Raw genomic sequence first — 65,800 nt, forward strand, 5'->3', positions numbered from 1 at the left:
CTCATCGCCAGTGTGTTGGCAATGTACACAACTGGCACAACAACCGCTCAGCTGGTCTGATGAAGGTGAGCAAGAGGCTGTAATGGAGAACATTACAAACCTCATTAACTTGCCCTTTTTACCAGCTACAACAGCTTCTAAACATACTTTTCCCCCTCCTAATCATGGCTAAAGATATAAAATAGCGGTTGTTATGGGGCTGATCACTGAAGCCTTGCTGATTTCAGTGGCACAACTCTATCACAACAGATGGCTCTAGCTTTCCTCTGAGAGAGGGCTCCTCTCATTTCCTCTCCAGCCCTCGTCCTTACTGTCTGCGCACCGAGCGTGACGGTCGCTGCCATCAGTCACATCCTATTTATTTTGGGTGCTTCGTTGCACACCTTTGTCCTCATTTCTAAATGTAGGGTCAGCTGCAGTCAACCTGAGGGCTGTCTGTCAGCCTGCTGCTGCTGCTGTGTGGTCTTGGGTGTAAAAGAGAAAGGAGGAAGCAAGGAGTAAGGATAGAGGAGAAACTTCATCATGAGACACGAGCGGGGAGGAAGCCGATACTGGGTGAACAACAAGTCATATCCTGTTGTCAGCCTTATGAATCAGAGGTAATCAACTCACAGATTAAGGAACTAAAAGGGGTGAGAAAGGATGAGGAAAAGAAAAACATGCAGGAAATAAGCTTCTTTCCTCCTTGCTTGTTAGGCAGAGTGAAGTCTGAACAGACAACATAGTTGGCCCACTGCTGTTACTAATGAGAATATCTGATTGGAACAGACAGGAAGTCGGGCTCCGTCGCCTTGGTGATGCAGTTTGAGTGACACAAAGGAGCAAAGGCTTGAATGGGTGATAAATGTTTAGAGGGAATTAAGTTCAATTAATACTACTGACATGAGCAGTAAAGTACAAAATACCTTCATAAATACAGATAGAAGTCTGTTAATACAGAGTGGTCACATGGCTGGATTAGTTATTAGACAATGGTATATTATCTAAGGGGAATAAAATGGCGACAGAGAAGGGATCAGCTGTGTTTTATGTTACAGGGAGAGGAGAGATTATACATTACAGCTCTACATTTGCACCTGGAACATATCCAGACGTTTTGCTTTGCTGATGGGCCCTTCAATAGAAACTGTAAGGGCAGAACAAGCTTGTTCAGCACGTCCATCAAGGATTCAAAAAAGCAACTTCCATGTAGAAAACCCATGCATTCAAATACTTTTGTTAATCTAAAACATTTTTATTGTGAATAGCAATATAGGGCTAATTAATAAACTAATTGATAATGCAATTGCTTCACTAATCCAGCTATTCTCTATAGCCTTGGCAACAGCAATCTCATTACTTATCAGCGTCTTTTGTGCTAATATGAAATCATTACGATGGGTTGGTACTGTAGTAGAATGGATTTTAGAAATCTATTTCTTTCTCATGCATCCCACACAGTATACTTAAACAAAAGGTAACTATCCCTTTAATACCTCTAAATGTGTTGAGCCATTGCAATGTTATACTGTATATCTTCGAACAGCACCAACACAATCTATTTGATTCGTGTACATTGACACAAATTTCCCTTTTTTTTCGTGACGCTCAGCGCAACTCTCAACAATGTATTTTTTGTCCAGAAACATGTGATGCAAGTGTCAATTTACTCTCCAGTCTTTTCAGAATAAAAATACTTAGTTAAGTTTAGGAATAGAACGACTTAGTTAAGCAAAAAACTACTTAGCTAGGCTCAGGAAAAGATGGATTAAGTTAGGCTTAGGCAACAGGACTACTTAGTTAGGTTTAGGAAAAGGTCACGGTTTGGGTTTAATTAACACCGGAAGTGGCGTAACTTAAGAACGGAAGTTACGTGACAAAAACTACTTAGTTACTTTTAGGAAAAGATCGCGGTTTGGGTTAAAATAACTCCATAAGTGCCGTAACTTAAGTATGGAAGTTCAGTGACAAATAATCAACTTTGACTTGTGGTTTCACACGGGACACGAACGCTGGTCTCCTGGGCGGAAGTCCGGTGTTTTTTGATCCACCCATCCACCCCGACCTCCTCCCTACACGGCGTTCGCCGCTCTTTGTACTTGCCAGTTCACAATTACGTGGATTACATACAAACTGATTTTGTGCTGACCATCACGAAAAAAAATTGAAATTTGTATCTATCTACATGAATCAATACATTAAATGTTGTGACTATTTCACAAACTGCTGTGCGACTGGCCTAATAGGACTGATTTATTGCGAATTGGAATTAAATTACCTTAATTTTAGATTTAAAACCACTGGATTACCCAAAACCAGACACTCCAATCTGGTTATTTTACATATCTCTTTCTCAATTGAATTCCCAGAAAACTTTGTACATCACAACATATACTGCATGTACCAGAATAGAAAATCCTACTTTCATATCTGACATTGTAAATGAAATTGAAGATAAAGTCACATTTGAACCTTAAGATAACATTAAATCAATGCTCCATGAACAACCAATTACAGTAACCTAGCAGCTAACCATAGTAGCAACAAACAGAAGAGGTGTCTTTAGCCATGTTTTTTTTAGCAAATAGAGTGGTGGGACATGACGGTGATACAGAATTATGTTCAGCTTACTATGTGAGACGAGTCCCAGTTAAGCTGCACTAGCCAACCTTGACAATGAGCTACACACAAAACTAACAGAGACCAACACAAACAATCCACGCCTGCAAGGAAAAGTAATGTAACAACTGATAACATAAAACTTGCACCAGCAGATTGTTAATAACTAGGCTTACATCTGATATATGTAAATACTAAACCCAGATGTAGTTCAGGTTCATTCTATCTGCAAACAAAAATTGTCCTCCACCAAATCAGGCAACCTTAACAAGGCATTCAGTAACCTTTATTTATTATGGTACAATTTAAAAAGCCACAGTCCATACAGCTCTGCCAAATTAGCTACTATCTAAATTTGATTTTACTAAAGCCCTGTGCAACAAGATCATCATTAAGAGACGCAGAGAACTTCTCCGATACCACATTGAGAAAAAGGTGAATAAAAGCGATGTAGGTGAATTCCCTTCTTTCTTTGCCTCCCACTTTGAGACAAGTAAGCCTTCTGCTCTCGGGGAGGAATAACAAAAGGAAGAACAAGCATTAATCTCTTCCTAAATGTCAGATGCATTTACGGTTTATGAGCCACAGACCACCATGGTGCCCCTGAATGTGCCTCTTCAAACGAGTTTGAGGCAGAGAGAGACATGTGGAAGTCAAAAAAGTAAAAAAGGGACAGAAGTGAGTGCACTGACGCTATAAAACAACCTGAAGGAACTTGTGTTTCAAATGTTGTCATACATCATGCTGACAAGTCTGCAGCATACTAAACAACTCACAGGTGATTCAAACCACTTCCCATTTTTCCATCCCAATCCCACTGACTTAATGTAATAGTCCTCCTGTCCTATGGGTGATCCAAGGACCCACGCACTTTCACAACAAAGTCTATAAGCAGGAGAATCTAATTCAGGGGCTGGACTTCTACACCAAATCCATCAAAACCAGGCGACAAGGCCTGCTCCATTTCAAAGGCTCCTCCTAATAACGCAGCTTTCTTTTGCCTAAATTTGGAGGACACCATTGGTGCATACTTTTCTCAGTGTACCCTCAAAATATATATATATATATATACACATATATATATTTTCACCCTGAAAGGAGCATGGACATGTTCCCAAGGGTATTACACATACATGGAAGTTATACTGTATGGATTTATTAAACATTAGCCTGGCACACTGTTGTCCATCTTCTAGTTAAGTGAAACATCACAACTTGCACTGAACACTCTGGTGTCTTCAAACTTCGCCCAGGTTCACAGAGTCAGTGTTGATCATAAACTTTGAAATATTCAACTTCACGTGTTGACAGCAGGACTGCATCATTAGTGTTGAAAGAGCAGGTTCAGCTTGGGCTTCATATCCTCTGAAGTAGGGTAGCAACTAGCAATCATTTTCATTATCAGTTAGTCTGCAGATTATTTATTTGATTGATAGATTAATTGTCTGATCTATAAGTGTTTTAAATTTACATTTGAGAAAGTGGAACCAGTGAACTTTTGCCATTTTTGCTTAAACTTAAACGATGAATCGATATCCAAAAAATTGTTGCTAATTAATATTCAATGTAATCAACTAATTTATTAATCGACTAATCAGCTCATGTTTTGTGTCTTGCTGCTATAGATGAAATAAAGCACGTCCAACTGACTTTTACCACAGAAGTGGACCTGTTTCTTATCTTCAATGGAAGAGGTGCATCTTATAATCAGGGTTGACTCATATTCAGGCAATACTATAACTGACAGCACATCTGATTAATTGGGTTTAAAGATTAAAGATAAAAAAAAGTAATCTCTCATGTCACAATGTCTCAACATCATCTACGTCATCAGTCACAAATCGTCAACTAACAATTTAATCAAAACCAAACTCAAAACTAACTACTTAAAACTAACAAAAAAAATAATTTTATAGCAGTAACTGGGTAAATAAATCACAAGGACAGACTGGCTGATATTACATTGAGAACGTAGATAGAGAAAATAACATAATCAGTTTCCATATCACATCTGTTGTAAAAGTGAAGGACGTTTAATGCTGGAAATATGATATCTTGTAAGCACATGTGGAACTTTTAGTGCTTAGTTTTGATACTGGAACAAGACGCAGAGATGCCATGACTTTGGTGCAGACAGATATTTGGAACCACGGTGAACTCTGATCCGGTGGGTCATCATCATAAATTCAGCTGCAACGATTAATCGATTAGTTATCAACTATTAAATGAATTAAATGAACTATTTTGATAACCGATTAATTGGTTTGAGTAATTTTTAAAGCACTGACCAGAAGTGGCAACTGTGAAACTCATTGTATTTGATACAATGACAATAAAGCTTTCTATTCTATTCTATTCATACTGTGTCAATGTGTGCAGTGTATGTGTGTGTGAGTATATTAGCACATATCCTGCTTTACAGCTAATTTGAACTGATAAAATCCTCAGTTTCCACCCAGGTCCAGTTTATGGTTTAACAACTGTCCTGTGTGGTTTCTCTAACCAACTGCTTCATTCATTAACTAAATATTTTAATAGAATAGAATAAAAAGCTTTATTGTCATTGTATTAAATACAACGAGATTCACAGTTGCCACTTTCTGGTCAGTGCTTTAAAACAAATACTTGACAAGACTAAACGAGGCAGATAAAACATATAACAGGTAAAAACACACACAGTTATAAAGCAAATAAAACAGGTAAAGTAGATGTAATAAATAAATATAAACAGAAGTGTTACACTAGAAGTATAAAATATAAACATAGATGTAATGTAAACAGAGATAATTGCACTTGTAAAACAGGTAGGGTAGATGTAATAAAAAAAATATAAACAAAGGTAGTTGCACTTGTGTCTATTATACTGTGTGGTTTCTCTCTCCAACTGCTTCATACATTAACTAAATACTTTAAAACTAGTTTATTAGCGCTGTCACACCTGTCACATTACCTGGATTGGCTTATCCCCCCACACCTCTTAGCCTGCTACTCTCTATAGAGCTACAGGAGAAGGTTAACTGGTGTTACCTAGCAGCTAATGCTACAAAACAATGGGGAGGGGGTATAATAACAAGAAGTCTGTGTGTATGTTGTTGTTATCAGGTATGACTGATTGATTTGTTGTGTCACGGGTGAGTGTTGTTCAGAAAAACAGACATTAACTTTCCTTGTATAGTGACTGTTGTATTGATTATTGAAAATTAATAAAAAGACCTTTGAAAGAAGTATAAAATGTAAAAAATAGATGTAGGTAGTTGCACTTGTAAAATAGGTATACCTATTTTACAAGTGCAACTACCTTTGTTTACATTTTATTTATTACATCTATACCATAAAGGGTAAATAAAATGTACCCTATCTATACCCTATAGGGTATAGATGTAATAAATAAAATGTAAACAAAGGCAGACCTATTTTACAAGTGCAAATATATAGGGTAGATGTAATAAATACATATAAACAGAAGTGTTACACTAGAAGTATAAAATATAAAAAATAGATGTAATGTAAACAGAGGTAATTGCACTGGTAAAATAGGTAGGGTATAGATGTAATAAAAAAGATTTAAACAAAGGTAGTTGCACTTGTAAAATAGGTAGGATATAGATGTAATAAATAAAATGAAAACAAAGGTAATTGCACTTGTAAAATAGGTAGTGTATAGATGTAATAAATAAAATGTAAACAAAGGTAGTTGCACTTATAAAATAGGTAGTGTATAGATGTAATAAATAAAATGTAAACAAAGGTAATTGCACTTATAAAATAGGTAGTGTATAGATGTAATAAATAAAATGTAAACAAAGGTAATTGCACTTGTAAAATAGGTAGTGTATAGATGTAATAAATAAAATGTAAACAAAGGTAGTTGCACTGGTAAAATAGGTAGGGTATAGATGTAATAAAAAAAATGTAAACAAAGGTAGTTGCACTTGTAAAATAGGTAGGATATAGATGTAATAAAAAAAATATAAACAAAGGTAGTTGCACTTGTAAAATAGGTAGGATATAGATGTAATAAAAAAAATATAAACAAAGGTAGTTGCACTTGTAAAATAGTTGAGGTGTATATTGCATCAAAAGACATATTGCAGACAAGTGTAACTAGTTTATTAGCACACCTGTCACATATATATATATATATGTATACATGTGTATGTTTGTATGTATGTGTATATGTGTGTACGTGTATATATGTGTGTGTGTGTATGTAGGTGAGGTCCTTTGTGGCCATCTGTGGCTGTTTGTGTGTATGTTGTTGTCAGGTATGATTGATTGATGTGTTTTGTTCAGAAAAGCTAACTAAAAAAACTAACTTTCCTTGTATAGTGACTGTTCTATTGATTATTTACAATTAATAAAAAGACCTTTTAAAAAAAAAACAAAAAAAAAACGCACACCTGTCACATTACCTGGAGGGCTTATCCCCCACACCTCTCAGCCTGCTGCTCTCTCCAGCTCTACAGGAGCAGGTTAGCTGCTGTTACCTAGCAGCTAATGCTACAAAACAATGGGGAGGGGGTGTAATAACAAGAAGAGCAGCTCATCCCTGTTTGAGCTGCTAACAGCTAAGCTAGCTGTTGTTTGGCAGAGAAAGAGAAGACATTATGAGGAAGTATTTCTCCTTACCCCCAGAAACCACAGAGGCAGCGTGGAGGTACGACGTTAACGTTACTCGGAGGCTTGCTGCCTTCACTCCCGGTGTCACCCATGGTCGGTTCTACCGTGTGAGAGGCTTCTTCTCCTCCGCCGTTCAGCAGGTGAATCCGGGGATGGAGTGAAGGCCTTTCAGATCTCCCTGGTTTTGACAAGTATTAGAGTCAATAAAAGAGTCAGATTATCCTGTCAGAGTGTCAACAAGACGAGGAACAACTTGCCGACACGAGCGGCCACTGACTACGTTAAATTATAACTGTTTAAACCGATATAAGAGCCGGTAGAGCCAGCGGAGGACGGGCAGTAGAGCCACCGGAGCCACCGGGGAGTCCTGGGCCGATCAGCTGGAGAGAGGAGGAGCAAACCAACACCAGACAGAGGGGGGAGGCGTGTTAGTAACTGGACGGATAAAAGTTAAACTGATGTGACAGAAATTGATAAAAAAAAATATGTAGTTGTAATAATTTTAAATGTTTTACAGACTAAAAATGCCACTTGAACTCAGTGTGGTTTATTTTTTTTAAAAAGTCAGGTTTTGAGAAGTACTTAACATGGTATGATCCGTACTAAAACTATCTTCCTACTACTAGAAAGCCCCACAACTATCTGAAATTCCCCCATAACTTTTTATTTAAATGGCTTTTTGTTGTTGTTTGTTTTTTCCTTCTTCCTGTTTGTTTTTTTCTTTTTCTGTAGCTGCTTGCCAATTTTGTATTGATTAGTACATGGACATTTGTGATTATATTAATTTACTCTAATGGTGATCTATCAATTTGTAACCACACCCTATATAATTATGCTTAAATACCAATAAAAAGTTGATCACAAAAAAATAAAAAAATTGCCCCATAACTCCCAAAGCAAAAGAAATCCATTTTAAAATATTAGTAAAGTCAAGTCAAATTTATTTCTATAGCACATTTAAAACAACATGAGCTGACCAAAGTGTTTTACAGACATAGACAGAATAAAAACAGGTCAACCGAAAAAAATAAATAAAGGCCACAACACCACCGTGGTATCCAGTGCTGTTAGCAGGCATATTTTAAGTAGGAAAAAGAGTGAAATTTCGTCTACATTTCTTTCACTTTCTACGGAAATATCTGCTGTTGTTGAACCTCGACTTACATTTGAGTCATAATTACTGCCACCCTTATCATTGTGGATGTCTTTGAAACATATGAATCTTTGAAGGTGTGCAATAGGTTGTAAATTATCCTTTTTTTATTACCGGGCTGTGTTTAAAGGTTCCATATCGTGCTCATTTTCAGCAACGACTATCTAAAATTCTCCATAACTCCCAAAGCAAAAAAAATCCATTTTAAAATATTAGTCAAGTCAAGTCAAGTCAAATTTATTTCTATAGCACATTTAAAACAACATGAGCTGACCAAAGTGCTTTACAGACATAGTGCAGAATAAAAACAAGTCAACAGAGCAGACAACAAAATCTCACACATCCACAGACAGAGACCGAGATAAAATACATGAGTAAAAGACTGTTATAATGAGCATTATAAAATGCCAATTAGTAGTCACAATTCAAGCACATTCAAAAGCCAAAGAAAAGAGGGCTGTGCTTTGAAAGACTGTAGAGGGAGCAGATCTGATGTGGTGAGGCAGTTTGTTCCACATTAAACTAGTTTATTAAATGGAGTGTATCCATCCAGTGATTTGTTGTGACGATTTGGAATTGAAATCAATAACTGTGTATTTTGTGATGATACTGAAACTACTGATCATCTATTTTTAAGAAAGCCCACAACACCACCGTGGTGTCCAGGGCTGTTAGCAGGCATATTTTAAATAGGAAAAAGAGTGAATTTCGTCTACATTTCTTTCACTTTCTACGGAAATATCTGCTGTTTGTTGAACTGGACTTACATCTGAGTCGTAATTACTGCCACCCTTATCATTGTACAACACCTCTCTAGGGAAGGGTGCGACAAAGGAGGACGGTCTGCAGGACAGATAATAATGCACACATGGCACTTTCATAGACTAAGCTATGGAGTTACCCTGCACTATATTCATTTTTAACACTCTCTTCTGCACTATACTCATTATTAACAGTCTCTTCTGCACTATATTCACTTTTAATAGTCCTGTATCACAGCTGTTACCCTGCACTATATTCAGTTTTAACAGTTTTCTTCATCTCCTTGTATTTTTATATCTGGTATATTTTGTTTTGTACTTTGTACTTTGCACTACTAAATTTTTTACTGCCTTTTTACTAATATGTTTTGCACTATGGAACTGTGATACTGGAAACTTGAATATGCAAAATATACAATCTAACTGCATGGTCTTTTTTTTGTATGTAGGCTAATGAAATTTACCTAGCAACAGGTGTGCAATAGGTTGTAAATTATCCTTTTCTTAGCTAGCGGGTCATTGTTGTGAAAGAATCCCCTTCAGGGCGATTAGTGCGCGTCGGGGTGCAGCATCGCTCTGTCGGGGATTCTTTCACAGCAATGATGGGCTCAATGTACATTATCCCTTGCTTATACAAAACATTATAATTTTAAGGGAACCGGAAGTGCTAAAATGCTAACTCATTTGTGGATTTTAGGACTCATTTCCTGAAGTACTCTATTGTGCATGCTGGCTGACTGTCACAGTGTTATTTTTACTTACACTGCCAGAATGCACAATATGTGAAAACAACAGAGCCATCATTATTGTAATTGGTGCTTTTCCTACTATGAGAAGTCAAAATGTCTGCCATGAAAAGGTATGACGTATTGCACATTGTGACTTTTCATAGGAAAAACATACCTAAATGGAATGCAGCCCTCACACCAACACAAAACAGCATGCCTTCAAGAGGGACTACTTCTGAAAGTGGTTTATTAAATGCTCCTTTCACCTAAAATTACCATTACACGAACCTTAAAAGGCTGCTTAAACAGTTTTTATGCTTGTTGGCTTTAGGACGGCAAGGTCGTTCAGGATGTCCTTCAGTCTGTTTGTCCAACACTTAATTACACTGCAGAGTAAATTAACTTTACATCTATTGGATGAATGGCCTTGAAATTTGGCTATTCATCCAATGTTGTGGTCCCACGAGGATGAATCCCAATTAGTAGTGGTGACCCCTGAAATTTAATTGAGCACCACCATTTGTCCACTTGTCCAACACAGTTCATGACATGATAAACTAATGATCAAATTCCTCTCAGCCTTAGCTGTATTGTACTAACAGCTTGCATACATGCATAATATCATATGATAAAACATCAGCATGCAACATCAATTAGGCCTCTTTCATTCTGACTCATCAGGTAGAGGTGTAACTAATAACTTCAGTTTAGGTTCATTATGCTAGTTCCAGGGCCCTGGCATTGTACATGCTGTCTCAAGACCCATATTTCAAAACATAGAAGTAACATATACATACTAATGATCAAATGAATCCTGTGGCTGTGCATTTCAACTGACTTATGACCCATCCACACTAAGATACACTGGGATTGAACACATGGAAACCCCCAGAAGGGGAGGGGACATCAACAGCATTTTGAAAAGAGAGGTATTCTATATATTTAACCTTAATACCGTCTATCACCTAAGGGCTTAAATTTAGATTTTGATCTTAAATCTTTTTTTTAAGTGGTTATATAAAACAAAAGTTTTTTTCTAAGTATGATTGACAGGCTTTACCCTACTTTTACAAATTGTTTTTCCAAAAGGTTTATTTCTGTTGATGCAGCCTCCCTTTTCATGTTATTCCTTCTTTGATTGTGTTGTAGGAATCAATACAAATTCTGGCCAACTGCTAGACTGAACCGGCCTGTATTCCTGAAAAACTCTTTTTGGGCGCGTGATCTATTATTCTAACATATTTTTCTACTGTTTATATTCTGTATTTTTCTATATAGTTGGTTTTAAGATAATTTTTTGGATAATTTTTGTGATTTGTAACATAAATTTGACAATTTTTGATGTTATATATTATGGTTGTTTAATATCGATCTTGATGTTTCCAGTTCCTTTTTCTGTCCCCCATGTGGGAGCATCACACAGCGTCGTTCAGCTCTGCTCTGATTGGGCCAACTTGAGAGTAGATTGACTCTCAGTCACGTAGCTCACAATCACCTGAGTGATGAATGTGTTTGTGTCTATATGTTGCTTGTTGTGCTTTGTGATGGTGATTAGACAATGCCTGACGAAGATATCTGTTAGATGGAAACGTTCCCCAATTAAAATCGCTGGGAGGTTTTAATACAATGCGCCGATCTTCTGTTTGATTCTTGCCTCGCTGACATGGCTTACTAATATACTTAAAGTGTGTAATATTTCGGGGGATCGATTGGCAAAAATGGAATATAATATTCATAACTATGTTTTCATTAGTGTATAATCACCTGAAACTAAGAATTATTGTGTTTTCGTTATCTTAGAATGAGCCCTTCGTATCTACATAGGGAGCGAGTCCTCTTCGCTGAGTCCGCCATGTTGCTCCGCCATGTTTCTACAATAGCCCAGAACGGACAAACCAAACACTGGTTCTACAGAGAGCCTTTAGTGTTTTGATGTTACCTGAAGGCCACCGTAGTTCTCTGACATGCTTGTGAAACTGCGTTAACGTGAGCTGCAGAGTGTAAAACCGTGGTACCGCCAGCCGCCGTCTGACCGTTGCTCCTGTAGTAGTGTTATTATGGTAAGGATGGCCTCTGAGCAAGGCGAACGGCATTACCACAGTTTTGCACTCAGCGTCTCATGTTACCGCAGTCTTGGAAAGGTAGGAGTGAGCGGAGGGGTACTCGGTTGCAATCTGCAACCACACCACTAGGATTCAACCCCCCAGAACCCTAGCCTCGTAAACCGCAACACACATCAGACATCACAATGGTTTTAAGACAAAAATTAAGATTTTTATTTAGTCAGTTTCACTACAACGAGAGTTACAGTGGTGAAAAGTGAAATTCTTTCTTTCTTTATTCATGTGTTCATTTGTTACCTCAATGCAGAAAATGAGGAAGGATGCCCGCCAGCATTTTTGTTTTTTTTAGAGGGCGACTAGCGCCCCCCCAGAAGGTGGCGCTCTAGGCGACTGCCTAAATAAGCCGGCCCTGAACCCACCTATAAGGTAGGCACTGCTTTGTCTTATGTATCTGTACAGTATGGATTGCTACCAAATGTGTTTCCTTTGACACACTATAATTATGAAACGTCAGTTCTGCAAAGAGTAGTATACATATGTGACATTAACAGTATGTCTTGTTGGCCTTGAATTGGGGACGAGTCAACCAAAAGAGAGTTTATACAGCTTAATTCATTACCAATCAATAGGTTCATGTGTGAGATTAATCTCGAAAAACCATTTACTCCACAAAACGTCTGCAACTTGTTCTGACTGGAGAAACCTAAGGTTCAGTATTTTTTGTTGACATCACAGATGATTACAGCTGTCTGGTTTCTAGCTTGGGAATGGGGTTGTTTCATGTTCACAAATATTGATGGTGCTGTCTGCGACAACAGAAATAGCATCAATGAATTCTGGTTTTCACCTCAAAATGACTTTCAGAAGAACGCAACACTTTACTTCAGAGCCAGGAGGTTTGGATTCCCCTCAGCAAGACCTGCCAAGAAGTAGCTTCTGTCTGCAGGGAAGGACAAGTGGGCCCTGGGTGGAATGAAGATAGATAGCTGATAGTTCATTAGCTAGTTAGGCGCAGGGAGGGGTGTATACCGCAGAGGATTGCAGAATCTCGTTTTTCAGTGTTGCTAAGAGCCCATATTCCAGTTCAGGGCCAAACAATGCTAGCAGAGGCTTAGCTGTTGTTTTGCCTCTCGGTCTCAATCAAAGCAAACTTTTCTCTGTTGACCTTTTAAGACTTTGTATTTCTGATGGGATGTATTGTTTCAGATAAACAGATGGTAATTCAGTGTGGAAAACATGGCCATAGCGAGCCCCAATTTTGGCCCCAGAGTGGAAGAGCGGTTGTTGCTTCTCTCCCCACAGCCTGAGTCCAGCCTCGGGCTTGGTTATCCTCTAGAGATTTGCAGAACACCACTTCAAAGACAGATCCCCTCTCCTTACATACCGTATAGCCTCTCTCCCCTCTCTCGCTATAAACACAAGAACTTAAGGAATTAATTAGACACTGGATCAAACACGGGTTAGTAAATTCAGCTCACTGAAGATACCAGGAAGAGTGTAATCACATGTTGAGCGTTGTATCCCTCGTCAAATCTTTGATATGTATGTGGAGAGCATTTCATTTCAGATCCAGCATGACAGCTTACACTGGCAGTCTCTTGACCCCTCTCTTATTCACTGAGGGATACGGTTATAGGGATATTTTGCAGGCTTTGCTCCTCACGCTGAGGGACAGCACCACAGCTCTGTAGGAATTGCATTGAAAAATGTCCTCGATACAGCAACTGCTCCTCGAAGGCCTGTTCTTTAAAGAGAGTCTCTGCCACAAGGGGCAGCTCCCAAATTCATTTTCCCATGGCTCACATCAAAGAAGCAAGAAGTTTTTGATAATGTGTGAAACATTACATAATCCTGTTGATGTTACAGGTGAAAAGGTGGCGTAGTTTTGCAGTACATATGGTCTAATCTCTATCCAAGGTGTTTTCTTCTCCATCCAGCCCCAGTATACCACCAATACAATATCTTTATTTATAGGTAGAGTAACAAATCACAGGCTACGCCGTGCATGCTGATTATACCCAGCTACACTTTGCGTTACTCCACGTGTCGATAAAGAGAGTTGATTCATGGCCGCTAATATGAGAGGCAAGCTCTCTACGACAAGCCGTAGATGGATTGTATGGGAAATCCATGTGAACACATCTGTCCATAAATGAGAGTCTTTTCTTATCTTTTAATGCCATGCCCAGATAGGCAGGCTGACTGCTATTGACTGGAGGACAAGCAACATGTCACAGCTTGTAGATTTGCTCTGAGGGGGTATATCAGAAAACAGGATTACCTAGTTTAGTCAGATAGCTGTGAAAACAGTATTATTGATTTGAATAAGCGAGCTATTTGGACTTTGGATATTGGTTCTTCAGTATATCCAACAGTGATATTTACTGATGGCCAGGATTTTAGGGATATTTAATAATAACAGAATGACATAACAATCCTGCTAGTGGCTGCATTTTTGCAAAACAGCGTAATGTAATGCACTTGCTGTGTGTTGATTGTGTTTTTTTATCAATATGATTTTTCCAGCTGCACAAATGCTCATAGACAGACGAAGAAAACCATCTTTGACAAGGAGCTGAGAGATCATAACTCGGCTGTGAAGCAGCAGTGGCTGTAGGTGATGTTTAGAAGTACGCAGGGATGATGCACATCAGAGAGGACCCTGCCAGGCAGCCAGCAAAACCTGTTTGCACTCCTTCATTCAAGACAAAATGAGGGGAAAAGGAGAGATAATTTCACCACAAACTATGTTCTACCTATTCCTCTGCCTCTCTTCTTCTTCTATGCCTCTTCCTCTCTCTTTTTCTGTCTCTCTTTCACTCTTTTACACACACACAGACACACACACACACACCAGCCGTCCAGCCTCCCACTGTGTGCAGAATGTGCAGTGAAGCCACCCATGCATCAGGCGGGGGAGCCGGCATAACCAGCCTCCCCACCATCTCACTATCTGCTGATCAAAGACTCGCTAAACAGCCAGAAACTACAGCGGGTGCAAGAGCGCAGCATGCACAGCAACACAATTAGCAAGCACCACTTTTTTTATATACAGCATATATATATATTTATTTAAATTCCACTCCAGATCCCTGACATTTTCACGAACAGGCGTGCATATATGTGCATACAAATTTGGGAAACACAAACATGCAAATATCTCTACATTATGTATACACACACACGCACACACACACACACACACATAAATATATATGTATATATATGATCTGAGTATGATGATCTGAGGTTTCACCTGTGAGTGACTGTTCACGATGGCATCCACTGATCTCTAAGTTGCTCAATTAAAGTTAGCGAAACAGGACGAGGAGAGGAAGAGGAGGAGGATGATCAAAGGGAATACACAGAAAATCCTGGCAGGAGAAAGGGAGAGAGAGGAAGAGTATGTGAGATAGTGCACAGGGTGTGAGGGAGAGAGGAAGACAGTGAAATAAATGGATAGTAAGAGAGACAGAATGCGTACTTAAAGAGAAAGACAAGGGATGGCAGCATAGACAAAAAAAAGTCACCCTGAAATTCAGGTTTCTGTTGTAATTAATTGTCCTTGATGTAGGAGTCATTGCAGAAGTCATTTTTATTGTAAAACCCCCGTAAGCTGGCAGAGTTTGTGAGAAAACAGAGGTCAACTCGTGTCATTAACAATTTATCAGCAGCAGTGTCCACCGCCTTGGGCTCAGCTCATCCACACCTGGTAACGGTTGAAACATATGAGGCAAACAAACCAATCCACATATTTAAGATTGATGAGCAACTGTGTTTTGTGTGTGTGACAGAGAGACAAAAGGCAACTCAAGTGCCAAAATGATAAATGAATGAATAATGAATAAATAACATGAATATGTGGTCTTTTTGGAAGCTTCTCCCACACAATGCTTGAGAATTAAAGCAAGACTATGTGAGTTTCGCAACACAATTCATAAGCAATGAAACACACCCTTGCTCAATTTAACACTGCTACAGCACAACATATTCTCATACAATGGTTTGTATGATATCTTATGCAAAGTTATTCCTCATTTTTCATGCATTTTTCTATGAATGTCCAGCAACACGTGACGCACGTGTCAATTTGCGCCCCAGTCTTTTCAAAATAAACTTGTTTATTTGACGCATTTGACGCTCTTTATACCTGGTTCACAATTATGTGGATTACATACGAACTGATTCATTGGATATATACAAATTAGTGCATTACTTTTTGTAGGTATAGCTACGAACGGTGTATGAGAACAGCTTGCACACTGCTACGGCCTGTCTTGTTCTGGTAGGACCAGTAGCTTTGATGGCTAATGTTACCTAATATTAACAAACGTAAGATATATATTTCTGTGTAACTGACATTACTGAGTTGATTTCAAGACTCTTTTCTACTTGTGCTACTGTTCTACTACATTTTAGCAATCAACATCATCCCATAAATGCCACAAATGACTTTATTCAGCAAACTTATCAGCAGTAGGCCCAACTTCTGGCTGGAAAAAGAAAGAAAGACAAACAGGCATTCACAGTGGCAAGAGAAAGGCTGTCAAAGTTATTAATGAGACAGTTGTGAGAGAACAGTCATTTGAAACATAATAATTCAAATGAAGAGCATTTTTTCATAATGTTCTTAACACTAAAGGCAATGCCAGGACATTTCTGGGAGCCGTGCCAGGTGGGGGTGAGCCACAAATCTGGGGAATGTGTCTGGGAAAAAATGGATGTGGATCCTCTACTGTAAAAGGATCACAGTGTACATGAAATGGCTCCAGCTCACTTCACCGCCACTGCTTGTTCAAGTGTGCCCTCCAATGGAGGAAAACAGGTCATGTTGACAAAATAAACTCCTCTGCTGGGTGTTTAAGTGATATTTGGTTCATTTTCCCCAACTGTGTTGCTCTGCGAAACTGTTATTTCTCACTGTGAGACTTAATTTCCTCTGCCCTCAGGTGCTAAAATCAGTGAGCTGAGTGCATTTACAGTTAAACTCTGAAATTACAGCCACTTCTAACCATTAAGTCTAATTTAATATCACAAAATCCTCAGCGGAGCAAACGGTGAATAAGTCAAATATTCGAATCAAGAGGATGTCAGATAAACCTTGAGCTACAGGAAATTGCAAACTTTTGCAAATTGAATACTTTTCACTGTCTGAGGTCTTGAAGTATAATTTCTGATAATCCAAAAACAATCAGAAGAAGCGCAGACTTGATTTGTAGCATATGTTCATTACTGACACATTACAATGCAGTTTTTTGGGAAAGGTCGCTGAATGATTGCGAGCTTCTTATCCGAATGCTAATTCAGTAACTGATTGGAAAAGCGCCGTAATGTGATGATAATAATATGCAGATGAGTTCTCATCAGAGCTGTCGTTCCATTAATGAGATGATATTTGAGTGTACTGTACGTGTGTGTGTGTGTGTGTGTGTGTGTGTGTGTGTGTGTGTCCATGCAGACAAGGCTGCATGCATATGTACAGAAAGTGTGCGTGCATATGTTAGAGTGCACATTCACTTTCATCAGAATATTTAGCATATTAATGTTTAATCAATCTACCACTGCACTAATGCAAAGTTTGATTAGGACAAGCCATAGCTGGTAATAAACAGGACAGCCAGGAAGCAACTGAACCTGATTATATCACAGTCAGCTTACATGACCAGTTTGTCTCCTTTTAGGAAAGTTATACAGCCTGGAAAACTTATATGCGAGCATGTAAAAATGTTGTATGTTCACGATGGGTTGTAATGCAGGTTAGCATCAGATACAGCACATGTGGCATTTTTGATTATCTCCTTTTCCTGCCAGAAAGATTTGGGTTCAATTCACTCTCCCAAAATATGCAGGTGAGTATTAAACTAAACTTTTGAATATGAATTCAAAGCAGTGGTAGGCTTACACATGAACTGTATTTAAAGTAATAATCTTGAAGATTTTCATTTAAATAAATGTGTGTTGAGTCACCAACCTATTTATTGCCAAATGATGTAATACAATGATGATTGAGCCTATGGCCCACTGAAAGCCCCTTGTATTTGCAGTGTTACAAACTCGGTGTCAGTGGAGAAATTCCCTGGAAAGGCGACACTGTTTGGATCTCTGGGAAATGAGATCCACCCGCAATTACCTTTTATCGCCAAAGGTGCCGCCAAAGAGAACAAAACGGAGATCTTCAAGACTAACTTTAAGTACACTTTTGACGTGCTTGTACCTCGTTTTACGTTACTTAATACTTCTACTCCACTACATTTCAATGGGAAATATTGTGACATATTGAGATTTTACATTAAAGGAACCATGTGATATCTACCGGTGAGGTTTCAGATTGCAACCAACTGAAAACTACGGTGGCCGACGCAAAAACTTGAAAACACGAAGGGCCTTATCTAGAGCCAGTGTTTGGTTTGTCCGTTCTGGGCTACTGTAGTAAAGATGGCGGAGCAACATGGCGGACTCCGTGAAGAGGACCCGCTACCTATGTAGATATAAACGGTTCGTTCTAAGGTAACAAAACACAATGATTCTTATTTTCAGGTGATTACACACTGAAGAAAACATACTTATTAATATTTTATTCCATTTCTGCCAGTAGATCCCCTTAAATGTTACACACTGGTCCTTTAAAACAATTCATATGATAGGATTATAATATACAACCCATTGTTAAAGACTAAACCACTAGTTTAAACAACTGTTAGAGGCCCAAAGATGTAAAATGATCCAATATTTCACAAAAAAAGCAAAGATCAGAGAAAAGCAAAAAAAAAAAAAAAAAAAAAAATTAATACACTTTATGAAGTAGAACTTTATTTCTTCTTTTTCTTTTCTTTTGATAGTTTAAATGGGCCATATTTTGCTGATAACACTTAAGTAGGATTTTGAATGCATGACTTTACTTGTAATGGAGTATTTTTTACATTGTTGTTTTAGTATTTTTGCTGAAGCAAAAGATCTGAGTATTTCTTCCACCACTGATCCAATGTAACAAAATGTCAAGAAAGAGTTATGTGTTTCTTTTCTGATGGGGGACAATGTCAAACCAGTAAAACACAATCTGTATGCATCTGATCTATTTAGCAGGCTTGTATTCATGAAATTGAGCTGAGCAGTAAACTGCTTCATCTGCCCGGCCCCCTCACCATCAGCAGCGGGATGAATGATGCCTCATGTTGTCAAGCACGCTGAGTCATTCATGAACATTCACACACACATATCCAACAGAGCCACAAATCACACTTCCCTGTGATCTCTGAACATGAATAATCACAAACCACAAAAAAGTCTCATTCTTTAAAGCAGCAGTAGGCGAGATTGGAGCAAATATGAATAAAAAAAGTTATTTTTATAATATGCTCACTATATCCTGACAGTAGTGCATGAGACAGGTAATCTGAAAAAAATTATGTGTCTGAACATTTGAGGTGAGAAATAGGCATTACAGTAACATAATATTGATTCATATTTGATCAGCACTGCCTAGTTTGACCGTTTGGTCGGAGTTCTCGAATGATTGACAGCTGCCTCCGTTGAATGAACAGCCAGTAGGAACGCTCTCTCTCTGAAATGACCTGTGATTGGCCAAAGTCTCTCGTCACAGGCTAGATGTTTTAAAGCCTGAAAACAGAGCCATGAGGAGGTGCAGAAGTCTAGTTTTCTCTCAGAGCACTTGAATTACAATATGCTGAAAGATCTTTATTGATTTTTTGCCCAATAATGCCAAAAACATTCTGCCTACTGCAGGTTTAATGCCATCAAATCCCTGAGCTCCCTGAACTCCACTGACACTGAGTGGAGAGTTGTCTTGCATCATAAAGGTTTTTTTTGTAAATTCAGAGGTTACTTTTTTCTTCCGAGGACCCAAATGAACAATGTTGTTTCTTTCATCCTGGGACCCAATGCCCATTAAAGAGTGATGAAACACAACGTAACTGCTCGTCTGGCTGTTCAGTCCAACATTTCCAAAAGCCCAAAAATATAGGAGGCGATATAATGAAGTAAGCCAGGGCATTTATGTTACAGCCACTGTATGTGCACTGAATCGCAACTCCATCTTTGAGCTGTCCGCTGCCAAGATCAGTCCTGCATCTTGTCAACATGTACTCAGCTTTCATGTGGGACCCGTTGACTTGGTTATTCTGCAGGACAACAGCATTTTTTATCAGAAGCACCATGAACATTTAAATGGAGCCAAATGCAACAGGCCACATAACCAACATGCTGCTTCTCTAAACAGTTCCAACCTAATTTGGCAGAAGTTGCTGAGCAGCTTCCTCTCATTCAGACCAGCCAATGCAGATTTAGTGGCTCCTGCAATAGAAAACCTTCACTTTTACACCATCGCACTGGGGGATATAGTTTGACTCTATTTGTGGAGAGACTGTGTGCCCCTAGAGGGCAACCAAGACCAAATGCAGTTTCTACACATGCCTGTGTTAATTCTGAAACTACATAGTGTTAACATACAATATACTTGGCCAGAGACATATTACTTTTACTTAGATTTACTCATTCTGCCGTCCAAGGTAAGGTGTTGACTTCATATTATGACAATAATGACAACAATCATTAAGATTACTGCTCCAAATCTTCACCCTTTCACTACTTTTACAGCAACCACTACTACCATAAATCAGTGGTGGAATGTAATGAAGTACATTTACTCAAGTACTGCACTTAAGTACAATTTTGAGGTACTTGTACTTTACTTGAGTATTTCCGTTTTGTGCAACGACATTTTGAAGGCAAATATTGTACTTTATACTCCACTACATTTATTTGATAACTCTAGTTACTAGTTACTTTGCAGGTTTGAATTATTAATACAAAATATATCAATTTATATAAAGTATGATGTATTATTACAGGTTAAGCCGCCCAGCAGTATATTAGGTAAGAAAAGCTACAAGCTGCAACATTAAAGTGATGCTCAATGCATCAATAATTATAATCCAGTAATATAATACATGTTATTCTGAAATGGGTCATTCTGCATAATGAGTACTTTTACTTTTGGTACTTTAAGTATATTTCGATGCTAATACTATTGTACTTTTACTTAAGTAAGATTTTGAATGCAAGATAGGAGAGTAGCCCTGTGATAGTCTGGCGACCTGACCCCGCGTTTGCCCAATGTCAGCTGGGATCACTGTGGTATTGTTACTTTTACTCAAGTTAAATATCTGAATACTTCTTCCACCACTGCCATTAATCACAATAACATTAAAGTAATATTAGATATTAAATATACATACATGAAGATATAATATAGTAATAATACTACTATAGAAATATGATAATGATACATCGTCATTTTGCAGTTCTGTTTGACAGTGCTGTACTGACATCTGGTGGACAATTGGGACCTTGATGCAGTCAAATCACTCATTTTATTGCTCTTAACTCATAACTGTGGCCACAAACATAACCAGACAGTCTTTTCCATAAGCAAAGGTCTGAAAATCCCCGGCATCAAGCTGCAGCTTGGTTTTTATTTCAGAAATAAGTCTTGTTTTTCTTTTGATGCAAACGAAGACTTGCTGCTGCTGCTACTTTTATGTCTATGGTTGACTATGGTGATTTTTTGTTTTATATATGCATGCATCTTCTCAGTGCCTTCACTCCTTAGATACTGTGTATCATGGAGCACTGAGGTTCATTACAAACCTTAAGGCCCTCACTCACCCTGTATGCTAGGGTTGGTTGGCCTGGATTGTCCACCCATAGAACTAATCACGGGCATGTCCTTATTTATGAAGCAATTCTTAACTTGCTTCCTTCATATCTTTGTAAATGTATCCATCTGAAAAATGCTGGAAGCTACCATCTCCGCTCTGTGACATATTCATAACACTTACTTTTGCTATATGTCCCCAACATCTGCCTTGAAATGGGAAAAAGGGTGTTTAGGTACGCTGCTCCAGCAGCTTGGAATTTACCGCAGACTGGTTTGGGTCTAGGGGAGCTGGTCTCTTTAAATGTTTTTAAACATAGTTTGAAGGAGCTGAGGGATACTGTATTACAGTATAGCCTGTGGACGTGTTTTCTGATCTGTTTGCCCCTAGAATATGATGACCGGAGTCTTATTTTTTATGCTGTGACCTGAAATTTAAGATTTTGTAACTGTTATTTGTTGTTTATGTGGTGCTGCTGTCTTGGCCAGGAGACTGTTAAAAATGAGATTTGTAATCTCATTGAGGCTTTTTCTGGTTAAATAAATCCAAAAATAAATAAATAAAACTAATTCACATACACAGACTAATACATAGCCCACACATGTATGCATTTATATAAATAAACCACCAAATTCATATTTACCACAAGAGTAGTGTGAGATATTTGCCTTTTGTGTCAACTTAGTGAAGTTCATAATGTTTAAGATTACCAGAAGTAGAGTCAACTCCAACACATTTTAGGGAAACAGCTTGTGGTGTCTAGTCAATAGCAGATATATCTCATAATATCTCATAATCACAGCACACTTGGCTGTATTGTTTGTGAGTTTATACCCTATATACAATAGACAGAATACACACAGTTTCACAAAGGATACGGAGCTAAAGCACAAACATCATTGAAGAAGCTCTGAAAGCTTGAGTTTACAACCACAGGAGAAACGTAAATAAATAAATGTTTCCACATCTTGTTGCATGATCTGCTGACCCTTCATGTTGTCTCCTTTTAAAACGTTTACCCCTTCCCTTTGGTCAAGGGCAGATTCATGCATATCTACAGTAACTCCTTCAGCAGCTACACATGAAACATAGGTGATCTTTGGCCCAGGAAACGTTTTATATTGCACACATTATGAAAATGTTTAACACGGTTGCTTAATGATTGCTAAAGGTGTGGTTAAGTTCTTTAATAAAAGTTTTTGTCAGTGATTTATTTCTTCATGTGGAGAGAGACATCGTGAGAATATGGTCAAACTCCTCTACGCTTTTATTTTAAATATCTAACTAAATATTTAAGTGAATTCTAATTACAGCAGAGGTATTCACTCTCTAGAAACTTCTATTCCATCTCTGAACCCACATGACAAACGATCTTACACCTGTACGCAGGTTTATGAACACGGTGCATCCCCTTTTTACTTTCGTCATGCAGCTATTCAACAGAGGTGAACTCTGATTATTTTGGCTCTGATCCACTTTGGGCACCAAAGTTGTATCCCGTTCTCTCCAAAACCAGCCTCGACATGTTTTTCACGACAAGCAGCAGAAGTTATCCTGGTTGTCAGTTCTGGCCCTTCTCATTCGATTTTCTCAGGAGGAACAACTTCCATCAGCAGCTGGAGGTGAATGGTGATGGGCCCTACAGGGGAACGGAAGTCATGAGGTCTCCATGTCGTCGTCAGCACAACATGAAACTGTATTTAATTCATTTGAGTTGTACGTTTTGAGCAACCATTTTATTCTATAGGATACTGGTGGTCAAGAATTATCAGACATATTTCAATAACTTCAATTTTGATAGAAACTCCTGAATTTCAGTAAAAATGAAGAGTAAACTTACTCATGATGTTGCGTGCCCATTTGACCTTCAGGTGGACGAAAGGGTAGTAGAGGAGAAGTCCACTGAAGATGAAGATAGTGCAGTAGAGGTACTCCAGCTCTGGCTTGTCAATGATGGGAGCCAGGACTAAGTAGCAGGACACCAGGATAATCACGCCTGGTATGACAATCGGCACCTTCGAGTAGTCACACAATTACACAACGTCGACTGTTAAGTGTTTACTTGTGCTTCTGCCCCATGATCACAACCCCACCTGAATTCCCTTAAATAGTATACAATATTATTTTATATAAATTATAGCTCCAAACGGACACTTTCATTATTTCTACAACTGCAAACAAATAATGCATAAGCCTATTGAGAGTCAAAAATCAACTTGATGGCATTTCACTTTCAACCAGCAAAAACATAAGCAAAAAATAAGACTAAAATTTGATCTAGTGCATAGAGGTGAGACAAAAAAGACAGTGTGTTTGCAAAAGCTTGATTTCATTTTAAAAATTCAAGCCTATATTGGGGTTTCTATTAAAGGAACAGTGTGTAGGATTTCGCAGAAATGGAATATAATATTCATAACCATGTTTTCATTAGTGTATAATAATTGTGTGTTGTGTGTTGTGTTTTCGTTAGCTTAGAATGAGCCCTTCATATCTACATGGAGCGGGTCCTACTCGTGAAATCCGCCATGTTGCGCTGCCATGTTTCTACAGCAGTCCAGTACGGACAAACCAACCACTGGCTTTAGAGAGAGCCTTTCATGTTTTTGTGTTACCTGAAGGCCACCGTAGTTCTCCGACACATTTGTGAAACTGCGGTTAAGTGAGCCGCAGAGTGCAAAACCTTGGTACCGCCAGCTGCCATCTGACTTCAGTTGCTCCTAAAGTAGTGTTATTATGGTATGGATGGCCTCTGAGCGAGGCGAACGGTGTTACCACGGTTTTGCGCTTGGCGGGTTACGTTACTGCGGTCTTGGAAAGGGAGGAGTGAGCGGAGGGGTATTCAGTTGGTTGCAATCTGCAACCACACCATTAGATGCCGCCAAATCCTACACACTGTACATTTAAGAAATGTTGATCGGGTAACACCTGTCCAGTTAAAAATGCAGATGTTGTCTAGATTAACCTCTTCAGCAAATATTATATTCACTGTCTCACCACCTAATCAGTTCATAACACTATCACTGTGCATACCAACATCAATGACTTGAAACAATCACAGAAAAGCGGCACTAGACTCATTTGACTGTGCGTAAAGATACAGATTGCAGTTTCAAGATAACACAAAGCACCAGAAACCATAAACTTGTTGAGTCATACCACTATAAAAGAGGAGCTTCCTCCAAAAAAAGACAACTGAAAACTCTTGGATCAGCGAAACCTCACCTTAACTGGTCGATGGAGCTTCTTTCGGGTGAAACGCATGACTATTATAGTCAGCGCTGTCAGACCATGAATACTCCACTGAACAAAGCTGAAGTAGTTAATGAGGATGTTGATGTCTGCTGGGATAATGTAGAGAATAGCCAACGCACCCTAAAACAGACAGAAACCAAACCGAGAAATAGTTGTCTACTTATGAGGAAACAACACAGTGAATCAATTATTTATCAGAACTTGCATGATATATTGTAAAATTTATAAACTTTAAATTGTCACAAACTATACTTAACACAAAGTGAACGACCATGCAGTGATTTAATCATTAAAAAGTCAGCTGATCATGTAAGACTAAACTGAAAGGGAATCATTAAATATGCAGGACTCACATTGAATATGAGAGCAGGGGCTGGAGTGTAGCGCCTCAGGCTAATATAGGATAAGATTTTAACCATGTGACCTTCTCTGCCAGATACATAGGCCAGCCTGTGAGAAGAAAGAGATAGAAATATGTTTTGGGTTGTTGAGTATTCGTACTGCACTTTCTTGAGTTTTCTTTTTTTAACTTCTATCTCTTTCCTCTTGTCTGTCAAAGTCTTTAACGCCACATCAGTATTCTTGCTTTCACTTAATTCAAAGTCTGTTTACTGGTGCTTTCTTTCTCACACCTACAAATATGCCCATCACATTGTTTTACACCTACTGTATTTCGTAAATAATTTGACATTTGTTTATTTTACCTGCCAGCGGTGAAGCAGCTTCCATTGGCAGAGCCGAATGTCGAGAAGACAACAAAGAGAGGAACGATCCAGGACAGAGGGTGAAGGACTCTGTCTCCAAAAGTCTATAAGGAGGCACAAACAAAACCTTCAGAAAAGACAAGGGAATACTGAACTGTAAGAGGTTTAATCGAAAAATCTTGTTGGAATAACCAAAAATGATACACATACTGTAAACATATGTGAAAAAAACGATTGGCTGCTGTAGGCAGTTCTCATTAGGGGAGAGTGGGGTAAGATGAGCCAATTTTTACTTATGCTGTCCTCGAGGTTAGGAAAAATGAGACAGAAGCAGAATGAAAACTTGAACCTTAAATTCAGGATCTCTCCTATCAAATGAAATGATCAGCATGCATCCATCACAAAGCTGTCTGGAAAAAATGACCTTCCCAAAAAAAGTGCTCCTGTGGCTCAACTTGCCCCAGGTAAGGGGTAAGTTGATCCGAGTCAGTGGGTAAGTTGAGCCATCGTGGGGTAAACTGAACATCTGAGTTTTTAAGTTTAAACCTCAGCATAAGTGTGTTAACAAACAGTTTCACAGTTATGAACTTGTGAGAACAAACCACCAGTGAGTTTCAAGACCATTGAACAATCAAAATATCATTCAATATTCAACAATATTCCAGTCGTCAAGGTTGCAGTGAAATATGAACTGTTGCTCCCTTCTTGCAGTTCCTCCAGCCTTTTGAGGTTGAGGTAGCTTCTTCAGCACATCACTCAGTGGAAAAGATGCCTCATTCTTTTCCTTCAATACAAAGGTGGGCTTCTCACGTCAAGTGTTCCCCCGGATTCTTCTGAGAAATCTTGCACTCACTTCGTTGCCCTCCAGGCTCTCAACCAAGCCAATGTAATGGTAGCTCCTGCCTTTGGATACAAAGTTTACTATGACAAAGTCACCAACTGACAGATCTGTGATGTCTGATTCACTTCTCTCATCATTAGAACTCTCATGCTCAGAAGTGTCATCAAATGGGATGGCATCACACTCTCCTCAGAACTGCTGTACGCTGTGATTTTCGTCTTGGTCTTTGGTTTGACCTAGGCCTACCTGCTAAACCCTGCTCTTTCCAGTTGTTGGGGACAGGAAGGTTGTTCTTTCTGCCAATTCCAATGCCAGTTCACAGCATTTCTTTGGAGTAAAGCCGTGGAACTGTTCAGCCAGCTTCTTGATATGGTCTGCAAGCTCCTTGTCTACCACCTCTGTGAGGACCCTCTTTGCCTCTGCTGTTCCACTGTAACCAACTGTTTTAACTTCCTTTATCTCCCTCTTCTATAAAGGTTAACACATAAAAAAATCAAACCAAGTTGTGTAACACTCAACAGTAATACCATTTTATACATCAGAGAATTCATTTGGTTAATTTATGGTGGGGTAAGTTGAGCCAGTGGCTCGGAATAATAGTAGAATATTAGTGAGCCATTGGCTCAACTTACCCCATAGCCTTTGGCTCACTTTGCCCCATAGCTACCATTTTGGAAAAAATGGCCCAGTTTAGCAATTCAGGCTAATCTTTAGCGAAGGGATTAACATGGTGTTATACCTTAGTAAATCACCAACGTGTATAATATATTTTTTTAGACCTGGATAAATTTGCTTTGACCTAACATTCATTATTCCTGACATGCAGAAAATTTACTTTGACTGGGAAAAAAAATGTTTTTGGTGTAAAAAAGTACTTACTACTTCTCCCATGTGCTTAACTCCATCACAGCAAGATAGAAATGATGGGTACTTCCTGAATTTATGGTCACATGACAAAACATAATCACAGTTGCCAAGATACAGGGGGTGGGTCAACTTACCCACTGGCTCATTTTACCCCACTCTCCCCTACTGTAAATCTTCTTTTAATTTAAAGGTGCTAAATGCAACATTGGGAGCATTTCTGTTGCCTCCGCACAGCTCTCAACATGGCGACGGCTGAGCCAGCAGCTCACAGCTAACGGTGCTAACAGCGCGAACACCACCAAGACATTACAAACTTAGGCTTTGTCCAAAATCTTACACTGTGCACTACATATCCAATATGTGTACTATCGTTGTAACCATGTAACCATGGTGATCTGGGCCAACCTCATGTGACCAAATTGACGGTTTGTTAGTATCATAGTGTGAATTAATTTAAAATAGTCACTATTGCATTGATATTTATGCCGCCGTAGTGTAATATTTCACTGGAAATAGTATGCAATTAGCTATTGGTTCCATACTAAGGCTTCGGACGTACTAGAATATCTCACATACTATTTTAGCGTACTAAGTGGCATGTTAGTATGGATTTACGGACGCAATCTAATTTCAAAACTCCCTGGCTATCAACGTCTCTACCTATAACCATGGCAACCTTTTATGCTTCTTACCACGGCAACAGCTGGAGACGCCAGCATTTCGGTGGGGGTCATAACAGTGAAGTAGGAGACGTTGACCAACACGTAGCACACAGATACCAAAGGGATCCCAATGAGGATGGCCAGTGGCAAGTTCCTGAGATGAATTGACAGAAAATCGATTTATTAAGTGCAGCCTACCTTGTCAGACATGCTGCTCTGACTGTTTATAATGACCATTACATAATTAATGTAATTACACAATTAAAAAAAAACTTGTATAGATACCTCTTAAAACTAATGAGAAGTAAAAGGACCAGGGCCGGCTCTAGCCCTGGGCGAAATTTGGATTTGGAGCCCCGTCACTCTAGGTTTAGGGTTCAACCCCCTAGAAACCTAACCCTGGCCCCATAAACCACAACACACATCAGACATCACAATGGTTTGGAGTGAAATTAACATTTTTAATTCTATAAATAACTGTATTTATAATAACATAAATAAATAATTGGTCCCTGATCATTTTTGCTGTAACGAGAGTTACAGGGGTGAAAAGTGTATTTTTTTCTTTCTTTCTTTATTTGTTCATTTCTCAATGCAAAAAAGAGCAAGGGCACTCACTGGCATTTATTTATTTATTTATTTATTTATTTATTTATTTATTTATTTATTTATTTATTTATTTATTTATTTTAAAGGGGGACCAACGCCCCAGGAAAGTGGCGCCCTGGTCGACCACCTATATGGTCTCTGCCTTAAGCCAGCCCTGATAAAGACCTCTTCAAAATGAAAGATGAGTCTTAATTTGTCTTACCTGAATGGGTTTTTCAGCTCTTCTGTAATGAAATTCAATTCATTCCTAAGAAAACAAGGAATATGTGTCATTTAAAGGCAGCATAATGCCATAAAATAAGAAATACAAATTTCTTTGGTTTTCCGAGGGTTGAATCCACACATTTGGAGAAAGGGCAGAGAAAGAGAGAAAGGCTGAGAGGGGTCACAGTGCTCCTTATGTAAAGTCAGTATTGCAGGAAAAGGCTCATCGTATCGGTTGAGAAAGCACACTTCAATGCATAGCTTTAGAGAGGAGTGTGGTCAATCCTATACATCATGTTAAAGGGCAAAATGAAGTTAAGTATAATCGTTACCATCCGTCATAAGCCCAAAGCCCATTATAAAATGCAAGTCCGATTGATCCAACAGACGGCGATGTGCCACCAAACGCATTTGACAAATTCTCAGTGTTTCCTGCACACAAATACACAACAATACGTATGTAATGTTAATTGTTATTATTAAACGTAAAGAGTTGTATATTCAAGACACTGGTAGTACAAGCAGGCTCACCTTGTGCCAACATAACCATGCCAGCTACCACTATGATAAGAATGATGAAAAGTTTGGCGAGAGTGAAGAAGTTCTGCACGTAGTTCGCCAGTTTGACACTCAAACAGTTGATGGAGACGATCAAAACTGAGAAGACACAAGAAATTTAAGAATATAAATGCAGAACAACGTTCTTTCTTAGACATTTGAAATGAATTGCATATCTCAAAGAAGAGTTATTTCTATACTTTTATTACTTAAAAAATGTCCCTTTCCTTTTGACGTAGATGTGAACAATGTTATATAATATATATAATAGTTCACAATTGTTTTCCTTTGTCTTGTTAAACTGTTGTAATGATGTAGAGAATTAGATATAGCATATAGTCAAAGCTGTCAGTGAACTATGTTGCCTCTTATGTCCTGGAGTCCCCAGACAAGCTAATTACAAACTGTACTGAACATACAGTATATCATTCACCAGGCAAGCTGTCTTTCTTATAACTTTAAACTTAGGTCATTTTTTATTCACATCTGCAAATTTTTAATTAAAAAATAGTTGGCCAGTGTTTTGGTGCTCTGTATTTCCTCAGCTTATCTCAACATGGTTGCCAGGTCACAAACGTTCACATTTTACAGCTAAACAGTACACTACAAGATGTTTCTGAAAACATTTGAGGCGAGAAATAGGCATTACAGTAACAGAATATTGATTCATATTTGATCATTGCTGCCTAGTTTGACCGTTTGATCAGAGGTCGCGACTGATTGACAGCTGCTCAGAGACGGCAGGCTCCAGCTCGGCTCTGATTGGTTGTTTTTCTCCGGTCTGTGAAATCTTGCAGATGCCATTAGGAGCACCGGAGGACACAGAGGCACATTATTTTTTTCAGATTACCTGTCTCATGCACTACTGTCAGGATATAGTGACCGTTTTATAAAAATAACTTTTTTAAATTATATTTGCTCCAATTATACCCACTGCAGCTTTAAGTCACAAGGATTAAAGTAAAACTTACATATAGCTGCTGCTGACAGACACTTGGTAACAACAAGAGGAGGAGTACAGCCGGGGTAAAAAGGAGCAGAGGCATATTCTGCAAAGCTCAGAGTGATGATGGCGAAGGACGAGGGCTTCAGCACCATGACACTGGTCCAGGAGAAAAGGTAGGCTGGGAGGGGACCAAAAGCCTCCATTAAATACGAGTACTCTCCCCCTGACTTGGTGATCATGGTGCCAAGTTCAGCATAGCACAGTGCTCCTGTTTAGCCACACATACAGATACACGCAGAGAGAAGAGGAGAGATGTAAAACAAACTCATAGGGGACTTTTATAATTGCATCTGGTAGAAAAAATCAAGGAAAGATCAGAAGTTGCTCCTACAAAGAAACAGGTTCAAACAACCTCTCTGCATACACCCTTTAAAGCCAGATCTGTGTTAATAACTTTATCCCCAAGGATAATAACGCAACCTCAATGATAGAGAGTAGACTAAAAGACTAAAGGTGATAGTTTATGTGAAATATTATACAACACATTTCACATTAATTGTTAGTTTTTTTTTATTGAAAAGGAAATAAAGGGATTAAGGGGAAATATAATAATAGACTTTAGAAAACAAAATACAAATGAGTCTACTGCGTAAACCATATCCGATCCAGTGTTTTCCCTGGAATTTTATTATGGTCTAAGGAGGAGTGGTCAAGTAAACGTGCCAAGATCACAGTGACCTGAAAACTAATCTGAAATAAAGTTTATATGTCATAAAGGTTCAAAGCCAAACAAACTGCAGCTCATAATTGTTTCATTACACAGATCTTTTTTGTGTGTTAGCAATGACTACGTACATAGTAATGTATGTTTTTGCTTTAAAATCAAGTAAATAATCCCATAAGAAGATGCCAAAAATATGACAAGAGCAATGTGTATTAGGTTAAGTGCACTATGAATCTCTGAGCCAGTCTCTATATTAAGATATAGAAATGAAAGCACAGAGACAGACATCTCTCATGCTGATTACTGTAAAGTGATGTATTGGTTTGGATGTTGTTCTCACCCAAAGCGGCTAACACGCCACAGGCCGCCCAGATGAGGAGGCACGGTCCCACAGCTCCAGAGTACAGCAGAACAGATTTGGGAGAGATGAAGATGCCCGAGCCAATCATTGTCCCCACAATCAGACAGATACCACTTATCAGACCAATCTGAGAACACACATGAAGAAACAATGGTACAGGTTCAATACAGTTGAACTTCTTGAACGGTGTAGGAAATGGGAATGTGACGTCACCGACAGCTAGTCGGACATTTTTGGAGGGTAAAGGGTAAGAGTGCAATCCGCTGGCTGTTTAAGTGTCAAGTGTCAAAAGATAACACAAAACACTGCAGAGTGAATAAAATTCAAAAGCCGAATTGTAGTATATATAGTATACAGTCAAGCACAAAGGTAGGCTTATGTCATAGGTTTCATGTTGCAAGATACAAGTAGATTAAATATGCAGTATTAACCACAGAAGACGAGGTACACCGTGGACAGGTCGCCAGACTATCGATCTCCTTATTCGTAAGAATTGATATCATTAACTAACTTTAATTGTATAATATATGGCCCCTTTGCCTATGTCAGCCTCTCTTTATATGAGTATTTGTCTTTCACACATACTTTATACATTTCTGATGATGAACGATTGACAGATGACAGATGAATAGACCGGTGACAGATAATAATAGTCTACCGTAGCTCCGTACATTCCCTATATCTGCAGGGAAATTCAACCAGAAATTGTTATAAGGAAACTTTCCTCGTTACAAGTTGTCCTTACTTGAGTATATTGTTTATTTCAACACAAATCTGGTCTTTCCAGCGTATATGTTCGACAGACAGTCATGTGTAACACATCATAAGGAGATATCTAATGGAGTCAGTCTCAGTGTCTCCAATCACCAGACAGAATCAGTTTCACACGTTTGATATCAGGCACATCCTCAAGGTCCCTCTAATCTAATCTACTGGATAGCCTGCATCTCCCACACAAAGCCAGCTGTGTAAAGGCCATTGTGAGCCCTCTTCTAATTAGATGAAGGCCAACCAAAGCTAAAAGGCGAGTTTTTTGCTGTGTACCAAATAGATGTTTTATGTACAATGTTGCAAAAACTGCAGAAATAAGGCCTTTGTTTTAGATTTGTTCATGTGTGTGGTCCAGACTGAAATATTTCAACAACTATTGGATGGGTTGTCATGATTTTCTTTTAAAGACATTCATGGTCCCCAGAGGAGGAAGACGCCTCTTGACTTTGGTGATCCCCTGACTTTTCCTCTTGAGCCACCCCGAGGCCGACACTGTTGTTTTTTAGTAAAAAGTCTCAAGAACAACTAAATGGATCCCCATGATATTAGGTAAACACATTCATTGTGCCCCTTAGGATGTATCCTAAGCATAGACTGTATACAAGAAGTGGATATAGTCACCGTGACGTCACCTATTGGTTTGTGGACTGACATTTTAAAGCCTCGAGTTCGGATGCATTTTTGCTGTCACCATGTTGGTTTTTTGCAACCAGAAGTGACTCGAGAGGGTAGAGCTAAGTACAGCCAAATGCTGAACAGGATAATTTAGGCGACCAAAAATGTGAAAATTAACTTTCATGAACTGAAAACACACTGTAAAAGATTTAAAGTTCTAAGACGAAAACACGGACAACTCCCAGGCCGGACAACGCTGTAGTAGCAACCTGTCAACTACAAGTTAGCCACGCCCTAAACTTTAGGGCGTGGCTAACTTGTAGTTAGTAGGCTAACTTTATGGTCTATTTAAAGTCAAATAGACCATAAAGATGGCGAAGACTTGAAACCAGCGATTGAGACCATAAACTCATGTTTACAATGTCTACTGAGGTAATAAATCAAGTGAGAAGTAGGGTCAAGTAGGGACTTCTCTACAATCAGACTTGTTTTTACAACCAGAGGAGTCACCCCCTGCTGGCTGTTAGAAAGAAGGCAAGTTTAAGACGCTTCAGTATTGGCTTCACTTTTCAGACCTAAAGGTAGCCCACTGATCCTAATGACTTTAGTGACCCACTAACTACTATATTCCCACCAGTCTCAGCAGTATTTTGTGTTTAGTACTGATTAGCAAATGTTAGCATAATAAAACACTAAACTAAGATGGTAAACATTACCAAGCATGTTTGCATGCTAACCTTAGTATTTAGCTTAAAGCACCACTGTGCAAAAGTCCAGCTTTACAGAGCTGCTCGTATGGCTGTACTTTGGTCTTGTTTTATCTGAGCATGCAAAAATGATTAATGACCACTATGATGTGGTTATTTGCAACTGGAATGGATGCTTAGAAAGAATCCAAATTCATCCACAAGCAACATAGACACTTCGTGGATTTCATCATGATGGCCTGTTTTTCATCTCAACTAACCAGATATGTCACCTTAAATACACTTTTAGTAGAGTGAGGAGAAATTAGGTAGTGCTAGTTTTTAATTTGTCATAATAATTCTAATTTATTCAGTGAAATTTATCCTTTCAGTCCCTGTAAATTCACATTAGGGCTTAGGGAGCTTAGGGGGTCTGGACAACCCCACTGAGTGGATCACTGTGGAGTTAATATGTAGAGACGGTTGTTGTGGTACTCCCTGGTACTCAGATCAAGCCCCCATTACTGCGAAAAGGTACGGATGGTGGGATCCTACTGTGTGAACACCTAATCAGACTTGTTCTCAGGAACACACACGCATACAGGCAAACAGATACACACACTCACATCTTGTTGAAGCACAGCAGCCTTCACAGGCTTCTTGTCTTTGGTCAGACATTCCAAGCCGTGGCCGGTGGAGCTGTTCTGTGACTCCTTCCTTTTCATGGATCTGTCTTCATCCATTTCAGTCTGCTAGTGCATGAGAAAACGCAAATGCATGACCACATTTTACACAAGTTACATGACTTTTTAATGACACAAGTAGCATTAGTTTATGTTGCATTGTTAAGTTGTCTAATCTTGATAAGGTTTACAAGGAAACAATGTGACCTGCTAGTACCTGCAGTATAATTTCCTCTCATTTAGCTAAACAATGAGGCTCACACAAGCAAAACAACTTCCATCCAACACCCACTGTATTAACATTGTTAATCCTGTGATTTTACTGATTGTATTACTGTAAAAGGCCTTGATCCGGATTTTGACTTTGAGTTTGACTTTGCACAGTGTTTCTTTAGGTTTATGAATATTTCACTGTGGCACAGTGGTTCTGAGCCACAAATGTATAGACATACCAAGTGATATCTTACAGCATTATAGTTTTTCTCATTTGCTTTGGCTCAATTCTCAAATGAGAATTATTTTTTTCAAAACAATAGGTTCAAATCTCTGAACAATTTGTTTGTTGTTCACAACAGATTAGAATTGCTCATTCATTCAAGCAAATTGCATGTGTTTTGGCACATGTGTGCAAAGAGAAAGAACAATTGTCTACAATTTGCACAATAACCACTTGCACACGTCTCTGATCAAAACTGAGGAGTTGACTCTCAGAGAAATTGTCTGAATACTCTTCATAACTTCTAAACATTATTTCATCGTTTGAGCCATCACATGCAAAATGATCCATTCAATTGTCAAAATCTGCCAGACTACATGTATATCGCATAATGACATGGTGTTACGTACTGTGAGGAGGTACAATTTGTTGTTTCTTACCTATTTTTTTCATTGTTGCAGGCTTTGTTTTTAGGCATAGATGTCATTTTGTGTCATATTCTGTTTACTGTATATGACTTTACATGAAGGATCAAGGGTGAGTTTAAAATACATGTAACACATTGTTACACATATATTTACTGTATAAACACACCTATTACTGTTTCAACATACTACAGTATTGACTTTTCTCAGTAAACTTTGACCTACTGTTGAAATGTGAATCTGAAAAGCTCAGTGTGAACCTTCAGCTATATAAAACTGACATTCTTGTATAGTAGCATGCAGGAAGTAGTCAATATCAACAAAACAGAGATTTGTACAGAGTATAAGAATAATTTACAGGGTTGACTGGTGAAAAAACATGTAAACATTTTGACCAGCACGGCTCACATGATGACAAAACAATTTTCATTTTGGTGGCATTAGCCAGTTTACTGACACAATAACTAGGTTTTGAAGCATGAATGAAGTGTTTTGAGTGAGTTACTACCTTTTGCAAACATGCAAATAGAGTTGTGTTGTCCCATCAAACAGTTGTGATAATTGCACTTTACAGTTTAGAGAAATTTAAGACTGTTTAAAAAAGATAATGAGCCAAAGCGATGGAGAAAAACTGTAACTGTCAGTGGAGCAGCTCACAAAAGGGTTGACAGGTTTAGTCTTTTATAGAGAGACTTTGTTTACAGAAAAGCAGCTAAAATTCTTTATTTTGGTTTAGGGTGGATTTTAATTTTGCTGTAAGAGGACCACCATATATTCAAAGAAGTACCCTGTGTAAACCATTGTTTCTGATTGTGATATAATTTTATAGACAGACAGATAGATAGATAGATGGATAGATAGATACATAGTTAGATAGAGAGTATAGACCACACTCAGTCAATATGTTAGTGTTTAACTTCAAAATGTTGTGATAACTGTGTGATAACTATGTAATGTAATGGATAAAGCTGAGTTAAAGAAGTTGATCTTGATACATGACAATAAATAGATGAATAAATACATATTTCAACAAATCTTTCACTCACATATGACGAAAACCACCTCAGTAATGCTCCATAAACCTTGAATGTTTCAAGCCCCAGCAGGTAACAGAGATATGAACAACCCACAAATGATACTGGGTCAAGTTCAACAGAGGAGAGCAGGAATGTCTTGATACAAATGAAAACCTGGGGCTCCCTGTGACCGAGCACACCGCTCCAGTGGGAGGTTCTCACATCTGATTGGACATCCTGGACAGCCCTGGATGAAAGGGTGGTGGGTGAAGCAGAGTTGCTCTTTAGACACTTTCAGGACAGTTTCAATTTTCAACATAAAACATTGAGAAACTTCCTCCTCGCTGAGCGTACCTAGCCTCCACAATGCTTCTTTGATAAGGACACATGACACCCCTGAATGTGTGTGTGTGTGTGTGTGTGTGTACATTTGTGTATGTGTGTTACATTCCCTTTCTAATCTGCCTCTCTTCAAAAGTCTCTCTCTGTCAGACAACTTGCATTTTATGCTTTACAGTATGTTCTCCTGTTTTCTTTCTTTTTTCTTTCTTTTTTTTTAATCAGTGTATTATCAGATTTTTATTAGTCTCCACTTCAGCATCAATTGTGTTGAAATGTCAAGCCTCTGCTTCGTTGCACGTGTGTGTAAACTCCAGCTTTTCGTTGCAGACTGTTAAAGCCTCTGAAATGACAAGGGGTTGAGCTATAAATATGAGACAAACTAGTTCATATAGTCGGACAAAAAGAAGAAATTTGTGCACTAAAATGTGCAGATCTGTGGATTGTTTTCAATAGCACATGTATGACTTTTGAGGAATGCTTTAAGTTGAATTTCTTAACATTTAAAATCAAAGGTAGGAATAACTTCAATAATTCAGCCTTTGATGAATGTGCAGGGTGTAGTATGATATAGTCTCATAAACAGAAATAAGTAGCAGGTTTGCACTGTGCTCTATTTATTTACACTATTTATAAAAGTAAATTTAAGTCTAACAAAATAATACAGGACATGGCTAGTCAAATGACAACAATCTGGAAGTTTTACTGTCTCATCTACTATTGCTTTGTATCACTGACCTCCTCTGATGGCTGCAGCTCTTGAGGCATTGTTGAAATACAAATGACATGTTTTTATGAAGCCTGTAAGAGAATTTGAACAGCGGCCGCAGACAGCCAGCCTCGCCTGCTCATGGTAATCTGCTAAAACATATGAACTCAGTAACCCAGAGAACAAAAATGTATGACCAAAAAAAAGTTTCAGACACATTCACTGGGGCTTAAGATCTGACTGTGCATTTATAGCAACAATTGAGTATACTTGCAGTGCTGCATATCAACTAACTGAGGAAGAAAATATTCCCAAAAAATGTGGAAATAGTTTGTGATAAAGCAAGAATCACAGACTATATATTTATTTACCGGATTGTGATATTTCAGTTAAACAGATTTGCAGCTGAGACTGTGAGCACTGTGTATAAAACATATAGTCAGATCCTTTTAACACTGAGACAATTATTGAAATATCAAACAGGCATTAAACCTGCAGTAGGCAGAATGTTTTTGGCATCATTGGGCAAAAATTACATAATAATCTTTCAGCATAACAAGAGAAAACTAGACTTCTGCACCTCGTCATGGCTCAGTTTTCAGGCTTTAAAAAATCTAGGGGAGACTTTGGCCAAGTTCATTTCAGAGAGGCTCTCTCTCTGAAATTAACTTGGCCAAAGTCTCAAGTCATTGAATGAACAGCCAATAGGAACGCTCTGTTCCTATTGGTTGTTCATTCAATGGAGGCAGCTGTAAATCGTTTGCAAACTCCAATCAAACGGTCAAACTAGGCAGAACTGATCAAATATGAATCAATATTATGTTATTATAATACCTATTTCTCACCTCAAATGTTTTCAAAAACATCTTGTAGTGTACTGTGTAGCTGTAAAATGAGAAAGTTTGGGACCCGGCAGCCATCAGTTGAGGAAATACCAAGCACCACCCACCAGCCAGAGCAAACTTTCTCATTTTACAGCTAAACTGGGAAGCTCCATTAAAATAACAAGTTATATTACAATTATAAAAGGAAATACTTTGTACAAGGGCATATTAAGAACATATACATATCAGGAAGTATGAATGTACATATATAAGAAATTCTTTGTACAAGGGCATATTAATAACATATACATTAAGAACATATAGGGGAGAGTGGGGTAAGATGAGCCAGTGGGTAAGTTGACCCACCCCCTCTATCTTGGCAACTGTGATTATGTTTTGTCATGTGACCATTATTTTAGGAAGTACCCATCATTTCTATCTTGCTGTGATGGAGTTAAGCACATGGGAGAAGTAGTAAGTACTTTTTTACACCAAAAACAGTTTTTTCCCAGTCAAAGTAAATTTTCTGCATGTCAGAAATAATGGATGTTAGGTCAAAGCAAATTTATCCAGGTCTAAAAAAATATATTATACACGTTGGTGATTTACTAAGGTATAACACCATGTTAATCCCTTCGCTAAAGATTAGCCTGAATTGCTAAGCTAGGCCATTTTTTCCAAAATGGTAGCTATGGGGCAAAGTGAGCCAAAGGCTATGGGGTAAGTTGAGCCACTGGCTCACTAATATTCTACTGTTATTCCGAGCCACTGGCTCAACTTACCCCACCATAAATTAACCAAATGAATTATCTGATGTATAAAATGGTATTACTGTTGAGTGTTACACAACTTGGTTTGATTTTTTATATGTTAACCTTTATAGAAGAGGGAGATAAAGGAAGTTAAAACAGTTGGTTACAGTGGAACAGCAGAGGCAAAGAGGGTCCTCACAGAGGTGGTAGACAAGGAGCTTGCAGACCATATCAAGAAGCTGGCTGAACAGTTCCACGGCCTTACTCCAAAGAAATGCTGTGAACTGGCATTGGAATTGGCAGAAAGAACAACCTTCCTGTCCCCAACAACTGGAAAGAGCAGGGTTTAGCAGGTAGGCCTAGGTCAAACCAAAGACCAAGACGAAAATCACAGCGTACAGCAGTTCTGAGGAGAGTGTGATGCCATCCCATTTGATGACACTTCTGAGCATGAGAGTTCTAATGATGAGAGAAGTGAATCAGACATCTCAGATCTGTTAGTTGGTGACTTTGTCATAGTAAACTTTGTATCCAAAGGCAGGAGCTACCATTACATTGGCTTGGTTGAGAGCCTGGAGGGCAACGAAGAGAGTGCAAGATTTCTCAGAAGAATCCGGGGGAACACTTGACGTGAGAAGCCCACCTTTGCATTAAAGGAAAAGGATGAGGCATCTTTTCCACTGAGTGATGTGCTGAAGAAGCTACCTCAACCTCAAAAGGCTGGAGGAACTGCAAGGAGGGAGCAACAGTTCATATTTCCCTGCAACCTTGACGACTGGAATATTGTTGAATATTGAATGATATTTTGATTGTTCAATGGTCTTGAAACTCACTGGTGGTTTGTTCTCACAAGTTCATAACTGTGAAACTGTTTGTTAACACACTTATGCTGAGGTTTAAACTTAAAAACTCAGATGTTCAGTTTACCCCACGATGGCTCAACTTACCCACTGACTCGGATCAACTTACCCCTTACCTGGGGCAAGTTGAGCCACAGGAGCACTTTTTTTGGGAAGGTCATTTTTTTCAGACAGCTTTGTTATAGATGCATGCTGATCATTTCATTTGATAGGAGAGATCCTGAATTTAAGGTTCATGTTTTCATTTTACTTCTGTCTCATTTTTCCTAACCTCGAGGACAGCATAAGTAAAAATTGGCTCATCTTACCCCACTCTCCCCTACAGTATATACAGTATAAGATAGATTTTTGTGTGAGAAGGTGTCGTATGAATTATCTATTTAAAAGTCTGATGGCCTGGGGGGAAAAACTGTTATTAATACCTATCATATTCAAAATATAGGCTATTATACTCTGTATTATTGTAGGTAAATGAAAGAGCCTTTCCAAATACTTTGTAGTAAATAACGCCCATTAGTTATCCGGTTAACGTCATTAGACGCCTAGCCAATCCTAGTGCTTGAATGCTATAGAGGGCGGGTCTTGTTCAGTCGACTAACCAATCAGAGGCAGAGTTGGGCGCATGAGCAGACGTAGAAGACTTTAGTCAGACGGAAGTGGGCATGTTTTGTTTTTGTTGCAGCTAGCTGAGCAACTCAGGGACTCAACTTTCAACAGTATTTAGTAGAAAATAAGAGGTGGTTTTAAGGATGAACACCAATTTGAAGCACTGGAAGGAGGCGGCTACTCTCATTTTGGCCGCCGGACACAGGCTCGGCGTAGCGGACACTTTGTCGTCAAGGACACCGTTGCTGGGCAGCAGTAGCTATGGACACCTGCCGCACAAGTCCTGCTTCGACTACGACGTGTTACTGCTCAAACGAAGCAGTAAAAGCGGATTCATGCCCAACGCGTATGTGTTTCCCGGCGGCCTGGTGGACTCTTCAGACTTCTCCAGTGAATGGCTGGACATCTTCAAGTCTTTCAGGAGCTCTCCTAACTTTGGTTTGAGGAGTGTCACCCAGCCAGAGACTACTAGACCTCCCATGTTCGCCACAGACCGACTGAAACTGGGCTCTCCTATACCTGGACACGTCGCCTTCCGCATCTGCGCCCTGAGGGAGACGTTTGAGGAGTCAGGTGTGCTCCTAGTTGTGCCCAAACAGGAGGAGAACAGTGTGTTAAAAAGCATAGAGGACAACAAGTGTGCCTCTAATCAGGTAGACCCACTGCATTACAAAGCAAACCATCTGTGCAGTGGTGAGCTCACTAAGTGGAGAGCTCTGGTGAACCAGAACCCCTCCAACTTCATCAGGATGTGCAGAGAGCTGCAGGTGTTGCCCAACATCTGGGCTTTGCACGAGTGGGGCAACTGGCTGACTCCGAAAGGTCGATACGGTGTGAAGAGGTTTGACACAGCTTTCTTCATCTGCTGCCTGCAGGAGATCCCACACACACTGCAAGATGAGAAGGAGATAGTGCGCTTTCAGGTGATACATGATACCACACATTTATAACAAATCGTTGAGTGCAGGATATGTCAGTGCATTTCACAGCCTAAGAGACAACCACAACAACAACACATAATAGATGTAACTCACACTCTGCCTTTTATTTACTCCTCTACTTCATGTTTTTTTTTTTTTTTACATTTATTCTTTGATATTGCAATATATTGTTATTAATTATTTTATTTGTTTGTTTGTTTTATTGACACAACAAACATTAATTACTTCTTTATTGTTTTCTTCCATTTACATGCATGTTCTTTTTAAATATCTATATATATTGTAATTTGCTTAATGAATTGTATATATGTATATATATGTTTTTGTTTTTATTTTGTTCTTTTTTTATTTTTATTTATTATTGATGATGTAATCATTAGAGCTGAAACAATAAATTAAAGGTCCCATATTATAAAAAAGTGAGATTTTCATGTTTTTTTAAAAGCAGGCTTAAGTCCTATATAAATACTGTGAAAGTATGGAAACACTCAATCCACAGGGAAACACACACAGCCCGTATTCAGAAACTCTGTATTTGAAATAAGCTGTCAGGATTTCTGCACATTCGTGATGTTACGAATATACAATATTTAGACCCTTGACACAATTTTTAACGTAAGCATTCTAAATGTGTCCCAGTTTATTTCCTGGTTGTAGTGTATGTGAATGTCATCAGCTGACAGGAAGTATACATGGACCCAAGCTGTTGCCGAGCAACGCAATTCCTTTGCAATTCCGTCAAAATGCGCTAAAACGGAGCATTTCAGACAGAGGGTAAATAAATAAATAAGGCATATTCAGGCAGACAGTATGAGGAAAATAAAGTTTTTTTTTAACATTACAACATGTGAACATGTTCTAGTAGAAACACAAAATACAAGTCTGAACCTGAAAATAAGAATCATATGGGACCTTTAAATCAACAGAAAATGAATCACAACTATTCTAATTTTCTTCTAGCAAAAGTGCTAAACAATTCCTAGTTCCAGCTTCTCAATCCTCTACCTTTCTCTCTCTCTGTGTGTGTGTTTCAGTGGTCCACACCCTCAGAGGTGCTCCAGAGCTACTGGGCACGAGAGTTGTGGATCGCCCCTCCACAGGTCTATGAGCTCAGCCGCATGTGCCGCGTCCCTTTGCTGAATGACCTCCACAACTTCTCCAGCCAGCGGGCTGCAGAGGGCTGCGAACAGTGGCTGCCTGTTGTTTCCTCAAAAGATGACTGCTACCTATCACTGCTGCCAGGTAATGATTGTCTGTCTTATATAACCCACATCCAAACTAGCTGTGAAATAGGGCCGTCCCGAATACCATTTTTTTTTGGGCTTTGAAGTTTCAGTGAGAAATATTCAAAGATATTTGATGCTTCGTAGAGCAGCACGGCGTGGCAGGCTGACATGTTCTTCTGTCTGTCTGTTTCCATCTCCCCCGTTTCAGTGCCTGGGACAGTGCCACTGCCGCACTACTGTGCACACAGGCACCTCTACATGCAACAAACAGCGATATCTGTCTGAGAATAATAATTAATAATGTTGTGTGATTATTCCTTATTCAATGGGCTATTTTGGGATATATACATAATAATTACATACTTATATATATAAAAAAAAATGAAAAAACAAAGCATTTGAATGGTGATTTGGAGGTTGAATACCATGGCAATGGTCGAAGCTTTGACTAAAGTGGGGTTTTTTTATGGGATTTGTTGAAATTAAAATATAGAATATCATCAACCTCATTTTTTAAGAATTAGCCAGGGCTGTAGTCAAGACCAACTTAATCAAGTCCAAGACCACGTCCAGTCGAGTCCAAGTCAAGACCAAGTGCAGAGCAAATCGAGTCCTGTTCAAGACCATAATCGGTTATAGTGTCTTTCTAATGCTAATATAGGCTAGTGATTAATGAGTTAGGATGGACAGAAATAATCTACCTATAAACAATATTGATCTATCTTCTAACATCAAACTAATCAATGCATAGAATTTAGGTTTGAGGACCAATATAGCTACATTCATAAACCTTGAATTTGAGCCGATATTTGCTATTGAACTTTTTATCCCGGGACCACCCCAAATATGCCTATAAGCAGGGAAAATTTCTTTTTAATTCAATTTTCATTTTCAATTTATTTATTGAGATTATTATTAATACAAATAGCATGGAGTTTAAACTTCGTGTTAAAACTACAGTGTTTTCTCCTTTGTTCCTGGGATACAGGCTATATGTGTTGTACACAAGTAAGCTATATGTGGTGGAAAAGAGGATTGTTTTTTATCTGTTTATGATCATATGCATTGGTCCATTATTTCTTGTGAGGCAGACTCTATCACGCACGACAACATTGAGGAGAAAGAGAGAGAGAGCGAGAACAGTTAGTGATCCAAAAACTTTGTTTGATTATGAAGCTCAATGTTACTGTACAATTCTCAGGTGTTTCAGTGAAGTAACTACACTGCAGACTGAAATCTCTACTAACAGTGACGAACAGAGTGACAGCTGACTCACATGAACTGGTCCAGCGTGGGTTGAATGCACACCAGCAGGTCCGTGTTATACAGTACGTCTGGTGTATGAAATATCTGTATCGTCACTGCGCTACAGTTTTATAAACTATGATAATTTGGTCACATCTCTCGTTCAGGTGCCGTCTCACTCCCTCTTCCTCTCATTGCAATTGTCGCACTCATAGAACTAGAGTTCCTTTTTTTTACCGTGGCAGCCCCCAAATTGCGTTTTGGGATATTTTTATCAGCAGTGCTGTGCCGCTGTTGAATGCATATACAGGAAACGCTGGTAGAATCAGGCAACGTTCTGTACAACTGGTCCCAAATCAGCAGCCAATAACAACTTGACCAGTTTGCAGTTGCCATGCCCGAGACCAAGACATGTCCGATTCCAACAAATCACGAGTCCAAGACAAGTGCAAGACTTCAAAAAGGTGGACTCGAGATGGTGACTGGACTTGAATACTACAGCCCTGGAATTAGCCTTAGGGAAAACAAACAGGTTGAGGTAGTTTAGTGACTGGATTCTAACCGCTGCTATTGATATTATTTATAGTAGCTGTTCTGCTGGTATCATTTTCTAGCTGAATACCTATGATAGATTAACCATTTGTTGTTTTTTTCCATCCATCTTTTATTTCCTCTTGGACTGTCCATTTTTCCCAGGTGACAAAGACTACCCACTGGACACCTCTGGAGAGGCTGAGGTGGGTACGAGCTCCGACCCTCAGCTGGAGAATCCTCAGGATGATTCTGCACTGCACCGCTTTGTGATCGTAGATTCATACAGTGCAACTATACAGATCACCATCCCAGCCAAGTGCAATCATCTGCTCCCCGTTGTAGAGCAAACCATTTCACATGACTCCAAAAGTCAGCTTTGACTTGCCCTACCTGCTGTACGAGTCTCACAACTCTTTTGAGCACATGCAATGAAGCAAGCAAGTATGCTGCTTATGATAATATCAGATTGGCCTTTTTCACAGCAGACATTTTGACTTTTCACAGTAGGAAAAGCACAGATGTACTATAATGATACTATTAACACTAACGATTGCTCTGTTCTATTCATCATTGACTACCCCCTGGAATTCTGTTCATCATTACACACCATTTTGTTTAATAAAAAGTTATTGAATAAAGAGGGAACATAAAGCTCTCCACGCTAACAAGCTTGCTAACGATCAGTTAGCAATCTCATTAGCTCAGCTTGGTCCCTAACGTTACTACAAATCAGTCTCTGAACCCACCGGCTTCCAGTCTGACGGCGGATAAGCCTCTGGGGTCAAGGGGTTATTTCTGGAGTTCTGGTGTAGCCAGCTGATATCTGGGGCAAGACTTCCTTTTCTGTGCGCTGCTCATTGTTTACCCCAGGTTAACACTGTTAGATCTGTCAGGTGCCTTTGTTTGCACTGTTAGCACGATTAGCTGCCATATTGAGAGCCGTGTGTAGGCATTACGTATGCTCTGAATTTCGAATTGAGCGCCTTTTAAGGTGCTCTTTTTTTTTCTTCTTCCATGTTGACTGTTACATCAAATTCATTGCCATCAGATCTAGAGAGGTCTGTCCCTCCACCTTCTCCTTTACTTGTTTTTTTATATATAACTAATTTATAATTTACAAATAAGAAGTGATTGCTAATGGCCTTATTGTAAAAAGATTTTACTCGGATACTAATTTCTATTTGCAGCACACATAAAGTGAGGAGGCCACTTTAAGAGGATCATCAGACTTGTAGTGGTTCAGGCCAAATTTGTTTTAGTGTATGCTGCTGGCTTTTGTTTGATCAATGGAACTCATTCCTTAAGAAATATGCTGATTACAAAAATATGACCGTTAAATCTGATTTTTTTATAATTATTTATTATGTCAAAGCTATTGCCGGGGGGGGGGCAAAATTACAAGGGATCTTGCTGGCCCACTCGTGGTGAGATATTAAGAATCGTGTTCTATGTGGAAATACATACTAAACAGTTTTTTTAAAGATGCTCTAAATGACATTCAGAGCATTAATATAGCATCAAACAACTATTTACTATATAAAGATATAGAGGACTAATGTTTACCTGAGCAGAGAATGAATTCTGTGTGTGTTGTAACCAAGTGAAGCCAAGTGCCTTAAACTTGCATTCTTTCTAATAGCCAGCAGGGGGCGACTCCTCTGGTTGCAAAAAGAAGTCTGATTTTATAGAAGTCTATGAGAAAATGAGCCTACTTCTCATTTGATATGTTACCTCAGTAAACATTGTAAACATGAGTTTATGGTCTCAATCACTAGTTTCAAGTCTTCTTCTAACTAGAACTCGAGGCTTTAAAACAGTGGTGCACAAACTAATGGGTGATGTCATGGCGACACATCCACTCATAGCCGTGGGAACAGTGGGGGGTGCTGTGGGGATGAAGCAATATGTGTGAGTTGGGGTGGTGGTTACGTCGTGAGATGTATTTTGCAACCGGACTGAAATATTTCACCACCTTGAGAGCCGTGCGGAGGCAATAGATAGATATAAAGTAACCATTTTATTCACCATAGTAACAGACCGACTACCAAATCAATTGGATTTAGAGTGTTTAGAGTGTATGTGTGTGTGTGTGTGTGTGTGCATGCTTGCATGTGTGCATACAGTATGTCTGATGGAGGCGCTGCAGGGCTTCCACCCTTTCTCCTTTGGGTGTCTTCCCTGCTCACAGCGGTGTCTTTCATGGCATATTGATAAGTCGTAAGAAATATTCTCTGTCAAATGGATTGTACCCTGTGTCTGCCATTTATAAATTAATTTATTATTAAACGGATCAATGTATTCATTATTAATTTGATCTTTTTACTGATGCTGTCTCACACTGCTTGTAGGTGATTTGTGCTTATGATGCACATGTGCGCACACAGTGAGTGAGCTGAATAAAGCAGGCACAATAATGAGTCTAATGGGAGCTTCACAAATTTCCACATCTACTTTCACAATGCTGCTCTATAAAGGCAATGTATATAAAGTAACTGTATAGATGCAGTCACAATATCTACATCAATATATTTTTTAAAAAAAAACAATCTAGGTGATATATAATGCACAGAAAACTTGTCATCCTGAAGTGATAAAATCTTAAAATTTAAATAATTTGTTTCATTTATGCTAAATGCAGTACCTGTGAGGGTTTCTGGACAATATTTGTCATTGTTTTGTTTTATTAATTGATTTCCAATAATACATATATACATACATTTGCATAAAGCAAGCATATTTGTCCACTCCCATGTTGATAAGAGTATTAAATACTTGACAAATCTCCCTTTAAGGTACATTTAGAACTGATAAAAAATGTGCTATTAATTTGCAATTAATCCCGATTAACTATGGACAATCATGCGATTAATTGAAATTCAATATTTTAATTGATTGACAGCCCTAATTTATAAATATATTTATATATACAGTATATATAGTATACATACCCACTCCCATGTTGATAACAGTATTAAATACTTGAAGAATCTCTTTTTAAGGTACATTTTGAACAGATAAAAAATGTGTAATTAATTTGCTAAATTAATATTTGTATTATTTTTAAATATTTTAATTATCGATATATATATATATATATATATATATATACATATAAAATTAATTCATTAATTGTATTTATTTATTTTATATCATATTTAAGGAACACAATTAATGGCCATAAGTCCTCATCTTTCTGGCACAGAAACACTAAATGCACTTTAGATGTGACAGACCGGTGGGCTGTTAGAGAGGAAGGGAGACAAAGATCTATATATAGAGTGATTAAATGTATTGATTTTGGATTTGTCTGAGTCTCTACATCAAAAAGAATCGGTGCATCAAAATGTTGGTCACTCTGACCTGATCGGAACATTTACTTCTAAAATGATGAGGCACGCTAGAACAGGTCAGCACGACTGAATCTGATTTTCATCGTTTTTGACACATTTCATCTGTCAGCGTGGGTCGGGGGGGGGAGGATGCTGAGGTTCTGCCCTCCTCTGTCCTCACACCACACCACATCTCCTTCTGCTTCACTACGCCGTGTGTGTGTAGGAAGGTGGTGGCAGAAAGGGGGCGAGTTGAAATAACACTGCTCAACCTTCTGTGCTGTTTGCGGTGGAGAGAGTCCGTTGAGGGTTTCCATGGCAACCCACAGCCTTGGAAACCACCATCTTCGTCCAGATGAGGTGATGATGCAGCGGTCTGTCTCTGCCAAGTGTGTTAGCTCGCCTCTCTGTGAACCAGTCTGCTTAGTTTGTTTGTTTCCAAGCGACGGATTGAAGCAAATAAATAGCTCTGTCATGCATATAAGTTCAAATAAAAACGCCTCCAGACGACTGCAGAGAAAGTCGATTTACTCACCTGTAAAGGGTCAATTTGTATACCTAATGAAGCACATACTCTAAAACTCTGATGAGAAGCAGCTTGTGTAACAGTGGTTGCAACAAAATTGTTACAGCACGCCTAACACTTTTTCATAGTTGCATCAAATATAGACTTTTTCATAGACATTCGTCTTTCACTTGAAACGTGAAGGATGAATTTTCAAGTGTTTTTAGGAGGCTCTACTATTTCAGTCCCTCCCTTTCTTCTTCCGCATGTTTAATTAATCGCCTTTTATATTTTTGGAACTCTGGATGACAATGTGAGTCTGAATTTGAAAGAGGTTCATGACTCACTGTTAGCAGAGCTTAGTGCCTCTGTGAGATGACAACAAGGACGAACAAGATGTCAGAAAGCCTTCTGTGAATCGGGTGTGAGCGTAGCACGCCACTGATTTTCATGCTTCAAAGTCCTGCCAAAAAAAATGCTGTCCCCTCTGTGGCCTCTGTGCTTTTAGGAGTAGAGTTATCTTGCATTTCAGCCTTATTTTTTTTTTTTTACAATGTTCTATTAATGTTCCTCCAAAGGTTTCTAACCTCGAGAGGCTGAGAGGAGACAGACTGGAATAAAACAGGAAAAGGCATTTAAGTAGTCTGCTGAATAAACATTTAATGTCCCAATTGACCATCCTAATCTGCAACTTGAGTATTTTACACTTGCCAGATTCTTTTTTTAATATAAGAAAAGTGTTATTTTGTTCCATTACTCCCACAAGGAGTCAGGCCTCTGCTTAGAAGAGGAGGGAAGCTTTAATTAAATTTGATCCTTTGAGATTATTACATACTTCCACAGCCGGGAAACCGAAGGCTGAGCGGTCTTTAAATACCAGGGCTCTATTTATGTATACAATTATCGGAGGAACCCCTCAGGAATGGGGGAGGAGATCATTAAAGTCAATTTAGAGCTCATTTGATGTGCAACTGTTGAACTGCGAGCAGTTGCAACAGACTTTTTTTTATTAGAATTCACATTGAAGCAATAATTCTAATGTAGCTGTCATTTGTGAATCGGTAACAGAGGAGATACTGTGGATTAACATCTCAGCAACTCATCTTTAATAGTTGTTAGTAGAGACTTGACATCCTTCTGATGTACTGCCTATATCTTTCAATTTTACCTGAAAAGATTCTGATACAATATCTCCTCTATCTGTATCTGCCTGTATCAGCCCCTACCTTGTAAACACTGATGCTGTCTGTAAGTTTCCTGTAAATTCCCTCACCACAATGTACCATAAACTATATAATTTACTATAAACTTGGAGAATGTAATATTGTTTATTGAATTGCGGATTAATGATCTCAATTCCAGATTTGAAAAATCAAATTAAAGCTATTTTGTAACCTGGTCGACCCAGAGCGAGATTTGTTTCAAATAAATAACTAATACAGTTTGGAGGAAGAAGAAAAGTGTAACTTTGAGCATCCAAAATTATTTTGTTATTTTTTTAAAGGTACCAGTGTGTAGCATTTTGGTGGATCTATTAGCAGAAATTGAATATAATATTCATAACTATGTTTTCATTAGTGTATAATCACCTGAAACTAAGAATTGTTGTGTTTTCATTAGCTTAGAATGAGCCCTTCATACAGTATCTACATCACACATGTTTCTACAGTAGCACAGAACGAACAAACCAAACACAGGCCCAAATGAGAGCCTCTAGTGTTTTTACGTTACTGGAAGGCCACCGTAGTTCTCCGACGCACTTCTGAAACTGAGGTAACGTGAGCCACAGAGTGCAAAACCGTGGTACGGCCTCTGAGCGAGGCGAACGGCGTTACCACGGTTTTACACTCGGCGGCTCATGTTACCGCAGTCTTGGAAAAGGAGGAGTGAGCGGAGGGGTACTCAGTTGGTTGCAATCTGCAACCACACCACTAAATGCTGCCAAATCCTACACACTGTACCTTTAAAGTAATACTTCCAAATTTTGGCAAATATTACTTGTGTTGGTGCTGGTTATACAGTATTTACCATACAGACATGGGATCATTGATCTTGTTATCTAACTCGCAGAGAGAAACCGAATACGCGTATTTCCGAAAATGTCAAACTATTCCTTTAAAAAAAATCCCCTTCCAAACTCAGTTGGTTGCAATCTACAACCACACCACTAGATGCCGCCAAATCCTACACACTGTACCTTTAAATATTTTAGATTTTAATTTCCTATAATGTTGTACGTATGTATGTATGAGCTTTACTGTAATGTTACAACATTATTAAATTAATTATAGATGAGAGGAAGGTAGGAATGAATCAATAATATATCTGCCCACTGAAATTTCATCTTTTTAGTTAAATCTTTCTAAAACCCCAATAAGGTTAGGGAATCATATGATCATCCATAAGAGCATATCATTTCCTATTCTTGCTTTTTTATTTAATAAAATCATATCTAAATAGCAAATGCAGTCCGACTCATGTTGTGTAAACCAACATATCTCTGCTAAGGGCTTTTCTATCAGCCCAGTCTTTTGTCTTTGACAGCATCTGATTGAGATTTCTGACTTGGAACTATTTCTGAACTGATCCCAAACTGGCCCAGGACAACTGTCCCGCCTCTTCTTAACTAACAGCCACTACTCATGTGGCTTTGGCTCTGGGCAGTCTATCCAGGGTTCACCTACAATTCCAGGAATACCTCCAAAGACTCTTACAACTAAAACCATTAAGGAGTTAAAGCACCTGTGCTAGTCTCCTTTCCATTTTAGATCGAACACTATTTTAAACCCAAGGCGGTGACGTCTAATACACTAATCCCGTGAGTGTGTGTGTAGGCCAACATCTGATGTATGTATCTCAGTGATTACAAACTGGGCTCATCTAAAACCATCAGCTTTAACTCAGAACATCCCAGAGCCCTACTGCCCATAATAGAAACATTCAATTCATACATGTATGCAAAAAAAAACTGCTTTGGTATTGGTGGGGAAACCCCCGGCTGGGACTCTATTTTTCTTCAAACTAAGAGCATGTTTTTCCAGTGTTTCAAGATTTTATTATAATAAATATACTTATGTATATACATTATCTGACACAGCAGTCTGTATGTACAAACCCTCTATTCACACGTTGCAATGTAGCCTATATACATTCAACACTGTTTGCAAGAAAAAACCCTGAAAAAGAACATGAACAGCCAGGCTTACAGTGAACGGGTGCATTATTAAAAGACTGTGGACGTGTCTTTTAGGTCCTCAAGGCTCTCTCTCTCTCATGAAGCACATTGTGAGTGTAAGTAAGATGCAATACAGGTTTTATGGTGTATTAAAAACTGTGCTATAACAGGAGTGTGGTACAGTGCACATTTGATCACATCCAACTGGAACACTGGCTCTTTCCACAATTCTCTGCAGGACTATAGATGCCTCCCTCTGCTCGTTTGACTTTGCTGGATGAATTCATAAATTCAAAGCATCAATCATCAGCAGAACATCATGGGGGGAATACTTAACAGTAGGCTACATTTACGCTTGAGCTTTTCCACTAATCCACTTGGATTACGTGTTGTTTGCATCATCCTGATGATGGCCAGACACTGTCACGTAATTTCATGACTTTTTTTTTTCTCTCCCTCCCTCTCTTCCAAAAATACACCAACCCCTTGGCCCCTCAAAATACTTAACCCTCCTGTTGTCTTCCCGTCGACCATGCAACTTGACCCGGTCTGGTTAAATTATCACCCAATTCTGTATTACACCTTTTTGGCCAACTTCATTCCAACGCATTACCGCAAGTTTTACACTTTTTTGGGAATTCATGGTCCATAAACCTAATTTATATGAAATTAAACCTAACTTTTTTAGGAAAAAAATGCAGAAATTATGAATTATTTGGACTATACTCAAAATTGGAGGAAAAATGTTGATGGATTATCACAGACCGGTAATATGTCAAAGTTTAGTCAGAATATTACAAATATCATAATATAAAAAAAATGTTTAATGAAAGTGTGACACATTGCACCACAGGTGCTATAATTTTGGATAAAATACCCATAATGCAACGAAAGTAGTGGTCATTATTTTATTTTTTTGCAAAGACCATATAAGGGAACCATCCATGTAATTTTGGGGCAATTAGGTAAAAGACATCCATATTTATGATATAATGAAGTTTGAAAACGGGTTGACCCGAAGACAACAGGAGGGTCAACATCAAATGTGTGCCATCCATTCTATATTGTTCTACTTTTTTTTTTTTTTTTTAAATCTAGTGCAACTCCCTCAACTCCACCGAATACATTCACACAGATGCGAGAAAAAATAACTTCTCTGTCTTCTCAATAATAACAATAAAAAAGAGCTCTTTCTTTCTCTGTGTTATGGAGCTGTAATTTTTTTCCCCTCCCTCTCTTCCAAAAATACACCACCCCTTGGCCTCTCAAAATACTTAACCTCACTTAAATTGTGCAATCCATTCTATATTGTTCTACTTTTTTTCTTTTTTTTTAAATCTAGTGCAACTCCCTCAACTCCACCAGATTACATTCAAACAAATGCGAGAAAAAATAACTTCTCATGTCCCCTTCAATAATAATAAAAAATAGCTCTTTCTCTCTGTCTTGTGGAGCTGCTGCTGGCTCTTATTATGACCACCGGTGTGACGCGACAACAGGAAGGTTAACCTCAAATTCTTGCCATCCATTCTATATTGTTCTACTTTTTTTTTGTTATCTAGTGCAACTCCCTCAACTCCACCAAATACATTCAAACAAATGCGAGAAAATAACTTCCCATGTCCCCTTCAATAATCAAAAGAGCTCTTTCTCTCTGTCTTGTGGAGCTGCTGGCTCTTATTATGACGCGCTCGTGGGGAGCCGCACATGGGTGTCCATCATCAGGTTGGGCTGCAGGTTGTTGGTGACATTTCATGACATGTTGATGACCAGATATCCAAGAACCAAAGCCACCGTGACGATGACAAAGAACACGAGCACGGCGCAGATGGAGGCAAAGCCAGCATCCCTGTTTCCTCCTCCTCCATCCTCCTCCTTGGGCTCCTCTTCGCAGATGGAGATCACACCCACGGAGGAGTTCCCCACGCTCATGTTGCTCTTCAGCTCCGCTCCGGCCTCCTGCTTCGCCTCCACGGCCCACGGCGCCACCTGCACCTTCATCTCCATCTCCTCCATCATGTGGCTCATCTGGCAGATCTCGGTCTGCAGGTCTCGGAGGTCCTGCGTGTCGATGTTGCTGTCCGCCTCGTACTTCATGTTCTGCACGCTCATGGCGCGCGCGGCCACGGTGGTGGTGCTACCTGTCATACCTGTCTGGATGAGGTGTCTCGTGGGCACTTTCAAGGGGAAATCCTGCCCTATCTCCAGAGACCTCTTCATGTCCACCTCCAGGAGCTCCATGCTGCTGGAGAACAGCACCCAGAGGCGCTCGTACTCGGCTCGGTCCTCCTTGCTGGTGCTCTTGTCTTTGAGCAGAGAGGTCAGTTTAGTCCTGTTGGCCACCGCGAGCTCCTGCGCCTTTTTGCGCGTCCTCTTCAGCTCCTCGCGCAGGTTCTGCGAGTCCGAGGTGCTGCCCAATGCGATGACCAGATGCCTATAGCAGGCGGTCACTTTGTTCAAAGCGTCCAGCATTGTTTTGCACTCATCTTTACCCATGATTGATAAATCTAAATAAATTAAAAAAACACTAAAAAATATGAAAAGCTTGGAGAGAAATGGCAAAGCTGTGTTAGTGACGACGCTTCATCCACTGTCCTTTAGTTTAGTTTCAACAGGAGAATGATTGATAAAAAAAAACCCCACCAAAAATATGCAAACAAAAGAAGCTTTGGAGGAGAAATGGCAAAGCTGTTGTTAGTGATGAAGCTTCATCCACTAGTTTAGTTTCAACAGGAGCAGATCTACAAATCCCCTCAGAGCACCAGTCAGAGCAAATAGCTCTGACACACCAAAAATATGAAAAGCTTGGAGAGAAATGGCGAGCTGCGCTTCATCCACTGTCCTTTAGTTGAGTTTCAACAGGAGCATACAACACCCACCAGCAGCTCTACAAATCCCCTCAGCAGAGCAAATTCCTCTCTATCCATGCTCCTTCCTGTCTGCAAGCAGCCACAGAGAGCGGCTTAGATATTAATGCGTCCGTTAAATGGCTTTAGGTCTACCTTTGCGCTTTCACAGCACTCGAGATCAGACCTCTCCTCTCCTCTCCTCTCCTGCAGGGCGGATGGATGGATGCTGAATGGATGGATGTGAAGCAATCCGACCTGCCTTTTTTTTTAGGGAGATTGAGATCCAGATTCAGCCACAGGTGTCACAACATTCCGCTTCGTAGAGAGAGAGAGAGAGAGAATATACCTTTCTCCTTCAAGTCCTTTATAATGTTCTCAGATGATGCTGAAATGATGATGCTGCATGGGGGAAATGGAGATCTTCACTGTGAAAATACTCCAAAGCGTCCATTACGCGGAGCCATTTTTTGGGTTGTGTTTATCTGTATCCGCTTCAGCACCCAAATGATGATGTTTAAATAGCAGTAAAGCGCCTTCCGAGGTCACATGTGCGCGCTAAACAGAGACCATGCAGGCAGGGAGGGAAACAAAGCAAGCTGCACTCCCATTGGTTTGGATCTGGTTTATAATGCATCCTGTTATTGGCTGCTCTGTTCTCTAGTGTGGGCAGTGCAGCGGTGTCTATCAAGCTGGGATGGCAAATCACAAAAGCTCTAACATCATCTGCCTTTTGTCATCAGGATACCTGCATGTGTTTGTCAGCTACATTTTTTCGGAGACAAAGTGATGAAATAATGTCTGGTGGCTGACAAGATATTAAAGGTCCCATATTGTAAAAAACTGAGATTTTCATGATGTTTTTATTATAAAGCAGGTTTAAGTCCTATATAAATACTCTGAAAGTACCGAAATGCTCAATCCACAGGGAAATACACACAGCCCGTATTTAGAAACTCTGCATTTGAAACAAGCTGTCAGGATTTCTGTCCATTTGTGATGTCACAAATATACAATATTTAGACCCTTTACTCTTTACCCAGTTTATTCCTGTTTGCAGTGGATGTGAATGTCATCAGCTGACAGGAAGTACACATGGACCCAAGCTGTTGCCTAGCAATGCAATTCTGTCGCAATTCCGTTGAAATGCGCTAAAACGGAGCGTTTCAGACATAGAGTAAATATAGGTATCTTCAGGCCGACAATATGAGCAAAATAAAGTTTTTTTAACATTAAAGCATGTACACATGTTCTAGTAGAAACACAAAATACAAGTATGAACCTGGAAATTAGCATAATGTGGGACCTTTAAAGGTCCCATATTGTAAAAAGTGAGATTTTCATTTCTTTTATATTACAAAGCAGGTTTAAGTTATATATAAATACTGTTTTGAGTATCAAAACACTCAATCCATGGAGAAATACACACAGCCCGCATTCAGAAAATGTGCATTTGAAACAAGCCGTTAGGATTTCTGTCCATTTGTGATGTCACAAATATACAATATTTAGACCATTTCACAGCTTTAAATATAAACATACTAAATGTGTCCCAGTTTATTTCCTGTTGCAGTGTATGTGAATGACATCAGCTGACCGGAAGTACACATGGACCCAAACTGTTGCCTATCAATGTAATTTCCATGCCATTTCGGTTGAAATGTGCTAAAACGGAGCGTTTCAGACAGGAGGGTAAATACAGGTATATTCAGACGGACAGTATGAGAAAAATGTTGTGTTTTTGAACATTAAAGCATGTAAACATGTTCTAGTAGAAACACAAAATACAAGTATGAACCTGGAAATGAGCATGATATGTCCCCTTTAAGCATTCTTTATGTTTATCTTTGCATGCAAAAAAGAAGAACAAACTTTTTTTATGGTTGATCATTTGAACCACTTACATGTACAGTTGAGAATGCATAATAACTGTGAGAGATGGGTGTGTATAACCCACATATTAATTTCTTCTCTTGCTTGCATCCCCTCACTGTCAATTAGACACAGACCTGTCTGCACACAGTTTCTGGCCAGGAAGGATGCCCAGGTTGTTGCACACACAGTGCTGCTGGTTGGATAATGTGTTGTTTACCTACTAGGCTCCTGCTGTGTTGAGAGGTGAGAGGCAGATAAGGCTGTGCGGGGTTTGCCTGGTTTGCTCTTTTTGCATTATTGAGGTGGATGAGGCCTAATGATCCATTGACTGCAGTGTAAAAGCTAATGGACTTAAAGAGCAGAGGATGCCCGAGGAACTGAGGGAGAGGCTCATTGTCTGCTTTATTGTGTGGCATGGGGATTTATTTCATCTATTCCATTTATTCAGTTTGAAAAAATATATATTTTTGCTCATTGAAACGTTATCCCTCAAATTGGATGCATTATTATGGATGCACTAACTCCCTTTATATGTGCCTCTGCTCCGTGTATTTGTACTGTAAACCGTGTTGTTCGATATATTTGAACTGCCATGCCAGTGTTGTCTGACTAATAACACATATTTTGGCTGAGTCAGATGTTTTGTTAAGATCTTGGTAAATGGATCATCTTTTCCTTTGAATATGTTTCCATGGCAACCTCTCACCTCTTGGCAAGCACTCTTCAGTAATTTTTCCAAAAGATTTTCTAATTACTGCCAGCGCAGGAAATTGTCAACAGTCATTCGCAATGTCTCTCATGTTGCATTCCGTAAGACAAACGTGACCCGTGTGTTGACAAAAACAAACTTGGACATTGTTCAATCTCTTCTTGTAAAGGTGATAACCTTTACATGGAACTGCTGACGTCACAGAGTCAGAATTGCAGGATTATATTGTAAAAGTGGCCGTGGTGTCTGTCTGTCTGTCTGCGTTCCTATAATAAGATTGCTGATAAGCTGGCCTGTTAGATTCAAGTGTTGGGATGAGTCAGACATGCTGTGGTCTGATTGCTCTCAGAATGGAGAGCTCAATGTGATTTCCTGTAGAGAGGCTCTCTGTGGTTTGCTGTTACACAGAGAAGAGTAACACGATAGTGAGGTGCTCCAGATGTTGATGAATGCATTACGCAGACTTGTGAAAAGACTAATAAAAATCTCTCTCTCTTTTTTTCAATTGATACGAACATTTCTTTTATTTGTTTGAATTTCTATCCTGCCATTTGGTCACATCTGTCTGGCATAAGAATTCCTGACACTAGGCCTATTCCAGTTTTAGTAACATCAAAGATGAATTATCCATTTTTTCATTCTTGGTCAGTTTTTAACTTGACGTTTATTAGCGGGGTTATGATCAAGAGGCATGTACTCAAGTCTAAACAGTAATAATGGGCAAATAGTTATTGTCATGATAATGCAAAATAGCATTATTTAGTACACAGCACATCAAAATATCAGTGGGAATTTGATACATTGTGCTAAATATGGATGGAACTAATAGATTTTCAAAGAACACATATAAGTATAGTATATTAGTGGAGAAATGGTTCAACAAGCCCACAGTTCGGTTTGTTTTTTGGGTCACGGTTTTGGTTTGGTTTGTTTTGTTTTGCACAGTAGGGAGAGGAAAAACATAACCATTTCTAAAATATATAAATTGATTGATTGATTGATTTTCATCAGGGCTGTCAAAGTTAACGCAATAACAACGCGTTAATGCAAATTCGTTTTAACACCATTCATTTCTTTAACGCATTTTTTAAAGCTAGAGTGATGATACTGGCATCATATGAAATTAGAAAAAAACTCAGGAATCCATTGGTACCAACCGTGTCATACTAGCTTGTCGGGAAGGAGGCTTCAAATAAAGCTTCAAATTTACGCAAATTTTTGGCAAGGAAAAACTGGCATGGCCATTTTCAAAGGGGTCCCTTGACCTCTAACCTCAAGATCTGTGAATGAAAATAGGTTCTATGGGTACCCACGAGTCTCCCCTTTACAGACATGCCCACTTTATGATAATCACATGCAGTTTAGGGCAAGTCATAGTCATAAGTCAGCACACTGACAGCTGTTGTTGCCTATTTGTCATTGTTTTGTGTTGTTAATTGATTTCCAATAACAAATACATACAATTGCATAAAGAAAGCATATTTGTCCACCGCCATGTTGATAAGAATATTATATACTTGATAAATCTCCCTTTAAGTTATATTTTAACAGATAAAAAATGATTAATTTAAAACACTGATTTGCGATTAATAGCAATTAACTATGGACAATCATGCGATCAATCGCGATAAAATATTTGAATCATTTGACAGCCCGAATAGTAATGAATTTTATTTCTGTATTATATGAAGCCAAAACACTTATTTTATACATGAAATAAGGCCAGCTACTTAATGGTCAAGTAGGTCTGTGTTCAGGTAATTGCCTCTTCTATGTCTCCGGCAACTCATCAAATAATTAGCAGGCCTGTATTTAATAGTGGTGCAATGGTTCAACAAGCCCATGGTTTGGTTTGTACAGTCATTGAACGGTTTGTTTTTGCATCCCTAATGTATATCATATGTATATGTAAATTCAGGCCATGGTCACACTCCACATTGGGTGACAAACTCCATTGACATGGCATTATTTGTGACCGCCGTTTGACATCAGTCCGCTGCATAAATCCATATTTCCACTGCTATGATATTTGAAAACAGGGCCAGATGTGTTTGTGTTCATAGCAGGAGCCCAAACACTTGATTTGTTCACATTTTGAAGTGATGTTTGCTTTGGGACAAAGTATGTTTTTGTTTACATACGAGCCCCGGCTCACATCTGGCCATTAACCTTCAACCCCGCGGACGCAAATTGTGTCAAAATTTCATAAAAAGGATCCTAGATTATAGTATTTGACACCACTTACATGAAAATAAGAATATATGGCATGCTTGGCTGTGGCGTATCGTGTCAATACTAAAAGCCTGAAATGAAAGATGAGCAAAAACATCCCCAGGTTCAAGAGGTTAAGATGAAAAGGAAATCAAAGGAGACGGAAATAACTTCAGCGGTTTTCAAATGATAATATAAAATGATCTACAAATGTTTTAATCCAGATTAGCAGGTTCCTAAAGGTCCCGGGATTAGCAATATAATGCCCTCTAATGTATCTTTTAATGGAGGCCGTCATCTGTCTCTCACGCATTTTCCTCGTATGGAATCAATGGTTTAGGCAGGAAATGGAGCGTGCTGGCACTCACTACACTTCGTGTGAGATAATGGTCAAAAGGGGACAGACATAAAGATGTTTTCCCTCAATAATGCCCCGTGCAAACACATTAGAAAACTCTTGAACAATCTCTGTCAGCTCTCTTGATAATCCCAGTAAAAAGCTCCTGCACTGACTGCCCTTTCCTCTGACATTCAAGTAGAGAAGGCCCTCACTAACGTTTGGCTGGTGCAGTCACCATAATGTGCTGCTTCTACTAAATGCCTGAACACAACTGTATCTGTTTTGTTATTTAATAATAGGTTTATCGGATTTGTCTAAACCTAACGTGTGTCTTTTGGTGTGGAAAAAAACTGCAACACCCAAAGTAAACCCACATAAATTTAGGGGAGAACAAAGGCACTCCTCATAGAAAGGCCTCAGTTCCCTCTTGGTGTGAGGCAGTAGTAACCGCTAACCACTGAGCAACTGTGTGGTCAAAATATCATATCCTGAAAATCCTTTAAAACACCCTTCTCTTTTGACTCCTCCAAGTCTGACACATTACTTAGCGATGCCCACATCTGAGATAAAGTGTCTGGAACAGGATTAGCACTCTGTTCACCTCTAATCTGACATGATCATGAAAAGCTAATTTGATGTCTTGTTTCTAGTGTGGAAAAAAATCCCCTTAAATGCCAAAGATTACTTGGGCCTCGGATTTAGATTTGGAGGCACGTTGCCGCTTGTTTTAAGTGGTTTGGGATCCAGGCGGATGCGGGAGCCCAGAGATGGAGGCTGTTTGTGGAAGTCTGAGGAAGATGCAGTCAGTTAGAAACAGAGGCAGAGCACCGAGGGGAGAGGGAGAGAGAGAGAGAGAGGGGGAGAGAGAGAACCAGAGAAAGAGGAAGTCTATCTTTGTTGAATTATTGATGGCCCTCATCCACTATGTGGTCTCTTACACGGCGCAGCATGCAGCAGCGGGGTGAACCATGAGTCACGCCTCAACTCCACAGAGGTCCAGACTGAGGAGGGTCTCCACTCAACCGTGACACATACACACACAAACACACACACACACACACACAGTACAGCGTACACACAGTAATGCTCCGACTCCCTATGAAAAGGGAAGCTAAGCTTACCTTAAAAGCCCTCATATAAACTTTGTATTGATCTCGGCAAATGTGATGCAGCACTCAGGAAGGGTGGGATGTGTGTGTGTGTTTGGAGCAGGCTGAACTCATGATAAAAAGCCACCCTTTTTTGCCATCCTCATTCAAGACCCACTGTTGTTAAAAGTGTGTGCTGGATGCAGCAGTGATGTTCGTATTTGACCTTTTCTAGCAGAGTTAGATGGAAAGATTGATATCGCTCTCATATCCGTCTATAAAATATAGCCTAAAAGCAGAGGTTTTCAAAGTGTGAGGTGGACTCCAAACAGTTTCAGTGGAGGCTCGGTGAATGGAAGTGAAAACAATATTACATTAGTTATCAGAAGAGGATCACATAGAATAGCCTAAATGTGTGATTTGGTGAAAGAGATAGTTCTGAGATATCGTAGTTTGGGGGAATTTTACTGTTTTTCCCAGAGTCAGAAACTAATAAAAGCCTTAGGACAGACCTTTTAAATGTATTTGGTGTAGTTTGAAGTTCTGTCAAACAGCAATATTAAGCTATCTTGGCTCGATTGTTGAGTGCGTATGGCATCAAATAACATCATGATCCCATAGGCATCAAGGAATTGAGCGAAACTGAGCAAGTAAACTAAGAGCGGGTGAAGTAGGGCTGGGCGATATGGCCTAAAAATAATAATAATATTGCGATATTTTTAGGCCATATCGCGATACAAGATATTGCGATATTTTCAAATATCCTCTAAGGGGCGCCTTTTTCCAACCTTGTCTGAGGGGAGGCCCACAGTCTCAGAAAACCCCTGGCCTAACGCCGTACTCACACCAGGGAGCGACGAAGTGAGGCTCACCGCAATAATTCCATGTCTCTGCGACCGGGAGGCGTATTCATGTGTTTCAGACGCGAAAATCAACATGTCACAAGAGTCACAGGACTGTGTTTACTGACTGCCATCTAATTGAGGATGACACAAAATGTAGCTGTTTTGCATTCAACAAAATATGTCTAATGTATCAAAGATGATCATAAAATGTCTGAAAGTAGACACAACAACAGGTATAAGAAACCAAATTGTTTAGACTAAATGCACATCATATTTATGTGTTTCAGACGCGAAGATCAACATGTCACAAGAGTCACAGGACTGTGTTTACTGAACGGCTGTGGGTATTCTCTGGCTGCTCTTCGCTACTACTTGGCCACTAAAAGATAAACTTTGGTCGCACTTCGCCGCAGCCTGCTGAGCTTGGTAGCGCCCGCCACAGCTTTTCATAGGCAATGCACGGCAGCTCACCACAGGCCGAACTTCGCCACTGCCCTAGTGTGAATTCGGCGTAAAGCTTATATTTAAAGGACAGACATGAGAGCGGTGTCAAACTTCTCATCTGACTAACTCCACCAGAAAGCGAATAAGCATATTTCCCAAAATATCAAACTCTTCCTTTAAATTACATTCTCTTTCGGTCGGACAGATGGCACGGCCTGGCCAGTGAGTAGTGTTAAATTGAGCCTATTTCCTTGACTAGGAGTTGTAAAGAATGGGCTGGCACTAAAGCATGAACATCATTTTGTGTCCTCTGTAGTGTGCTGTAGTATAAAGTACTCTTTCCATGCTAAACTGAGATGAGCCAAGAGGATCCACAGCACCTGCTGGGTCAAGGCTTAGCTCTAATCCCATCACATCAAGGTAAACTTCAGCAAACCCGAGGGATGTTTGACAAAAGTGAAAAGTGATATGTTTGATGAATAATGTAATAATGATGCATGCCCTTTACTTTGAATTCTGCAGCTTTGAATCAGCCTCTTAACATTTATCTTTCTGTCGCGCACCCTCTACTTCATAGTCTCTAATAAAAACATGTTAAAACAAATACAGTCTGCCGCTTGTCATCCTCTGGTGTGTGTGTGTGTGTGTCAAGGAGGTACTTGTTTGTCCTCTCACAAAAGCCTTAATGTGGTCCATTGTACTAGTCTTTTTCTGCAGAAAATAGAAGAAAAGATGTACTTCACAAGGCTCTCAAAAGACATTCAACTCCACCACAACAACATACTGAAGGAGATTTTTATAGATAACAAGAAAGCTACATTAGTGACCTATACGATTTTGAGCTGTTAATTATTTGTAAGGCTCATTACTCCATTGTACTTTGCTACTGTGTGTGCACAGCCAAGCATACAAGGAGAGCTGCTGACAGCCTTGAGGGCAAAAGTTCTTGGCCCACGTCTGTTTTACTCTTGCGGTTTTAGAAAAGCCAACAGATTGCCCTTCTCAGAAAATCCCCTTTAAAAGGCTTCTAGGTTGGATTTGTGTGGGCGACGCGAAGGTGGGTGCAGGCAGCAGAGATAAGCCGGTGCAAGGTTAGAGGCCACTCCATCACGGTCTGTGTCGTTCCTCCTCATGCCACCGTGGACAACGCTCCCAACAGTCAAGACTTTGATGCTTCTGCTCTGATTTAATGTCAATCTGTTTCCTATATTCATGTTTATCTGAAGGAGTTTGCATGCATACATTTTTCTTGGATATTTCCAGCATAGACAGATGGCAATGTACAGTCACCCCAGGGAGGTCTGCTATGTGGAATATGAATGAGCAGAATTAGTAAGTAAATACTATATACTGTAATGGATTTACAAATAGAGAGAAGAAGAAGACAAAGAATTGTCTTCATCCTCAATCTGCAAACAAACGTTTATGATACTTACATGTTTTGTTCAGCAAGATAATCTCCACAAATAAACACCACTTATATGATTTTTGAGGAGTAAATGCAGAAGTAACAAGTTAACGATAGGCTATAAACAAACACGGTCGTATGAATGCGAGTATACATAACGAGGCTGTAAAGGCGGATGAGTCGGCGTGATGACGTTTCTCATTTAGCCAGTTGTTAGCAACCGCCTTTTAAAAAGACACATTAAGGCTTCAAAATTCATGAGTGGGGTATTTATTTATGACGTAGAACAAAACATTAAATCTCTTAAGCTTGTGTTAACCACAGACCTTATTTCAGGCATCAAAAGCCATTCAAAAAACACATTGACTTCCAGATGAGGGAACAGAAAGTGCTAAAATGTTAACTCATTTCCAGGTTTTAGGACTTATTCCTGTAACACTCTATTATTCCATATTGTAAATACTTCCATGTAGCATCCTATGATTGCATAATACCCATCATGCATTGCACCCAACATCATCTACGTCCACTCCTCTTCTTTTCCCTTCTCCTTCTCTAGCTCTCTTTTTCCCCACAGTTACAGTGATGTCAGTTAGCAGTGTTTAATTCAACACCAAGGAAATTCCTCTTGAGGTGTTTCTCTCTTTAAGAATTCATGAAGACTTCTCTGCTTTCTCTTTTTTATTTTTAATAAGACATTTCCCTCAAGTCTCAAGAGGCCTCCACGCTCTCACTGCTCTCATTGGAGCTCAGATCTGGTGCCTTTGTCTTATAGCATTAAAACACAATTGGTCTTAGGAAGAGGATTTTTTTTTTTTAAGTAATAGTTTGACATTTTCAGAAATACGCGTGTTCGGTTTCTCTCTGCGAGTTAGATGAGAAGATCAATGATCCCATGTCTGTATGGTAAATATAATCAGCAGCTAGTTAGATTAGCTAAGCCTTAGCACAGAGACTGGAAACAGCAAACCGGCTCTGTCCAAAGGTAACACAATTTGCCAAACATGTTGATAATGATCTTTTCATCTAACTCTCGGCAAGAAATCATATTCTCCAAAATTTGGAAGTATTGCTGTGTGTGTAGGATTTGGCGGCATCTAGTGGTGGGGTTGCAGATCGCAACCAACTGAGTACCCCTGCGCTAGCTCCTCCCTTTCCAAAACTGCGGTAACGTGGTCCCTCCCACACACTGATACCTTTAATAAATCTTTGGTGTTTAGAGTGAATATCTTCCCGATTTTCTTAAGTACATCATATCAAAGAGAAGAGGTTTGCTGAGGTGTGAATATATCCTTTAGACACCCATAACATCTTAATCTGTCGTTCTGGTGTATCTGGGACAGCCAACAAATGAGACTGCCCAGCTGTGGCTTTGTTCCCAGACCGCATGAAAACAAGGCAGGCTCCATTGACGGACAGATTTCTGTGATAATCACCTTTTGCTTGTGTGCTTTTTCTCTCTCATTCTCCAAATGTGTTTTTGCTCTCTCATCCCCTCTGATGTAAGCAAAGCCCCACATCTTCTCTCCCCTTTTATTCCTGCAGCAATACACACCCACTGACAAGGGGACCAGGGCTACAGTCACACATCACACACTTGCTCCAAAACCACTCTGCTCTCCACTCCACTTTGCTTCACTTCATTTCACTCAGGGATGGGGTTGTGTGTGTGTGTGTGTGTGTGTGTGTGTGTGTGTGTGTGTGTAACTGCTCCAAAACAATAATGCACATGGGAACCCAAGGCCCCCGGCGGGAGATTTTGTTTGTTACATGAGCACTTAGCATTCATTATTTAATCGGATACAAGACTCCTGATTACATCAAGAGTTAAAATCAAATACCTCTGCTTGTCTCTCTAATGCATATTCTGCTGCATTCAAGTAGGAGATGTTTTGATTGTATATCAGGTGGGGAGAGCCTTCAGGAGGATGCAGAAGACAGTTTACACATAGCCACCGTGACTGCTCTTTTGGCAGTCGGTCAGATGCTCATCTCGCCATAATGGAGAGAGTGAGAGAGGCAGTTCAATGGAAACGGCTTCAGTCTGCTCATTCAGCCTTTAAGCTGCTTTAGAGGATTGCTGGGTATTTTTTCTCTCCCTCCCTCTAAAACAGACAGCTGATATTGGCCCTGAACCAGAACAGGAGAGGGCAGAAGCCCTGAGCTTTCAATGCACAGCTGCACACACAGGGCAGAGAAGGGCCAAGCTGTTTTGTCTTGGCTTTATAATCCACTCTTGGGAGACATGTGACAGCAGAGACTGCAGTCAGGAGGGTCCTGCTGCTCCCTGCTGCTGGGGACATGCTGCTACAGGTGGGCATCTCTCCACAGCTGACCACTAGAGACACTGGTCAGGTCAGGATAAATATTTCACTCACTCAGACTGCTTTTATTCAGCTGTCAATCCCAAAATACCTGTTGTGACATGAAGCTATGAAGCATCATAGAGGGCAGGACAAATACTGTTTTTTGCTATGCTGAATTACTCATGCATGGATTTTGCTGAAGGTTAGGATTCAGTGAGTTTAGTATTTTGAGAGAGACTGGGTGCAGATCAGGCAAGGCTGCAGAGAACTGTAAAATATTCATCCACTTTTCAATATGTGCTTATCCTGGTCAAGGCTGGGGCGCCGCCAGAGCAGTTCAAGTGCAGGCTGATTTGAAAAGTATCCATGCAACCTTAGCAGAGACAGAAATTAATGCAGACTTGATGTTCACTGTGAAGGTTTTGAGAGTTTGATCGTTACCATGTGGAAATGAATGAGAATCAATGGCTTATTGGAATGGTGTGAAAAAATACACCCAGAAACCTTAAACTGCAAGTCACACATTTGAAAATTGTTATCAGAAATGTAAAGTAAATTGAAAAACACTGGTATGGTACCTTAATGCAATTAAAGGTGGAGTCAGCGATTCTGGAGAAAAGATTGTTAATACTGTAATAGGAATCAACACTGAAACAAAGACACCTCTCCAGATTTACCATCCCTCTCGCTCCCACTGCTTTTCTCTTTATACATCCACGGTCGTTC

The 65,800-nt window shown here is 39.3% G+C and overlaps 4 protein-coding genes across 5 annotated transcripts in view; 1 reads left to right on the forward strand and 3 right to left on the reverse strand.

Moving 5' to 3' along the window:
* The window catches only part of zfand3 (zinc finger, AN1-type domain 3), a 20,901-nt gene extending 13,266 nt beyond the window's left edge, over positions 1-7,635 (reverse strand). Inside the window, exon 1 of the mRNA XM_037749034.1 lies at positions 7,228-7,635. Coding sequence (XP_037604962.1) covers positions 7,228-7,310 — 83 coding nt within the window. The 5' untranslated portion in view covers positions 7,311-7,635. The remainder of the gene's footprint in view (positions 1-7,227) is intronic.
* Positions 7,636-22,771: 15,136 nt separating this feature from the next.
* LOC119499904 (b(0,+)-type amino acid transporter 1-like) lies at positions 22,772-36,273 on the reverse strand. 2 transcript variants are annotated; one of them, XM_037789142.1, is made up of 13 exons: positions 35,988-36,273; positions 34,024-34,146; positions 31,305-31,452; positions 30,266-30,508; positions 29,268-29,393; positions 29,069-29,168; positions 28,735-28,779; positions 27,954-28,077; positions 25,554-25,657; positions 25,203-25,299; positions 24,820-24,969; positions 23,438-23,612; positions 22,772-23,236 (listed from the first exon to the last, which is right to left on the reverse strand). In XM_037789142.1, the coding sequence occupies exons 2-13, from the start codon at positions 34,138-34,140 to the stop codon at positions 23,175-23,177; spliced, it is 1,491 nt and encodes a 496-aa protein (XP_037645070.1). In that variant the 5' UTR covers positions 34,141-34,146; positions 35,988-36,273; the 3' UTR covers positions 22,772-23,174. The 2 variants fall into 2 exon arrangements, with proteins under 2 accessions (XP_037645070.1, XP_037645062.1); XM_037789134.1 differs by having other exon boundaries at positions 34,024-34,149.
* A 3,764-nt stretch (positions 36,274-40,037) lies between these two features.
* nudt19 (nudix (nucleoside diphosphate linked moiety X)-type motif 19) lies at positions 40,038-45,577 on the forward strand. The gene is made up of 3 exons (XM_037760035.1): positions 40,038-40,970; positions 42,023-42,230; positions 44,156-45,577. Exons 1-3 carry the CDS (start codon positions 40,191-40,193, stop codon positions 44,371-44,373), a joined length of 1,206 nt encoding a protein of 401 aa, XP_037615963.1. The 5' UTR covers positions 40,038-40,190; the 3' UTR covers positions 44,374-45,577.
* A 6,247-nt stretch (positions 45,578-51,824) lies between these two features.
* On the reverse strand, positions 51,825-54,572 carry LOC119500504 (regulator of G-protein signaling 9-binding protein). Its single transcript, XM_037790257.1, has one exon. It carries the CDS (start codon positions 53,496-53,498, stop codon positions 52,755-52,757), a length of 744 nt encoding a protein of 247 aa, XP_037646185.1. The 5' UTR covers positions 53,499-54,572; the 3' UTR covers positions 51,825-52,754.
* Between the last annotated feature and the right edge of the window lie 11,228 nt (positions 54,573-65,800).

Source organism: Sebastes umbrosus, chromosome 2, assembly GCF_015220745.1.
Source record: "Sebastes umbrosus isolate fSebUmb1 chromosome 2, fSebUmb1.pri, whole genome shotgun sequence".
NCBI lineage: Eukaryota > Metazoa > Chordata > Actinopteri > Perciformes > Sebastidae > Sebastes > Sebastes umbrosus.

Excerpts from the sequence above, each read along its gene's own strand:
- LOC119499904 (XM_037789142.1), bottom strand. The coding sequence starts at position 34,140 with ATGGATGAAGACAGATCCATGAAAAGGAAGGAGTCACAGAACAGCTCC. Across the intron at positions 25,300-25,553 it reads AGCTGCTTCACCGCTGGCAG|GCTGGCCTATGTATCTGGCA; the intron begins GTAAAATAAACA and ends TTCTTCTCACAG. Across the intron at positions 23,613-24,819 it reads AGCTCCATCGACCAGTTAAG|GTGCCGATTGTCATACCAGG; the intron begins GTGAGGTTTCGC and ends GACTACTCGAAG.
- nudt19 (XM_037760035.1), top strand. The coding sequence starts at position 40,191 with ATGAACACCAATTTGAAGCACTGGAAGGAGGCGGCTACTCTCATTTTG. Across the intron at positions 40,971-42,022 it reads AGGAGATAGTGCGCTTTCAG|TGGTCCACACCCTCAGAGGT; the intron begins GTGATACATGAT and ends TGTGTGTTTCAG. Across the intron at positions 42,231-44,155 it reads CTACCTATCACTGCTGCCAG|GTGACAAAGACTACCCACTG; the intron begins GTAATGATTGTC and ends CATTTTTCCCAG.
- LOC119500504 (XM_037790257.1), bottom strand. The coding sequence starts at position 53,498 with ATGGGTAAAGATGAGTGCAAAACAATGCTGGACGCTTTGAACAAAGTG.